This window comes from Acomys russatus, chromosome 2 (assembly GCF_903995435.1).
Source record: "Acomys russatus chromosome 2, mAcoRus1.1, whole genome shotgun sequence".
NCBI classification, from domain to species: domain Eukaryota; kingdom Metazoa; phylum Chordata; class Mammalia; order Rodentia; family Muridae; genus Acomys; species Acomys russatus.
In genome coordinates this window covers 18,548-90,636 of record NC_067138.1, presented here as the reverse complement: position 1 = coordinate 90,636, position 72,089 = coordinate 18,548, and the positions used below count along the sequence as shown (strand labels likewise).

Below are 72,089 nucleotides of genomic sequence, written 5' to 3'. Positions count from 1 at the left end.
TGGGGCTAGAGAGATTCTTTCATGGTTAAGAACACAAAGTCCTTTTGCAGAAGATGGGCATTGTGTGGCTTACAACTACCTCTAACTCAAACTCCAGATCTGATGCCTTCTTCTGGCCTGAGGGTCCTGCATTTACATGTACACACCCACAGCTACATATAAACACAATTTAAAAAAATAGCCGGCAGAAGAAATGGCTTAATGGTTAGGAACACCGAGTGCTCTTCCAGAGGACCTGGGTTTGACTCCTAGCACACACATGGCAACTAACAACTGTCCATAACTCCTGTTTCAGAGGATTTAATATCCTCGTCTCACCTCTGTGGGCACCATGCATCATGTATGTAGTACACAGACACACAGGTGAAACATTCATGTATATTTTTAAAAGTTTACTTTTATATATATATCTATATCTCCTTTTTGTTTTTTGAAGACAGAGTTCCCTGTGTAGCCTTGGCTGTCCTGGACTCCCTTTGTAGACCAGGCTTGCCTCAAATTCACAGCGATCACCCTGCCTCTGCCTCCCAAGTGCTGGGCTTAAAAGCGTTCACCACCATCACCTGGCAAAAATAAAATTTTCATAATCAAAAAAAGACGCCCAAGATAAAATCACAACTAACTTTCGCATTTGATTTAGATTTCATTTTAATAATGGAAGTTATTTTTGCTTTTATGAGTAGCAGAGTAGCCAACAGGAGTTTCACATCTTCAAACACACTATGAAAATGCACAAGGCTCAGATGTGATGTCACAAATTGATGGGTTTGAAAATCTGTCAGCATTTCAAAGGAGTTTATTTGGAATAAAGTCAATTTAGTCCTTGGAACACATACTTTCTAAATTTGAACAAACTAATATGTCTGCCTGTCAGCACTAAATTTACTTACACAGAATACTAATGACTAATAAGATACAGATAGCATAAAATCTGTGTTGCTATTAAAAATGTGTTTGCTGATTTTTTAAAAAGTTATTGCTTAACGAATTATTAGATGTCTGTATATGTAAGATAAAGTTTAGAAAAATCCTTTCCTGCCAAATTCTCAAGTAAAGTCAACTTTTCCTTTTTTAAATAGAACGTTTTCAGCTAGCAGGCTGTCACCCACCTGTAAAGCCAGCATGAACTCCGTGGTTGGAACTCTCATTAGAGTTTATCACGAGGTGCTAGTCCTGTTAGTCACCTGGTTCTGAGCTGGCAAACAAAGCCATGCAATAGCCAAAGGCATTTTTGATCTCTGACTTCAAGTAAATGATTTAGTAGACACACATACTTGACTTAAGAACAGCAAGATCAAGTGCCTCTAGCAGATTCAAAAGCTGAAATCAAAAGGGGTGTACATATGGAGGGGAGAGCTGCTTACAAAAAAATGTTAAGGATTTTAATTCAACCAATTTCAAAACATGTTTTTAAAAATTAAAGAAATTTCATGTGGCATCTGTGACATCACTTGACTCTAAGCCAGACAATTTATGAAAATGAAAACCTGAGCCAGCAAAGTAGTTTCTTTGAACTTTGGCAAAAAAATAACTCTCCAGGGCTGGAGAGAGGGCTGCTCCTCAAAAGGCCCTGAGTTCAATTCCCAGAAACGACAAGATGGTTCACAACCATCTATAATGAGATCTGGTGCCCTCTTCTAACGTGCAGGCATACATGCAGGCAAAAACTAAATACATAGTAAATAAATCCTTTAAAAAAGGAAAGAGAGTAACTGTCCAAAGGCTTAAATGTAAAGCAGGTGTGCTGCTGAGGGCCTCTGTAATCCCTGCACTCAGGGGACAGAAGCAGGAGGATATCAGCACACTAAGCAAAACCCAGTCTACACAGAGAATTCCAGGCCACACAGGCCCATAAAGCAAGACCATAAAACACAAAAACCATACTTGTATACATACATAAATCTGAAATGAAAGAGGTCAAAACATACTAAGTCCTGTATAGACTCAGAAAACCCTGTGCATGTGATAAATACCATGAAGGTGCCTGGGAAGATACTATAAAAGAAAACTATGGCGAGGTGGCTCAGAGGTTATGAGCAGTCGCTACTCTTCTGGAGTACCCTGGTTTGAATCCTAACATGAACATGGCATCTCACAATCATCTGTACACCAGTTTCTGGGGAGACATCACTCTCTTTGGATCTCCAGGAGTACTGCATACATATGGTAAACAAACATGTATATATACAGGCAAAACAACCATACATGTGAAAGTTTTAAATAAAAGTATGTTGCTCTTGCAGACAATCAGAACTGAGTTGTCAGCATGCACACTAGGCAGCTCCCAGCTCCCTGTATGGCCAGCTCTAATGAGATTGATGCTGCTTTTTGGCCCCAGTGGGTACTGGACTAAAGGCACACAACTAGACACCTAGCATGCACACAAACTTTTTTTCTTAAAGAAACTGGAAAGTTCACATGTGTAGTGTGTTCCCAAAATTCCATTGCTAGCACTGGTCATCTGATGCAAGGGGATCCTGAGTTTAAGACCAGCCCTGGGTATAGAGATCTGTCTCAAAAAAGAAGAAGAAGAAGAAGAAGAAGAAGAAGAAGAAGAAGAAGAAGAAGAAGAAGAAGAAGAAGAAAGAAGAAGAAGAAAGAAGAAGAAGAAGAAGAAGAAGAAGAAGAAGAAGAAGAAGAAGAAGAAGAAAAGTTTTCCACACACTTTCTACCTCTGTAATATCCTTGTAATATCCTCAGAACTGAACCAGGCATAGTGGTACATACCTGTAATCCCAGCACTCCAGAGGCAGAGGCAGAGACAGAGGGAGAGGCAGGTGGATTGCTGTGAGTCCAGGCAAACCAAGGCTACACTGAAAAACCCTGTTTTGAAAAACAGGGAAAAAAGAAAAAGAGAAGAAAGAAAGAAGATATCCAGACTGCTTAAGTAGGAATTGGATTCAGATGGGAACAGGGTGACTGACTCCCAGTCTCCCTTGTACCCATAGGCAGTATTCATAACAGGAACCGGTAGGGGCTGCCCCTCTAACATTAACTCTGCCAATTCTCAGCAAGCAGCAGGAGTGAATGTTACCTGCACAGGTTGAGAGCGCAGCAAGTGCAAGCAAATCATAGCTCTCTGTACTGTTTGTTGCAGTTTTGCTTTTTTGAAACATGGTTTCACTATACAGACTTGGCTTGCCTGGAAATCATCCTGCCTCAGCTTTGCAGTGTGCACAAGCCTTTGGGGCTGGCTAGATAGCTCAGAGGTTCAGAGCATGGTCCGTTCTTCCAAACGTCCTGACTTCAGTTCCCAGCAACCATATGGTGGCTCACAACCATTTATAATGAGATCTGATGCCCTCTTCTGATGAGCAGGCACACATGCGGGCAGAATACTGTGTAAATAATAAAAAAATCTTTTTAAAAAAATACTGGGTGTGGTGACACCAGTAATCCCAGTCCACTGGAGGCAGAGGCAGGCAAATATGCAGATTTGAAGCCAGACCCTGTTTAAAAAACAAACAAACAAACAACAAAAACATCTTAAAAGCCATCCCGAAGCCAGGCATGGTGGTGCATGCCTTTAATCCCATCACTGGGGGAAGCAGAGGCAGGCAGATCTCTGAGTTTGAGGCCAGCCTGGTCTATAAATCGACAGTGAGACAGCCAACCCTACAGAGAAACCTGTCTCAAAGAACCAAAAGAGAAAATAAATTAAAAAAAAAACTATCCACCACTACCAACTTCCTGAGTGCTGAGATTATTGGCACATGAGTTAGTGCACCTGATATGCTTTACTACTTTCCACTTTTCTTTTACTGAACTGTGGAAACATTAGGCTTACATGCATACATGCATCTGTGCATGCACAAACAGTTGGCACATGTTGTCAGCACTGTGGAGCTGCAAATAAATCTGAACTTTATCTAAGGTCCAGTCATTTGGAGATCATATTGAATGTACATAACCCAAACATAATCATTTTGCATTAATATCTGGACATGGTGGCCCGCGCCTTTTAATCCCAGCACTCTGGGAGGCAGAAGCAGAGGAATCTCTGTTGAGTCCAAGGCCAGCCTGGTCTACACAGTGAGTTCCAGGACAGTAAAGGGCTGCATAGAGAATCTGTTCTAGTTAGGATTACTATAGCTGTGATTAAATACCACCACCACCTGCGCCTTTAATCCCAGCACTGGGGAGCCAGAGGCAAGTGGATCACTGTGCCTTTGAAGCCAGCCTGGTGAGTCCAGGACAGCCAAGGCTACACAGAGGAAACTCCGTCTCCAAAAACAAAAAACCACCATGACCAAAGCAAAGTTAGGGGTTAAGAGTTTATTTAGTTTATATTTCCACACCATTGTTCATCACTGAATGAAGTCAGAGCAGGAACCTGCAGGCAGGAGCTGACATGGGGCATGGAGAAGCACTGCCTACAAGCTAGCTCAGCAGCTCGATTTTCTTAAACTCAGGACCAACAACCCGGATGGTCCCATCCACAATGGGCTGGGGCCCCATGTCAACCACTAATTAAGAAAATGCTAACTAGGTGGCGGTGGTGTTCGCCTTTAATCCCAGCACTCAGAGAGGTAGAGACAAGTGGATTTGAGCTTGGAGCCAGCCTGGTCTACAAAGGGTACACAGAGAAACCCTGAAGGGGGGGAGGCGCATAAAAAAAGAAACAAGGAAAGAAAATGCCCAACAGGCTTAGCCGAAGTCCAATCTTATGGAGACATTTTCTCAATTGAGATTCCCTCCCCTTCAGCGACTCTAGCTTGTACAAACCCACATAAAATTAGCAAGCACATATCCTGCCTAAACAACCACAATTGGTCGTCTCCTATACTCCCTATATTTTCAGGACGCATTGGTTTGGGAACTAAGTCTTACCAACTGTGCAGAATACATTCTGTAGATCCCTAAGTGCTAAGAGGCTTGAAACAGGCATGGCGGACCTTATTTAGGAACAGGCAGAAGTTTACCAGATAGGCATCTTCCAAATTTCACCAGGCTCCCTCCCACCATACAAAATACAGTGGCTAAAAACACTTGGGGCCAAGGAATTCCTGCGCAACTCTTACAGAATAAATGCAAGACAAATGCCTGACCCTCTCTATGCCTGTTTTCCCACCCATGGGACTGAGCGTTAACAGCGTCCCATAGCTGGAAATACTGACATCTGTAAACTGCCTGAAGTAATGGGACTCTAAATGAGAGACGCATGGGAGAATAGCAAAATAAAAGGAAACAGAGGGTCCTAGAAATCTACAAGTAGAACAATATGATAGGCAGATTTGGGCCCAGGGGTCCCGCTCAAACTAAGGCACCAGCCAAGGACAATACAGGAGGTAAACTTTAAACCCCTCCCCAGATCTAGCCAATGGTCAGAATATTCTCCACAGTTGAGTGGAGAGTGTGATATGACTTTCTCACGTACTATGGTGCCTCACATTTGACCATGTCCCCTGGAGGGGGAGACCTGGTGGCACTCAGAGGAAGGACAGCAGGTAGCCAAGAAGAGACTTGATACCCTATGAGAATATATAGGGGGAGGTAATCCCCCTCAGGAACAGTCATAGGGGAGGGGAATAATGGGAAAATGGGGGGGGGGGAGAATGGGAGGATACAAGGGATGGGATAAACATTGAGATGTAACAAGAATAAATTAATAATAAAAAAAAAAGAAAACTATGAATTCACCAAATTGACACCTCCAACATCATCGTTAGTGAAAAGCCACCCTCCCTTCCCCCTTAAACATCCAGAAATACAAAGAAAAATGAATAGAGAACTCAAATGGAAACAAGCCCCCAGGGGCGGCAGGAGCCTCCACCCCACAGCTTCCTAGCTGCAGCGCCATCAACAAACTCCGAGGCGTCATCCGGGGCTCCACGCCCCATAGCTCACCTCCACCAGCCGGCAGCTGCTGGGGACAAAGTGGATGGAGAGTTCCTTCTCCTGGCCCACCATGCCCGCAATCTTAGTGCCGCCGCAGTTGCGCCATTCTGGGTCGCTTTTAAAGCAAGGCTGAGCCGACATTGGGTCTTGAATTGCTAGCTCTTACCTGCTCCATTTCCTCCGGCACTTCAGGCATGATTCCAGAACTATTTTGCGGAAAACGCGGCGAGAAGAACCTCAGTGTCTGACTTCTCTGGCCAGGTCTTTGTTCCCTCAGTCAGCACTGAGCGCATGGACGCCAAAAAAACCTGAGGCGCAGCTCCGCATGACCTTTTAAATTAGCATTTACATTCCAATCCTGGAATCTCGTGCAGCTTTCCACAGTGCAGTAAGCTGGCAGCTGATTCCTCCTACTAGTTTTAAAACTGCCCAATGAGAAGTTGCATGTTTAATTGCAAGTCAAGCGAGGATCCATGGCTACAATCCATGTCAGAACTAACTATAAAAACAAACCAAACAAGCCCTGCAATTCCTTGGTAAAACTAACTTGTTGATATTGTCTCTTGTAGCGATAATAGAGCGGACCAATGGTTGTCGATTCCTCTGGTGAAATATTCCATTCGTTTCACACCTTACAGTAACATAACCTTCAGTAAAATTCCCCTGTGCTTTTTTTTAAAATTTAACAATTTCAAAGGGCAATTAAAAAAATCTAGTTGTAGCTGGGCGTGGTGGCTCATGCCTTTAATTCCCACACTGGGGAGGCAGAGACAGGCTAATCCTCATGAATGCAAGGCCAGCCTGGTCTACAAAGTGAGTCCAGCCAGGGCTATTACACAGAGAAACTTTGTCTTGAAAACAAACAAACAAAAATAAATCACCTTCCCCCCAAAACAAACAAATCTAGTAATAACAACAGAGATACGGTTATTTCCATTAACTTTGTTCTGCTTAAATTTAGCCAAGCATTAAATCCTGCTGATCAATACTACCCACACCTGCCTGTAATAATAGATTATTTTCTAGCAGTTAAGCACATATAGCTATTTTTAACCGTTTCAAGAGCGATTCAGGTGTAGTTCAGCTTTGAGACGCTGTTTGGGTTTGTGGCTTAGCACAATTTTAACTATAAAAATCAACAGAAGCCGGTATTGAAATTGAGCTTTAAAATATCACTCACCCAGCTGGGTGTGGTGGTCCATGCCTTTAATGCCAGCACACAGGAAGGCAGAGGCAGGCAGGCCACTCTCAGTACAAGGCCAGCCAGGTCTACCAAAAATACGTGACCAGGACAGCCAAGGCTACACAGAGACACCTATCTGGAAAAACAAAACAAAACATCATTGCTCAGCAGGGGAACAGTGGCTCATGCCTTTGAAGCCACCTGTTGGGAGGCAGAGGCAGGCAGACCTCTGTGAGTTCAAGGCCAGCCTGGCCTACAGAGCCAATTCCAGGACAATCAGGGCTACACAAAGACAGTCTGTCCGCTGGGTGTAGAGAATCACTCAGTTTTATAGTCTGCCCAGTGGGCATACCACACATGGAAACCCTGTAGTGGGCATTCAGAGGACCCAGAGGATCATGGATTTAAGAGTTGGGTGTTGTATTTACATTTAAATATATGCCTTAAAGATTAGTCTTGTCAAAAGGCAAAAGCTACAGAATCAAGGAAAATCTTCTTAGATACAACAGTGAAATTAAACCACCTGATTTTTTTAATTGGTAAATTGGAATTCCTCGAAGTGAAGCCCTCCTGCTTAGTCTGAGACTACTAATAAAATAAAACTCAGGTAAACTACAGATTGGAAATGTAATTTCAATACATATACCTGCAAAGACATATTCAGCCTATTTAAAGAATGGTAACTCAGTAATATGAAAAAGCAATTCTTTTTTTTTTTAATTTACAAAAATTTTACTGAACATATCAAGAGTGACTGTCTTAGTCAGCACTCTACTGCTGTGAAGAAACAGCATGACCACATTTAATTGGGCCTGGCTCATGGTTTCAGAGGTTGAGTCCTTTATCATCATGGCAGGAAACAGCATGGTGGACATGGTACTGGAGAAGTAGCTTGAGAATTCTACAGCTAGATAGCAGGCAGCAGGAAGAGAGAGTGACACTGGGCCTGGCGTAAGCTTCGGAAACCTCAAAGCTTACCCTCAGTCGCACACTTCCTCCAATAAGGCAATACCCACTCCAACAACTGCTCCACTAATGCCACCCACTCCCTACAAAAGCAAGTCTACAAAAGCAAGTCCAGGTTAGCCAGGGCTATACAGAGAAACCCTATCTCAAAAACAAAAACAAAAGCAAACAAAACAAACCACCACCACCACCAACAAAACAAACCAAACAAAAAACCATTTATTATTTTTTCTAAGTGTGCATGTTCCTGCGGGGAAGGGATATGTATATGCTAGTGTGTGTGTGTGTGTGTGTGTGTGTGTGTGTGTGTGTGTGTGTGTGTGTAAATTGGAGGTTAATTGTAGGAGCTGCTTCTCTCCTTCTGTTATTAAGTCTACGTGAGGTGACTTGAGTCCTCAGGTTTGGTGGCAAGCACTTTCACCCACTGAGCCATTTCACGGGCACTGTCACTTAATTCAAAATGGCAGGAAACTTCAAATAAACAAAATAATTGTCAACAGATGAATGGATAAACAAATTCTGGTTTACCCATACCAGGGAATATTACTTAAGAATACAAAGAAATAAACTACAGGAATGAATCTAAATCATTTCTCTGAGTGAATAACGCTAGGCACAGAGAATATGATTCAAAAACAGGTGAAAATTTAATCTTTATGAAAGGCATAATCTTGTTTTGGAAGAAGAGTGGTGGGGGGTGGGGGAAGTGGGCAGGGACTTCAGGGATGGTTCAGTGGTTAAGAGCACTGTCTACTTTCCCAGAGGTCCTGAGTTCAATTCCCAGCAACCACATGGTGGCTCACAGCCATCTATCCTGGTATCTAATGCCCTGTTCTGGCATCTAAGTGTGCATGCAGATAGGGCACTTACAGAGAAAAAGAAAGAAAGAAAGAACAGTAGAGATTGACAGGTGAAGCCTATTTCGGGAAATGAAGCCATTTGTATTGGTACAATGTTTATTTTACTTTATTTACTTTCTGTAGTTTATATCTAAGCTATTATTTTATAATACAAACCAGTCTGGCCATGAACTTACATCTTCCAGCCTCAGACTCCCAAGAGCTGGAATTACAAGTGTGCACAACATACATGGCTATACTTAGATTTTAAAATAATAGTGTATTGGATCCTTTAAGTCACAAGTGTAGACTCAGTCAACATTTTCTGGGATATTAGCCATTGCATTGATAATCAAGTAATGAAATAAATGAACAATCAATGCCTAAACTCATTTGGTCCTAAAATCAATGTCAAAATATGTTGTCCTTTATAGGGTGTGTATTTATTTTGCAAGTCTGAAACTTATCTTTAAGTTATTGTGATACTCTAAAGCCGAAAACCAAAATCTTAATTTCTTTTTACAATTTTTGTGCCTCACAAAGTTGTACAAGTGAAATGACTGAAATCTAACCATCTCCTCTTTGAATCTCTATATAGCATTGTTCACTTAAAAGCAAAGCAAGGACTAGTGAGACAGATTCAGTCGGTAAAGGTGCTTGCCATCAATGTCACATGAGCTAGACCCTGGAGAACCAACTCCTACAAATTATCCCCTGGCCTCCACCAAGTGTGCCATGGTGAGTAAGCATGAGAGCACACCACACACACACACACACCACTCGTATATAAAAATAAAGCTGCTTTAGTGATCTTGCTACAAATATGCTGACTAGAGGCGTTCACTGTTTGAATATGAGTCATGTTGAATGTGGCTGTTGCTGCTGGCAATTTTAGGTGTGTCCAAGAACAAAACTGATAAACCCAGAAGCTTAACCTGGGACTTCGGATTCTAGGATCTCATTCTGAATGTGTGTTATCCTGTGCTTTAACCACAAGCAGCGCTGGTCCTTGGCACATTCTATAAATGACTTCAGCAATGGGCATTGACAGCAGTGAGGAACAGCAACTGAAGAGCTTGGGGCTGGAACATGAAAGATGCAGCATCGTCAGCATCCAGCATGCTGAGAGGGATGAATGCTGTCAGGTCTGATCTAGCCTCAGTGTGTAGTGGATGTAAACATGTTTTTGTTTTGATCCCAAGTATGGGATGGGGAACAGACTTGTGAGAGAACAGGTGATGTTTATCCACTTAGAAGAACCACTTTGTGTGGGCGGGGGCTTGGTTTTTGCCAGCTGAAACACATGCTAGTACAGCCTCTGAGAGGAGATAGATATATGGACCCTAAACAGGAGGCTAGGTCTTTTTTTTTTTTGGGTCTTGGTATTGTCTGGCTGTTCATTGCTCCATTTCCAGATGCTCCAAGATGCCGGCGCCGCACCGTCCAGCGGAAATAAGACACTGACAACCAGACTTCTTCTCTAGATCTTTACTCAGGATTTTGCTAAGCAGGAATGGCCCCGAAGGAGGGAAGGACAGAGCCTAAGTAACAACCAAGTACCAATCAGCTTTTGCCAGGTGCTAACTCCTCATAGGTCAAAGTCAGAGCAAGGCCGCTCGTCACAAGATTGTCCGTTACCCCTGCACAGCCCTTCACCATATGAGGACTTGTTTATCCTGGAGAGCACTCACCAGCGGGAAGGCGGAAGGCGGAAACCGGTGCCATGTCAGGGCACGGCACTTTGCAGCTCTCCACATCTCCCCCTGTTTTAATTTATAAGAAATGAACAAAGGGAAAGGAAGTCAGTCCGATCAAGGCTGGATCATATATTATGGCCCATCTGATCGAGGACCAATATGGGGTTAACACTCAATGCCATCCCGCGTGCAATGGGTTGAGTCCCTGCAGAGTGCAATGGCCATTGAGCGTTTTGGGCGAAGCGTGCCTTCCGACGTGCAATGGCAACAAGGCTCAGTTGGGTGCAAAGGCCAAGCAAGGGAAGGGTAGAGGGAAGCTCATTATCTTAGGTTTCTTGATCAGGACTTAAAGGCTGCCAGCCAAGCCTGAGGGGACTGTCCGGCCTCTATGGCATAAAAGGCTTGTGCAATAAGGGCACGGTCTCTATTATGGGATATGACCAAGCGTCGGAGGAACACAAGGCAGAGAAAGCTGACAATCAAAAGGGCCATAGTGAGGGCTCCGATGCCAGCCCATTCTTTAAGGTGGTGCACGGCCTGTTGAATCCAGGAAGCGAGGCCCTCTGCCGTGGAAATGTCCACTCGAGTGGAGTTCACAGTAACAATAGCAGTACGCAGCTCTGTCATCAATGAATCAAAGGTCCAGGACCAATTTCCTGTAAGATAGCTAGACAACTGTTGAGATAACTTTGCCGCTTTGGTGAAATTATGATATTGCACAGAAGTTATGCATAGCCCAGAAAACTTCCATTCACAGCCCAGTTGAGCTAATTGCCACAGGGTATCATTCTGTTCTTGGATCAGGTCCACTCTCTGATTAAGGATCATGATACCCCCTCTTAGATTACTGTTAATGCTGGACTGAGTATCCAAAGCCGTGGCTACAGCAGCTGACAGATTGTTCAGCGTTTGGGCAGTCTGGATTGAGGTGGTCAAAGAGACAGCTGCGGCTGTGGCTCTGACTGCTGCCAGGGAAATGGCCGCAATTATGGCAGTGGTAATACCAAAATCACGCCTGGGGCGATACAAGGAGAGGGAGGAGGGAGCCTCTACAGGGACCGGAATCCATCGCGGCAATCGAGTGACCACGGCTAAAGGGAAGCGATCCCCATCCCAACATTGACTATAATAGCAGGATTGATTGGAACAAGACAAGAAGGAGGAATTGTAAGAGAAGCCATTATACACAAGCCAAACAAAAGGTGGCCACAGGCATACAGGTGTGGGAGCAAAACTAATATTTCGGCTGTGTGCAACAATTTTAGTGACATTTTCAAAAGTCTCTCTTTCCAATTTAAAGATGCATTACCTGCCATGCCCCCTCCAAGCATTACAAATGGAGAAAGATCAGAGCAACTTCCATTGATGCCACAAAGTAACCAGACATCAAACGGTCGAGCTTGGTTAGGACTCTGCCAGGTAAAATTGTATCCTGCCCACGTAGTGTTGTAAATGGCTGAAATGCGAGGGGAAAAGGTAAAAAAGGACTTTACGGCCCAACCAGCTCTATGGTTTTGGCACCCTGTCCAAGGGAAGAAGGTATCTTTTGTATCAATGCCTCTGCAAAAAGGGGGCCCACCGAGGCTGAGGTGGAATGGTGGCATTATCATCTTCCATACTAGGCCACCGTCCCCCTATCCAAGTGGCATTACTACTATTGAAGTTAAAGGGTTTTCTATCAAAACCAACCGGCTGTCTGATCGTTAATTTTGATACAGCCAGGAGAAAGGGAAATATTAGAAACCTTGAAAAAGCAAAGGGTACCAATTAGAGGAATAAGCAACTTCTCATCAGCAATAGCTGTCTCCAAATCTCGGGGGATGTAAGGGAGTTCCAGACTCTTCTTGGTACTAAAAAATCTGAGAAAAACTTGTGCGTCATGACGCACTGGCATCGGTTTCAGGAACACCGACAGGATCCCCCATCTTGGTTCTGTCATCGCAGGATTCATCATCAGGAGGAGGAGCAGGAGGATCACTGGAGTTACACTTCCGTACCAGCCGTTCCGGGACCCAGATTGGTTCATTCTGGTTCTGTGGGAAAACACAAACAGATCCTCTTGCCCAGGCCAGCATAGGGTCAGGGCCAACCCATTCTCCTGTAAGGATATTCTTCCATTTTACTTGACCTTTAGAGGTTGGACTCCAATTTGTATGGCGCTCTGCCGCAGAGCGACCATCATTGTCTAGTGTCAAAAAATTTAGGGTAAATAGGGCAAGAGAGATATGATCCTTGGGGGTGCGGCCAGACCCAAGTCCCCCTTTTTGTTTTAAAAGACATTCCTTAAGGGTGCGGTGAGCTCTTTCTACTATGCCTTGTCCCTGAGGATTATAGGGCAAGCCATGTTTTAAGGCCACTTGCATTTGGGCACAAAATGCATTGAAGGATGCAGCGGTGTAACCTGGGCCATTATCTGTTTTTAGCAGGTGGGGCTTTCCCCAGGTTGCCCATGCATCTAGGCAATGGGTGATAACATTACGAGCTTTCTCACCGGAAAGGGGAGAGGCAAAGATTATACCAGAACAGGTATCCACAGAAACATGTACATATTTTAGTTTTCCAAATTCTGGAATATGAGTTACATCCATTTGCCATATTTTTAGTGGTAGCAAACCTTTAGGATTCACTCCCACACTCATTGGGTGAAGGTGAATGCTGCAATCTGGACAGTGAGTAACAATATGTCGTGCGGCCTCTCTAGAGACGCCGAATTTAAGTTGTAAGGTTCTAGAATTAACATGGTACAAGGAATGAAAGCTTTGGGCCATTTCTATTGGGGGTCGAAATAGCGATGACAGGATCAATTCTCTACGAGTAGCTATATCAACCTCATTATTGGCACGGCTCATCGGACCTGGTAGTCCTGAATGAGCCCGTATATGTTGAACGAAGAAGGGGCAAGTGCGACTCCAAATCAATGCTTGAGCCTAGTCAGAAGGGGAAATATAGGGCTAGCGGCTTTGAATTTTCCTGCCGCTTCTAAATTAGTGACAAGGTTAACTACATACAGAGAGTCTGATACTAGGTTAAAAGGCATCTTACATTTATCAAAACTTCTGAGACTATTTTTAACTCAATGATTTGAGGAGAAGCTGGAGGGAATTGAATGACGACCGGGGGAGCCTCATCTATTTTATAGGAACCGCATCCTGTCTTTGAACCATCGGTGTAATGATTGCGGCACCAACCAATGGGGCACGTTTGGTTAATTTGGGGAACACTACAGGATGCGTTTGAAAGAATGGTATCAGAGGGTGTTGAGGATAGTGATTGTCAAGGTCTCCCCAGAAGGTGCATCTTAAAATTGCCCATTCATCTACAACTGCACACAAGGTTTGCACCTGATCTCTAGTATAGGGAATAATTAATAAGGATGGTTGTACACCAAAATGTTGAATGCAATGCTGTATTCCATCCATAGCCAAATTTGCAACAGCAGTAGGAAAATACTCGACGGTATTCAGGATGGAAATTTTAGGGTGAACCCATTGTAGAGGCCCCTGTTGCCATAGGACAGCAGTGGGTTGCTGCTTGGTAGAAAAAATTATAAGGGAAATGTCCTGATCAGGTGAGTATCGTCAGAGACAGGCCTTAGCCAGCTCACTCTCAACTTTGCCCAGTGCTTCTCGACCTTCTGGAGTCAAGTGCCTGGGGGAATCTAAAGCAGAGTCCCCACAGAGAATGTTATACAAGGGCTGTAGTTGGGAGTTGGGTATCTTTAGGTAGGGTCGCAACCAATTAATGTTCCCCAAAAGTTTTTGAAAATCATTTAGAGTTTGTAAATTATCTTTTCTAATCTCAATTTTTTGAGGGATGACCTCCAAAGGTCCAATCCTTGCACCAAGGTAAGAGACCAGATGATCCTGTTGGACCTTTTCCGGTGCAGCGTATAGCCTCCGGGCTCCCAAGCACTCAGTTAGCATAGAGAATGCTTCCTGTAGTACTCGCTCATCCTTATGGGATAGGAGGATATCATCCATGTAATGTAAGCATTTCAATGTCGGAAACCGGTTTCTAACAGGCATAATGGCTTCGCCAACATATAATTGGCACATAGTAGGGCTATTGGCCATGCCTTGTGGGAGCACCACCCATTCGAACCTCTGGTCAGGTTGCTCTTGATTAATGGCTGGCAGAGTAAATGCAAAGTGTTCTGTATCTTGTCGATGCAGAGGGATAGAGAAAAAGCAGTCTTTAATGTCTATAATTATAATAGGCCATTCCTTGGGTATGGTTGACAACAGGGGAAGGCCACGCTGGATCGGCCCCATGACCTGCATTTGTTTGTTAATAGCCCGCAGGTCATGTAACAGTCGCCATTTTCCAGATTTCTTTTTTATTACAAATATAGGTGTATTCCATGGAGAAACAGACGGCTTTATATGACCCAATTTTAACTGTTCTGAGACTAAGTCTTTAGCAGCCTCCAATTTTTCTGAGGACAGAGGCCACTGAGGAACCCACACTGGGTCCTCAGTTTTCCAAGTAATGGGTATACCATCCTCAGCAGCCCCTAGGAAAAACCCAGACCCTGTCGGGAGGACCTGGGATGTGGCTGTCTGGGGCTCCTTCTGCCTTGTAGTGTCTTTCCAAGGCCTGTGGAAGGATGCCATCCCATGTCTGTCATCATCTTTTTGGATTGGGCTGAATAATGACCTTCATTAGTTAGTTTGAGGTCCAGTTCCTTTAAAAGATCCCTACCCCATAGACTAACAGGCAGTTCCAGAACATAAGGTTGGATAGTCCCTTTATGTCCCTCATTGTCTTGCCAGGGCAACTCTCTAGCGCTCATGTCTGGTGAACGTGCATATCCCAGGCCTTGAAGGGTCTGGGATGAAGCCTGCAAGGGCCAATCTCCAGGCCAATCTTTACGAGCTATGATACTACGATCGGCGCCTGTATCTAACAGACCGAGTATGCCTTTTCCATTGATCTTTAACTCTAACAGTGGCCTTTTGTCTATGTCTAATGACAAATACATGGCTTGCCCTCCAGAGGAGCCAAAACCTTGGTCTCCTCTATTAGCTTTCTTGGAAACAAACTGACCATGTAGGCTTGGTAACAAAACTAGTTGAGCGATGCGATCGCCCGGAGAGATGGAAACTATGCCTCTTGGGGAGGAAACAAGGATTTTAACTTCCCCAGTATAATCACTGTCAATGACCCCAGGGTGAACTATCAAACCTCTGAGTGTGGACGAACAGCGGCCTATTAAAAGGCCCATGGAATTCTCTGGTAGTGGGCCTCTAAAGTCAGTGCCCACTGGCTGCACCCCCATTTGTGGAGTTAATACGAGTCGGGTGGTGCAGCAGAGGTCCAATCCTGCAGACCCCGCCGTGGCTCTCCTGGGTTGTTTGGAGGCCTGAAATAGGGCATAGGGGTTTGCTGGCTGTTCTCCATGACCCCATACATTTGAGGGCCCTGGGGTCGAGGGCCCCTCTGCCCATTTTTTGGCAAGGCATCATCAGATCCTGGAGTTAGGGGTTGACCGTTAATGTCCTTGACCGATCTGCACTCATTAGCCCAATGGTTCCCCTTTTCGCACCTAGGACATAGCCCCGGTCCTGTACGGGGCTCCCTTTTCTGACCTTTCTCTGGACATTGGCGTTTCAAATAGCCAGGCTTTCCGCACCGAAAGCATGCTCCTGGCGTACTACCTTTTCCTCTAGTCATCTGCATCACTGCTGCGGCAAGGCCGGCATTAGTAAGGGGACCTCCCAGCTCTCTACAGGCCTTTAACCAGGCCTGTAATCCTTTAGCTTTCCAAGGGGTAATTGCAGTACGACATTCTTTAGTGCACTGCTCAAAGATAAGCTGATCTACCAGAGGCATGGCAGTGTCTGGATCGCCAAAAATTCTGCCTGCAACCTCCATCATTCTTGCGACAAAATCAGAAAATGGTTCTGAGGTGCCTTGTATGATTTTTGTTAAGTTCCCCCGGACCTCGCCACGGTTGGGCAGGGACTTCCAGGCCTTAATGGCCAAAGTGTTAATTTGTGCATAAACCTCTGGAGGATAACCTGTTTGAGCATTAGCAAATCTCCCTTGACCCATAAGCATATCCATATCCCAAGCTGCATTCCCAGCCCTTTGATTTTGTGCAGCTTGCTGTTGAGCTAGATCCTGATAAAAAGATTTAAAATCCAAGTATTGGCCCATGGACATGCAGGCTTTTACCGTGCTGAACCAATCAACAGGGGTCATGGCCTTATTGGCAAGGCGCTCCAGGTGAGCGTGTGTGAAGGAGGCCTGGAGGCCATAAGTTTGGACGGATTCAGCCAGACTCTTGAGCTCCTTAAAATCTAGTGGTTCATGGTAACGCTGATTATTGGCGTCCACAAAAATGGGAAAAGTAGCACTAGCCTGTTTCCATACTTCTGGGCACAAAGAATGTGATGACTGTAGCGATGACGTGTCCGCATAAGGCGGAGGCGCGGACAGAGAGACGCGCCAAGATGGCGAGTCCTCGCTCTTGGGTGCGGCTACTTCCGCTTTCTTGTTCCTTCCCCCTCCTTTGTGCTGCCTCTTGGCTAATGCCTCCATCTTGGCCATGAGGTTCTCAAGCTCCTTCTCCATTTCCTCCATTTTTTCCTCCTCTTCTGAACTACTCTTTGAGGAGGACTCTCCATCTGTCATGAAGCCATGGAGGTCGTGGTAGAGGCGCCCTCCCTCCGGTGTTTTCTTGTCCTTCTCACTGGAAGCCCCTTCGGACCTACTCTCTTGTAGCTGTTCTAATGCTTCGGAGGATTTCTCAACTGCCTGACAGCACTTCTCGTCCTCCAGACAGCTACGGACAAGCCTCCATATGGGGCGGACTCCTCCTTTTAAGCTCCCCTGCTCCCAGGCGAAATCTAATTCTCTGCCCAATTTATCCCAACAGTTCACATTCAGGTGCCCAGAGACCGCAAACCAGGGGGCAATTATATCTACTTCTCTCAGAAAGGTTACAATGACTTCCTCTTTCATTTTTAAGCCTTTGGCTTTCAATAGCTCTTTTAAGGCTGCTTTGATTGGACATGATGACGAATTCCCCATGACTACAGGGTCGTCAGCCATCCCCCGCTTTACTGCGGACTGTAATCTGTCTTGACCTGAGAACCTAACCTTTTGGGTCCGACAATCCCGGACACTTACCGATCGATTGCCCTGTAGATCCAGAGTTCTGAAATCTGGCGCAACGGGAACTTTAATGTCCCCGTACGGGCCACCACTTGTCGGCGCCGCACCGTCCAGCGGAAATAAGACACCGACAACCAGACTTCTTCTCTAGATCTTTACTCAGGATTTTGCTAAGCAGGAATGGCCCCGAAGGAGGGAAGGACAGAGCTTAAGTAACAACCAAGTACCAATCAGCTTTTGCCAGGTGCTAACTCCTCATAGGTCAAAGTCAGAGCAAGGCCGCTCGTCACAAGATTGTCCGTTACCCCTGCACAGCCCTTCACCATATGAGGACTTGTTTATCCTGGAGAGCACTCGCCAGCGGGAAGGCGGAAGGCGGAAACCGGTGCCATGTCAGGGCACGGCACTTCGCAGCTCTCCACACCAAGAGAGAACTGCTCCAGAGAAAGTCTATGGCCTCTGGGTTTTGGCTGCTGTTCCAGGTTCCAGCAGCAACTTTGGTGGAACTGCTGGTCTACTGAAGTTCTGCTAATTATGCCAGGGGAATTGCTCTCAGGAACTGAATTCACCAAGGTTTACTTCTCCTGTTTCTATGAACCTCTTTTCTCTCCCATTTAGGGTAGGTGGGTTGGAAGGTATGTACACACATTAAAAAACCCCAAATAAAGTAGGTTTGGAAAAGGTTAAGCTTATAGCAGTGTTCCATTCTTTTGTTCTAAAAACATAATTTCTCACAAGCATTATATGGTTCTAAAATCATAAGTGTATGAGGAGTGCGGGATGCACAGAACAATTAAGGCTGGCTCTCTGCTCTTTGTATGAACAGAAGAAAAACATCTGTAAATCTTCATTCATGCCATATGAAGAATGGCATCTAATAATAAGTCACAAGGAATTCCTTAACCTTTAAGTCTTGGTAACTCTCTGGGACTCTTCTGGCCATCAGAGCCCACATGTCTACTCAATTCTTCATAGTATAGGTATTTTGTCTGCAACTTTGTCCACCTTGTGTGCAGTGTCTGTGAAAGCCAGGAGGGTCCATGTGATCACAGTTGTTAGCTGCCATGCAGGTGATGGGCACTGAACTCAGGCCTTTTGAAAAGAGCAGCTGGTGCTCTTAACCAACGAGGCATCTCTCCAGCCTTTCTCAGATCTTTACACTTTCTCTTCAGGTGTGGTGGCCCATGCCTTTGCCTTTAATCCCAGCACTTGGGAGGCAAAGGCAGGTGAATCGCTGTGAGTTCAAAGCCAGCCTGGTCTATAAAAACAAGTCCAGGATAGCCAGGACTCTTATACAGAAAAACCCTGTCTCAAAAAAACATAAACAAACAAACCCTTTCCTCATCACTTCTAATCTGTCCTGTGTTGGCTATTCTGATTCTTGTGCTGCTGTCCTGACATTACTGTCATGGTCACTATTGCCTTTGCTATCATCTTTTCTATTACCAGCTTAGTCCACTCTAAGGCTTAAAAGTAGGCAAGGAAGTGCCATTCAAGAGAAGCCTTTCACTGGACCTTAAGCATCAACACAGAGGCAGCAACCACAAATTTCTCATCTGCATGAAGAACTGTGCCTGGGTTGGTAAAAATGTATTTTCTAGCTATTCGTGTAAGCAAGCTATTCAGCTTTACTCTGTGAGACAGCATAGAGACCCCTGAAACACTAGGAAATAGCAAGGGCTTTTGAAGATCAAAGCCCACCCCCAGTGTCAAACCTCTTAATATTTCCCTAAGAATTCCACCCCAGGGTCCTCAAAGGATTCCATTTCCCCCTCCATACCACAGACTTCAACACATTATATGGGATACTGGACACTTTAAGATCCAAATCATAATAGTATCCCAGAGTCCTTTGCAGAGTTCCATGACTAATCTTCTTGGAGGTCAGACAGACCTCAAATTGAGAGTGCTAGCCACTGGACCTGCAATGGTAATAAAAGGTCCCAGGATGCCAGGGCCCAGGGATAAAAATCAACTGCCAAAGGCAAGATTGGTTTTCACAGAGGCCAGAAAAGCCAAAGAGCAATCAGAATAGTATGACTGCATAGACCCATATGCTTAGGTAGTTGGTTATAATTTGCTCATGAGTCAAGGACTGGAACTACTAAATTTTCACTTAACCTAAATAAGTCTAAGAGTTCTGTCTAGTGTGGGTGTGTTCAGGGAGCAGGAAAAATCAAGTGTGACCCTCTATCACTTTCCATCTGTTCCTTTGCGGTAGGTCCCTTCCTGACCCTGGAGTTTGCTGTCTGTCCTGTCACATCCTTCCTTAGACCTGGGGAGTCAGGCATGTACCAGATCCTGGTTTGTTAACCAGTCCTCTTACTCACTGAGCCTCGTCTTCAGCCGGCAGATGATACTTTGTAGATATGGTCATTCTGAAGCATGGTCCACAAAAGATCTGAGTACTGTGCTTCCCTGTGTATAGTTACTATGACTAAAAGCTATAGATCTCTACGGAACACCAGAAGAATGACTAGTATAGATTTTTCAATGTAAAAATAAGTATGTAGTCTTGGCTGGCCTAGGACTTGGTACGTAGACCAGGCTAGCCTTGACCTTATCCATCTGCCTCTGCCTCCAGACTACTAGGATTAATGGTGTGTTCCACTACCTCTGGCATAAATAAATCTTTAAAAGAAGAAATAAAAGGTACCATTTATGAATCTGGGGATAAATTAGGGTGGAGGTAGATACAATTAAATACATCTTAGAAGCAATACTATAATTTCATTATATAAAAATTGAATCATTGGTTGGGTGTTTGAGTTTCTATATGACTTTATTTTATATTACACTTATATTACACACACATTAGGAGGATATGCTGATGACAAGTTCTTTCTCTCTCTTGTTTTTCGAGACAGGGTTTCCCTGTATAGCCTTGACTGTCCTGAACTCCTTTTGAAGACCTGGCTGGCCTCTAACTCACAAAGATCTGCCTGCCTCTGCCTCGAGTGCTGGGATTTATTTTTTTGGCATTTTTTTTTTTGTTTTTTTGTTTTTGTTTTTGTTTTTGGTTTTTCGAGACTGGGTTTCTCTGTGTAGTCTTGGCTGTCCTGGACTTGCTTTGTAGACCAGGCTGGCCTTGAACTCACCAGCGATCCATCTGCCTCTGCCTCCCATGTTGTGGCGCCCGCACCACCGCTGTACCAAGTCAAGGGCGAGGGACTGCGGATTTAACTCATGCGCGCGTGCGCGCGCGCACGCACACACACATACACACACACAAACACACACACAACACAGCGGGTCCTTCGTGCTGAGAGCAGCAGCTGCAGCAGCAGCAGCCCCGGCAGCGGTTTATTATTCTCCTTCTCCAGAGTTCCAAAGAGCCTTCTTATAGGTAGCAAAACAGGAATCCTCCTCCCAGGTGAAATCCCTCAAGAGGTAATTGCACACAGGAGGAAAAGTCTCGAGGAAGGGAGGGGCGCGTTCTCAGAGCAGTAAACATGACTAGCTAACCAAGATAAACACAGACATGGAAGCTGCTAGAAACAGGACATGAAACAGCAATACAGGCAGGCAGCCCAGTCAGGCCTGGTTCCTACACAAGTGCTGGCATTAAAGGTGTGCACCACCACGCCTGGCTGAGTGCTGATATTAAAGGCGTGTACCACCATGCCGTGCTGACACATTCTCTGAAAATCTTTTATGTAAATGTTTTTCAGATTTCCTTGAGCCTGGGCATGGTGGTGCTTGCCTTTAATCCTAGCAATTGGGAAATGGGGCAGGCAGATATCTTAATTTAAGGCCAGCCTTGTCTACAGTGGGAGTTCTAGGACAGCCAGGGCTACACAGAGTAACCCTGTTTCAGACCCACCCCCCACCCCCACCCCCCAATTCATATTTCCAATGTATCTAAAAACTAACAGGCTAATCTTAAAAAAAAAAAGGCTTATATGGCAAGCTACATGTTTTAGTTATTACTGGGATAAAGCCAAGGAATTTGGAAATAATTAAAATAATCCAGTGATTTTGATTGAAAAACCAAACCAAACCAAGATTACTGTGGAGATAAGGTGCTCTTATTTCTCTTTGAAGTGAAAGGAGATGGATGACAGAAACCAGAGTGAACATGATCAGAAAATCAGCGCACAGACAAGAGCCAGCCAAAGCGCTTTAGCCTTCTCACTCTTCACCAGAATAGAGAACTCGAGAATCAAGGTAAAAATATTGAGAAAACACAGAATAAGGGGAAAATTTTAATAGTGATTAAAAAAAAAGAAGTCAATTTGATTGTAGTGCAATGTAAGGTACAAAGCAAATAAGGTGGTTCAGAATAAGAAGATAAAGGTCAAGATTACGGAGATATACAATAGAAAATCAAATGTCAAAAGACATTTTGATAACAAATGTTGAATGTCCTTTTGCATACCTAAGAATAGGCAGTTGAAATTAAATACATTATATAATATATATTATAAACATAATATCAGGAATAGTGAAGGAAGCAATCTTCCAGAGGTATTTCAGATGTATACTTCCATGATCCTTGATGTAGCATCTGAACTCAGCAGCAGTTTGTGTTGCCTGAAAAGACAAAGAGCTGTAAGTATTGTATATTAACAATGAGCCAGCCCATGGATGTAGCTCAGGTACAACACTTGCCTAACATGTTCAAGGGCCTAGATTCAAATCCTTGAAAACCAAGCCAAATCAAATTCCTAAGTCATTAGAAACTAAAATCAGACCTAACTTCTTAAAGACAGAAGCAATGTACCATAATTATAATATATAACACACACAGCACATACATATATATATGTATTTATACACATATAACATATACACATAATACACACATATTCACCATTTCAAGCAATTAGGATTCAATTGTAAAATATACAAAGATTCTGTCAAGAAAAGAAAAAAGTTTCTTCTTGGCAACCAGCTGTCCTTCCTCTGAGTGCCACCAGGACTCCCCCTCCAGGGGACATGGTCAAATGTGAGGCACCAGAGTACGTTAGAAAGTCATTGGGGAGGGAAATAATGGGAAAATGGGGGGGGGGGAGGGAAGAATGGGAGGATACAAGGGATGGGATAAACATTGAGATGTAACAAGAATAAATTAATAAAAAAATAAAAAAATTTTAAAAAGGAAAAAAAAGTTTCTCTAAAATTGAAATGTAAAAAATTATTATAGATCTAAGACATCACAAAGGGTGTAGGAGAAGGGCTGCTGGTAGGAGCAATAAAAGACTTTAAGGAAGATTAATCTGAATGGAGCTTGAAGAACAGGAGATTTGGATTTACAGAAGCAGAGTAGGGGAGGAGGAAATGGCATTGCATACATCAACTCACTAAGAGTTTCTTCTTTATTAGAAGATATCAACAGTTTCATAGTTAAAAAAAAATAAAAAAAGTTAAGTCACCAACTGCTGTGAAAGCAAAAAAAAAAAAAAAAAAAGGTGGGGGGAGGGAGAATGACAGATGGATAAATATACTTTAAAAATATTACCTTCTTTTAATGGGGTCTTGACAGGAAACTTCTCTTTAGATTCATGATGAAAAGCCTTGGAAGGGTCAAAGTGTTTGATGCCCAGAGCTTTAATCAATTCTCCCTTGAGTCTGAGCTCATTTTGTTTCCTTTTAATAAGCTGAGATCAGAGTTTTGTCACCTCCTAAGTAAGAAGAGTCTAATCATTAAGGTGTACAGTGGTAAAATGTGTTACTATTGTTGGAGACATATTCTACAAAGTGCATCAAAGCTAATGGCAAAAACAACTATTACACATGCACTAAGACTGATTTGGAACTGCTGGGGCAAAGTAAACAAAGTATTTAAACCTTTCTTGTGATCCTATAGTTATGAGTATAATATTCTGATCAAAATTGAGATAAAAATAAGTTGCCCACAAATCATCTTTTGATTTGACTGCATTAAAGTCTGTAGGCAGGCTTCCTAGACAGTATAAAAAGGCAAGCAATTCTGTTCTTCCTCTGGAAATGGTCCTAAAAGCACCAAAGCAAAAGAAGAAAAAGCTATTCATGAAGACTCACAAATTGTCTGGAGTTGGAAAGCAAAGAGCTTCCTCTTTGCCCATGAGAAACAGCACAGTCAAGAGCACAGGCTTTCCTTTTCCACAACTAATTCCCAAGGACTCCTATACAGAAGAGCCCATTTTGCCAGTAGCTCATACTTGCTGAGGTGATGTCCGTGGGCAAATTTATTAAGAGTACAAGATCTCTTTTGCTCAGCCGCACTTTTGCAGTGCTGGAAACACTGGGCGCCTGCTCATCCTTGACCTAGTTCTTAACGATAACTCTAAAGAGATACAAAGGTTAGAGAAACAGAGGCTATTTCTCAGCCTCTTTCCCTGCAAGCCGTTAAGAACCACAGCACCAAGGGCGGAGGTGGCACTAAGAGAGAGCATTTCCTGTCCTCAATTTCTGTGCCAGAATACTAGCTTAGAGTCTGCCCAAGGGTAAGACAGATGAGAATGGCCTCCTGGGGTCATAACAACTCTCCAGGGAGGTCAAGTACATCACTGAACCTTCAGAGTCCTCAGCCTACAGAACTGAACTCAGAGAAGAAGCTCCAGAGATGCATTACCCAGCTCAGAGCTACCCTTCCCTATCACTTTTCCTTTACTTCCCTTTCTACTACTGCCTGTACTATGGCTTGTGGGCAATTTTTTCCCAGGGCTGTCTCACATCCTTGCAAGTGTGGCAGGCTAAATTCAGGTGCTCTGAACTGTGATTATTTCCTGTTCTCAGGCCTCCACAGCAGCTTAGTCTTAAATAATAGGTTTCTTCCCAAGATGACTCCTAGCCACTGTCCTCTCAATTGTATAGTGCCAAAATGGATTTCCTTTCTGCTGACCTGTCCGCCAGTGGAACTGCCTTCTCATCACATCTCAAAACTTGGTTTGTGATTTGTGAGGGTCATGGGCTTCTCCTGAGGGTAGGATGGCCAGCCTTATTCACCAACCTATGCAAGTCCATATCAAAGTTCTTTAAAAACTCAAGTGAAGCCGGGCGGTGGTGGCGCATGCCTTTAATCCCAGCACTTGGGAGGCAGAGGCAGGTGGATCCCTGTGAGTTCGTGGCCAGCCTGGTCTGCAATGTGAGTCCAAGACAGGCAAGGCTACACAGAGAAACCTTGTCTCCGGAAAAAACAAAACAAAACAAAACTCTCAAGTAAAAACTACTACATGAGGTTGGAGAGATGGCTCAGAGGTTCATTGCACTGACTGCTCTTCCATAGGTCCTGAGTTCAATTCCCAGCAACTACATGGTTGCTTACAACCATCTACAATGTGATCTCATGACCTCTTCTGGCCTGCAGGTGTAAATGCAGGCAGATCATTGTAAACAAAATAAAAAGTAAATAAATCTTAAAAAAAATTATATGATCTAGCTTATAGCTTCTGGATATATACCAGAAAGAATCAAAATCAACATACAATAGATACTCATATGGGCAGGTAATGTAACCCATTGTTTAGTATGCTAAAACAAAATATACATTAACTTTCTAGAAGGAAAAAAAATAAAATTCTCTATAAACTGCTTAATTTTGGGGTTTTTTATTACATCTGAATACAAGTGTTACTTTACAAACCGATTTGAGTTGGCTATTTTCATCTTTCAATTTCACAGCATGCTTGATTTTTTGCTTTAGATTCTGGTGACCCAGTAGCTCCGCATATGAGTCTCTTACTTTATTTAGCTGTTCCTGAGTTGCACCATATTCATTCAATAATACCTGCTTCTCTGCTTCAAATACATCCAGTTGTTGCTGGAAAAGAGAAATGTGCATATATTTCTACTGCTTCACACTGGCATTATAAGCATTTGTGACCATACCTGGCCAATACTTTTAAGTCTTACTAATTTCATATAAAGTATAAAAATAATACATACAGTATTCTCACTCTTCTTTAAGGCTCTATCAATTCTCTAAGAGAAATATTTTAAGCCTTGCATACCTTAAGTATCATAGCCATAAGAAAAGCAATAAAGAGCCACCATCTTTTGTTGTTGTTGTTGTTGTTGTTATTGGTTTGTAGGCTTGTTTGTTTTCAGTAAGGTCTCCTTATGTTGTCCTGGCTGTTCTCAAACTCAAGAGATCTGTCTGCCTCTGCCTCCTGAGTGCTGAGATTAAAGGTCTGTGCCATTGCTCCTGGCACCTTTTTCTTAAAAAAAAGATCAGGCTTTTCTCATGTTTATGGTCTATGGCCATGATTTCAGTATTCAGAAGGCAAAAGCAGGAAGATCAGGAACTCAAGGCCATCCTTAGCCTCACAGAGTTTCAAGCCGACCTGGGGTCACAAGGAACCAGTCAGGCAGGCATAGAAGCTGATATTCATAATGCTAGAATGTGGGAAGCAGGAGAAGGAGGACTTCAGATTCCAGGCCAGACTGCTTGGCACATTGAGTACCAATCCAGCTTGGTTAATAATACCCCGTCCTAAAACCAAAGGACAAACTATAACACAAAATTCAGTATAGTAAGTTGAGAAATACTGTGATAGATTATATCAAAGTAATAGGTAATTGATTGACGTTCCTATCAGGAGAGCCTTTAAGACTACTAATTTTAAGAAAGTAGAAAGCGTTTTATTTTTTATATTTGATTTTCAAGACAGGTGTTCTCTGTTTAGCCTTGGCTCTCCTAGACTGCCTTTGTAGACCAGGCTGGCATCAAACTCATAGCGCTCTGCCTGCCTCTGCTGGGATTATAGGCATGCACTACAATGCCTGGCCATAGAAAGCATTTTAAAAATACAACTACATTAAAATTTTATGTCCACTAAATTTGTCAGTTGGTTGGAGAAATTACAAGTAGTAATATAAATTGCACATTTTTGTCACTTTACTTTTGGTTTTGTGTAGTACTGGGCACTGAAGCTTGGCCCTTGTACACATAAAGCACACTCTACCACTGAGCTCATTACCAGATAGAAAACGGCTGTAAGCATGAATGTATAGTGAAGAGCTACTGAAGAAGCACCAAGTCATAGTCAAGACTAACAGGGAAGAAATACATCCTAAAATAGATCGAACTGAGTTTAATTTAAATTTATTTTATGTGATGTGTATGGATGTTTTGCCTGCAGGTATGTCTGTGTACAACCGTGCCCACAGGACCTGAAAAGGGTGTTGGATAGCCTGGAACTGGAGTTACACCCAGTTGGGGAGTACCATGCTGGTGCTGGGAATTGAACCTGGACTCTCTGGAAGAGCAGGTAACAGCTTAGCCACAGGGCCATCTCTCCAGTCCACAAGTAAGTTTAATTATAAGCAACAAACCTGGAAAGGTTTAGTTTTGTTATACAGTTCTTCATACATGAGGCGCCATTTATCATTTTCCATGGTTATCTCTGTCACTCTATTCTTTTTCTCTGCTTTTCTGCATGGGAAAATTAAATTAAAAAAATTGAATTATCCTTTTTCAATTTGTTAGAAAAACCAATGCCTTACATGGCAACCAAGGTCAAGGCTGACTTACTTTGCTTTTTCATCTTCCAATTGCTTCCAAAAGTCTTCATCTTGCTGTCTGAGCTGATTTTGCAAATCTATTATTTTCTCAAGAAACAAAAATGCAATTTCTTTAATTTCTGCTTCTTTCAATGTTGATCTGTTCTGTAAATCTAGAAGCATCCTTGGATTTGAAAGAAAAATCCACTAAACATCTGACAGTCATTTTAGGTTTTACCCCTTTCTTTTTGAAAATGAACAAATCAACCAACCACCATGAAGCAACAGAATTATTAAAACCTGTAATTCTAATGGGTTCTGGGAATTGATTGGTCTTTAATAGCAACAGAGGGGAGAGGATCTCCATTTGAGGCCAGCCTGTTCTACACAGAAGGTTCCAGCCAAGATTACAGAGTAAGACTCTGTTTCAAAATAAATAATTTACACACTGTAATTCTTTTCTAACTAGTGCGGCGTTTGTGGTGCTCACCTTGCATAGTCCTGAATTGTGCTCTCGGCTGTCAGTATCTGTTGTTGAACATCTTCTACACTTTTTTCAGCCACGGCTACTTTTTCTTGTAGAGTCAAGTTCTCCAGCTTCCAATCTTCTATTTCTTTAAGTGCTGATGCTTTATAGCTTATTGAAGAAAAAAGCAGGTAACAAACACTTTCTTCTTACTACTATATACATGACAAAGCTTGATTTTATATGCTTCTTAACAGCTGAGAATTCAGCACCTTGGGTAATGAGTTTACGTGACAGTGTCTGTTTATGAGTGTCTTGCCTGCAGGCGTGTCTGTGAATCACATGTGTGCAGTGCCTGAAATCCAGAAGGTAACATCTGATATCTTGGAACTGGAGGTAGATGGCTCAGCCACCATGTGGGTGCTGGAAACTGAACCTGGGTCTTTTGGAATAACACATAAGATTCTTTTTTTGGGGGGTGGGGGGTTTCTGAGACAGGTTTTTTTCTATGTATCTTTGGCTGTCCTAGACTCACTTTGTAGACCAGTCTGGCCTCAAACTTACAGAGATTGATCTGCCTCTGCCTCCCAAGTACTGGGATTAAAGGCATGTGCCACCATGCTTGGCTGCACTCAAGGTTCTTAAACTCCAAGAAAGCCACCTCTCCAGAGCCTTGACATTTTATTTTTAAAAAAGGAAAATAGGACTGGGTGTGGCACACACCTTTAATCCTAGCATTTGGCAGGCAAAGGCAGGCAGATCTCTGTGAATTCAAGGCCAGCTTGGTCTACATAGGGAATTCCAAAACAGCTAGGGCTACAAAGAGAGACCCTGTCTCAAAACAAAACAAAAAAGGCACAATAGGAAGTCGATCGGACAGGAGTTGAGGGAACTGCTTATAATATGAAAACTAGCTATTCTTCCCAGACAATGAGAGGAATAGAACTTTGGACTAAGAAGGTGCTGGGAATGAGTGGTCCTAGATAGGTAGAGAAGGAAGTAAAGTACATGGAATTGTGTTCTCATTTGTTTTTTGGTTTTTTGAGACAGGGTTTTCTGTGTAGCCTTGGCTGGGGACTCACTTTGTAGACCAGGCTGGCCTTGAACTTACAGAGATACACCTGCCTCTGCCTCCTGAGTGCTGGGATTACAGGTGTGCACCACCGTGCCTGGCTCTTTGTTTTCTTTTTAAATTATTCACAATGGAATACTACTCAGCTACTAAAAACAAGGACATTATGAAATTTGTAGGCAAATGGATGGAGCTGGAAAAGATCATCTTGAGTGAGGTATCCCAGATTCAGAAGGACAAGCATGGTATATACTGTCTTATAAGCAGATATTAGTAATATAATTCAAGACAACCATACTACAATCCACAGACCTAAAGAAGCTAAGTGCCAAGGAGGACCCTATGGAAGATGCTTAATTCTCATTCAGAATGGCAAATAGAATAGACACTGGAAGTGATTGGAGAGAGGGACCAGGATGGATGCCTACCACAGATGTCCTCTGGAAGACCCCACCCAATAGGGGATTAAAGCAGATGCTGAGACTCACATACAATCTTTGGGCAGAGTGCAGGGAGTCTTATGGAAGAGTATGTGTGTGTGCTACCCAGATCTAGCCAATGGACAGAACATTCTCCACCACAGTTGAGTGGAGAGTGGGGCATGACTTTCAAACGAACTCTGGTGCCTCATATTTGACCATGTCCCCTGGAGGGGGAGACCTGGTGGCACACAGAGGATACTCTGTGTGCCAAGAGGCTTTTGTTCCAGGCTGTATGGTGCCCAACTGCTTATGTGATTTAGGCTCCTCAAGAGGATCTAGTTTAAGGGATGAATGAGATTTAAATAATTTCATAATAAAAGACACATAAGGTCTATAAACTCACATGACAGCATTGAACATTAACAAGAAGTTAAAATAATAAATTATTGCCAAGTTGTATGGTGCAGGTTTGTTAATCCTAGCAACCTGGAAGTGGAGGCAGAAGTTTCTGGACTCTGAAGACTTTTGGGGCTACTTGGGACCCAGGACCCTGTTTCAAACAGGAACAACAAAGACAAATGAGAAATTAGCATATCGTAACATTAGGAAGGCTGGAATAGACCAGCAATATCAAACACCCTGGGCACAGAACAACCCCAAGGACCACACTTTGCTGCACGGCTATACTGCAGCACAGCTGTGTGCATGTGGTATGCATGTGGGAGTTTGTGTGTAAGTGGTGTGAGACTTGTTTATGTATGCAGGTACACATGACCATGTGTGTGCTTACAGAGACCAGAAGTCAACATCAGACGGCCTCTTCTGCTGCACTTGACCTTCTTTTCAGAGACAGGGTCTCTCCATGTAGAGCTCATTGTCTGGCTAAACAAGCTGGCAGCCAGCATCTGCCTACGTCAGCTCATCTTGAAGGTACAGACACATGCCCCCGGGCACATTTTACTTGGGCACTAAGGATCAAAACTCAGGTCCTCTGGTTTGTACAGGAGGCACTTTGTTCTCTGGGACAATCTCAGCCCTTATCTCTGAGCTTAAAAAACTGTTTCATACGCAATATTCTGGTCTGAGAACCCCCACTTTCATATGCTTGCTAAAGATATATAAAGACGCATGTTCACAAAGACATGCAGCATGCCCATAGCTGTCTTATTCAGTTGTCAAAAAACAACAACAACAAATATCACAAAAAATGATCAAGAACAGTAAGAAATTGAGAAATAGTCATTAGTAAAATTAAACTAACGAATTAAAATAAAAATTATAATACACATGACAGTATACATGAATTATGGTGACTTAGTCTTGTACTCTGAATAGTGATCAACTTTCCCTAAACACAAATTTATAAGAGGCAGAAAACAGTGTAGGGATGGGGAACATTATAAGATTACAGAGGCACCCTTCTGAGGGGAGGAAATGCCTTCAATTTGCTTAATGCTTCACAACTGTGTATGGCTCTGAGGTCATCAATATGAAAACTTATGATCTCTCCATTGTATTGTTTTATGTGAGGTTATAGCACAGTAATTTTTTACAGAGCTCTAATTGGACATTAATCCTATCTTCCAATACCAGTGTTTCAGTTTGAGTTAGACAACTACCTCAATATAATGATGCGAAGAATGATTTTTAAGGTCTTTCCTGCTCACCAAACCTGACAATGCATGAGAGTAGTAAAAAGTACCATTCATAATATTTGAGAACGATTAGATTTAACTGCCATCTAAGAGGTTAAGGAAGGCAATGAAGAAAGTATTGAGGAAATAGTAAACATAGCTTTCAGAGAAAGGTAAATAAGTAATTGGTTAATAACTACTTCAGTTTTAACTTAAAAAAAGGAAATAATACAAATCAGAGCAGAAATGAATAAAATGAAGTCAAGATTGACTTTGACCTCTTATATTCCTGCCTCCACCTCAGAAAGCAGCATTACTATATTTGGCTCTTTTAGTTGATCCCTTGTAATATTTTGTTTGTTTTAGAGTTTCCAAGGACCCATCTACAGAGGCCTACTTCCTCTAGTTCTGCCCAACCTCCTCAAGGTTCCACAGCTTCCCAATAGCATGACCAACCAGGAACAGGTTGAAAACATGAGCTTGTATGGGTCATGTGCCACTCAAACCACAACAGAGGTCATCATTTCCTATAATGAAAATTATATAATAATGATATAAAAATTTAAAGAGTATATGAGTAACTTCATATTTATAGATATAAAAATCAATATCGTTACAATGTTCATGCTTCTCAAGTAACCTACAAATTCAATGCAAGCTCTAACAAGACATCAAAGACATTTTTCACAAAGAAAGAAAGAAATCTACAATTTGTATGAAGATACAAAATGAAATACCATATAACCAAAAGACACCTTGAGGAAAAAAAGCAATTCAGGAGGTATCATACTACATGATTTTACATACTACAAAGCTCCTGTAATGAAGATACTGTGTTAAAACAAAAACAAGACTACTGGGTATATATTAACAGCATAGAGCCAAGAAGACAATAGCACATTTACAGCACACACACTGGAGACCAGAGAACCCTCATGGATGGTGCTGGGAGCACTGTGTATCCGCGTGACGAATAACGAGAGTAGGCCCCTATCACCATCAGCTTCCAGAGTCAACTCAAATTGGACAACATACTTAGCACCCAAATCAGCTATCCTACCAGCACACACCCAAGGCTAATGTTTCAGGACACTGGAAACGGAATGGGCAACTGGTATGCATGTGTGTGTGAAAACCCCCAAAGCAAAAAAAGTAAAAGCAAAACCAGATAAATGTAACTATATCAAACTAAAACAACAGTCTGTATGAGACCACCTACAGAATTGGAGAAAATATCTGCAAAGTGTATCTTTAATAAAGTTTCAATACTGCGGTGGCTTGAATAGTAATGGCCCCATAGACTGATGTGTTTGAATACTTGGCCCACATGGTCTTGATGGAGGAAGTGTGTCACTATAGAGGTGGGCTTTGAGGTCTTATAAGCTCAAGTGAGGCCTAGTGTGGCAGTCTTCTGCTGCTGCTTGTAGATCCAGACGTAGAACTCTCAGCTCCTTTACACACACGCACATGCACACGCACACACACACACACACACACACACACACACACACCACAACCAACAAGAGACTCTTGAAAAGGACCTAGGTTGGATTTCTAGGATCCACATGATGGATCCCAATCATATGTAACTATAATTCTTGGGGAGCCAATGTCCTCTTTTGACCCTCATTGGCACCAGGCATACACATGGTACAAATATAGGTAAAATACTTATACACACAAATAATTCTTTTTCTTTGCTTGTTTTTTCAAGACAGGGCTTATCTGCGTAGCCTTGGTTGTCCTGGACTCACTTTGTAGATCAGGTTGGCCTTGAACTCACTGAGATCCATCCGCCTTTGCCTTGGCCCTAACTTCAGTCTTTTTAAAAAAGATTTATTTGTACCGGGCGTGGTAGCACACACTTTAATCTCAGCATTTGGGAGGCAGAGGCAGGCAGATCTCTGTGAGTTTGGGGCCAGCCTGGTCTACAAAGTGAGTCTAGGACAGCCAGAGCTGTTACAGAGAGAAACCCAGTTTGGAAAAATCAAAAACAACAACAACAACAAAAAGACTGAAGTTAACAAGTACTGGTAAGGATGTGCAGGAAAAGGAACCCTTGAGCACTGGTGGTAGGCAAGTAATTGGACATATTTATGGAAAAAGAATGTAAGTTTTTCATAAAAGAAAATGAAGCTGAAAATAAACCACCATTAAGATCAACAATCCCATTTGTGGGTATAGATCCAAAGGAAATGAACTCCTACACAGAAGGAATGGCTACTCTCCCATGCTAGCCTCAGCACTGCTCACAAGAGCCATGCAATAGAAGCCATGGACATCTATTCAAGAGATGAATGGATATGGAAAACACATCAAAGATATACAATGAGATAGTATTTAAGCATGTAAAAAGTGAAATTTTTGACATGGAAATTTATGACAACATAGAGTTCATTGTGTCTAGTGAAATAAGGGAAACACAGAAAGACAAATATCATACCATCTCACAAAATCGTGGAAGTAGTAAGTGATTATCATTGAACACTGGCTGCTGAAGCTGGGACAAACAGGGGGAAGCCAGGATGGAAGGGTTGGTCGAGGGCAACACTAGGCAGTGAGTTCTAATGTAGAAATTGGTGTGCTACAGAAAGATGAGTACAGATGGAGCTTTGTATAACTCTAAAGCTCAGGCTGTCTTCCTATAAGGAAATGAAGAGATTCGCCTGTTTCCTCATTAGGCAATGTGTATGCACAATGAAACATCATAGAACCCTGTTAATATGCACAGTTTAATAGAACAGTTAAGTAAAGAAAAAAGATTAAGAAATTGTCACATCTACCAATTGTTTCCACTTACAGTTTTCCCTCCAGCTGCTCTATTTTCCCCTGAGACTCTACGAGGTCCCTCTGCATGGCCTGCAGCTTCAGCTCCATGCCTTCGTGCTTTGCCATCACACTCTGAACAGCAGACAGAGCTAAGTTAGGAAATGAGAAATTCTTAGGACTCAGAGTCAACAGACAGTGCCCACGCCAAACGGAGCACTCACCCTCCTCCTTGTTTCTCTCTTATTTCTAAGCTTCATCAATTCCAGGCTTAGCCTTCTCATATTCTTTTGGTGACCATCTTCAGAAAACTACAATAAATATATAAAAATTCAGATGTTTTCTGCCAAATCAAGCATCTTATTACTTAAGGCTGGTGTGGCATAAGATGCTTATAATCTCAGCATCTGAGACAGAGGCAAGATGAACAAGGCCACGATCAGGGCCAGACCTTGTCTCCAACAAAACAAAAACCAAGAAAAGAACTACTTAAATATCACCTCATGTGTGGGTCATAGGAACTATTAACTGTGTCCAATGTACTCTGGCAGAGAGAGCAGCTTCAGCCACAAGTACCAACTCTATGCCAGCCGTTTTCTCCTTTCTTCCTGGATTTTCTCATTTATTTTGAAGCAGTCTAAGTGGTCACTTCCTGCTATGTGTTAGAAAGGCCACTGCAAGGTCTAAGTAAACCCCAGAAAGACTTGTGTAAGCATGTTTGATAAACTAGTCTCAGCTACCTGGGACACCTGAGGTATGCAGGATGTGGGGCCTAGTCTGGGCCTTTTAGGTCAGAATCTCCCTTGGGCTCTAGTACACTTTTGACTCCCTAAAGAGGATGTACTCTGTCTGCCCATAAAAGCCTATGACAGGCCCTGAATAAATGATGGCTTCAACTCAACAGTGACTTGTCGTCTCTTCCCTCTATTTCTGCGACTGGTTAATGGAATCATATGTTCTTTATGGTCTATTAGCACATTATTTACTTATACACACAATTTATGCATTAAGCTCTTTCAGTTCCTTATTTATTTCCTACTGCATTCCTCAAAAACCCTTAGAAGAATGGTTTTTGTTTGTTTTGTTTTATTTTTTAAGATTTATTTACTTATGCAAATACGGTGTTTTGCCTGTATATATACCTATGAGGGTATTGGATCCCCTATAACTGGAGCTTCAGACAGTGGTGAGCTGCCATGTTGGTGCTGGCAAGTTGAACACATGTTTTCTGGAAGAGCAGCCAGTGCTCCTAACCACTGACCCATCTCTCTAGCCACCCTCTCCCCTCCTCGCCCCTATCTTCTTTTTTGGAGACATGATTTTGCCATGTAGCATAGGCTGGCCTCACACCTGTAAATCCTCCTGCCCCAGCTTGAGTATAGTATTACATGTATGTGACACTACTTCCCCTCTCAGTTTCAGTTTAAGATTTCTTTAAAAGTTATTTCAAAATGTAAATTCTATAATATTCTTTGATGGTTTGCAAAGGGGTGAGAAAATATTGGACATCAAAACAGAAAGCTGTATGCCAAGCCTTTTAGTAATAATTTTTTTATTCTTTATTTTTATTTTTTGCTCTTTGGAGACAGGGTTTCTCTGTGTAGCCTTGGCTGTCCTGGACTCGCTTTGTAGACCAGGCTGGCCTTGAACTCACAGCAATCTGCCTGCCTTTGCCTCCCTAGTGCTGGGATTAAAGGTACGCCATCATGCCCACCTAATAATTTTTTAAAAGGCAAAAATAATCCTACAGAAGTAGGCTAAAAGTTAAGATAGTCATTTCAATAGTCACAGCAAGACTAATGGTTTGCCACTGCCGACTTCATTCTACTTGGAACCATGCTGACTAGTGAAAGCAAGAGCTCCTCCACCTATGCTGAAGATGAATAAACAGCCTCAACTGCACTTGTAGGTTTCATAAGGTTAACCTACCAAAGAACTTGAGTGTGAAAATAGTTTTTGGTTGGTTTGTTTGTTGTTTTGAGACAGGGTTTCTCTTGTAGTCCTGGCTGTCTTAGACTCACTTTGTAGACCAGAACTCAAGAGATCTGCCTGCTTCTGCCTCCTGAGTGCTGAGATTAAAGGTGTGCACCACCACGCCCAGCTGTGAAGGTGCTTATTAACCATTCAATTTTGATGTTGTCTTGAAGGTCAACTGGTACCTTAGATTTTAGTAGCTCATTGGCTCTGGTTAGCTCCATAAGCCATTTTTCTAGGGAAGCATGACTTGAAGAGAGAGATGTTTTCTCTCTGACTGATGCATTTAGCTTTGCTTCTATTTTTTCCAACTCAGATTCCAGATCCCGGATCCGTTTGTCCTGAGCACCTCGCTCTTGCAAAAGAACACGAATCTGAAAGAAAATAAGAGGACAGACAAATGATTGACCTTACTGGTACAAAAAGCTCAAACCTAGGAAACCTACATTTTGATAATGTGCTCAGACATTCTTATTTTACTTGCTACTTGAATAATCATATTTGCCTTATGACACTTCTTAAAGATATATAATTTAAATAAAGAGTGGTTATGTTTTGAGAGACAAAAGCAGGTAGATCTCTAATTTTCATGCCAAGCTGGTCTGCCAGGCTTGGAGCTACATACTGAGACCCTGTCTCAAACATGCACATAGACAAAGACACACAGACACAGAATCACCACCAACAAAACACAATGAATTTTAACTTCCACAAACTTACAAGTGTAAGCTCTATTTAGTCACTTAAAACTGTAAGAATTCTTGTTTTCACTAGTCCTAACTACACAAATTTAAATTCTAGCTTGAGGTGCTCAGTGTTTCTTATTTCAAGAAACAGTCCTCAGTAGAATTTAATAGGCAGCAGTGAGCCATCAGTTTTGTTGTTTATACTAGTTAAACAATACAGCAAAAGAAGCTAATATTTGTCAACAATAGACATAGACACAATGACACAACATATTGAACATGTTTGGGGATGGCATGGTAAAGGGCTTGCTACTAAACAGGAGGACCAGAGAGCCCCAGGACCCACATAAATGCCAGAAAGGTGCTGTAGCCTGCTTTTAATCCCAGCACTTCAGGTAGACCAGAAGCTCTCTGAAGCAAGCTAGCTGGGCAGACTAGTTGCAATGCTGAGTTCTGGTTCTCTGAAACTCTAGTTCAATACTTGAAAGTGGAGAGCAATTTAGGACACACTGGCTTCCTATTTATGTGTGTGTGAACATGCATATATAGAAATATGTAGGTAGCTGGGCATGGTAGTGCATGCCTTTAATCCTAGCACTCAGGAGGCAGAAGCAGAGGCAGGTGGGTCTCTGTGAGTTCGAGGCCAGCCTGGCCTGCAAAGTTAAGTGTAGGACAGCTAAGGCTACACAGAGAAACCCTGTCTCAAAAAACCAAAACCAGCCAACCAAAAAAAAAAAAAGAAAAAAAGAAAAAGGTATGTATATATACCACACATATTTGCCTCCCCGCCACCCCACCACCCCAAAAATTCTGGGTAAAGCTTGACAACCTAAAATCTGATGCAAATCATTAGTCCTAATCTTGGCAGTGCCACTCATCAGCAATGTCACTAAGCAAATCACTACATGAGTCAGTATCAACCACAGCACCCTCAATAGCAACAGCCAATCTTAAAATGAGTGAGAGACCAGTGACTAAGCCAAGGAACCACCCCCAAAAGTTCTGATATGAATGACATGTTTACCTCACTCTAAAACTGCTTATTCGCTATAGAATCTTAGCCTGCAAAGCTATTTAATTCTCTTACATTATGCAGGGTTTATTTTCCAGTAAGTTGAAAGGATGTCTTACCTCTTTTTCTAATCTCTTTAAATCTTTACCATTCTTCTGATGCTCCATCTGTTTAAAAGTCAAAGAATAATTATAAACTTACATGCCACAAACATCACAGCCCAATCAGGTATATAAATATTTATTTTTGGTCCTGTTCCAAATTTAAAAGGAATTCATGTGTATGAGTATTTGCCTGCATGTATGTATGTGGACAATGTGCATTTCTGTGACCTGCAGAAGCCAGAAAGGGGCAATGAATCCTCTGGAACTGGAGTTCTAAGCTGCTATGAGCTGCAAAGTAGGTCCTGTGAAAGAGCAACTATTGATCCATTTCTCTAGCCCCTAATTTTTAGTCTTTTGAGACATCTAACTTGGTAATACACACTGGCCTTGAAGTCACAATCCAACTTTCAAGTGCTAGGTTTGAAATCCCACACTGATAAACTCATTTTCATGTCTATTTTAAACACTGTAGAGTGTCACGAAATATTAAATAAGTCCCCTCCCCACTCTTTTCAGGTGCTGGGAACTGAAGCCAGATCTTCTCAAGAGCAGTGAGTGGTCTTGTCCAGCTAACTCTTTAGTCCCAGCTTACATATAAATGCAATTACACACAGCCCTTTTAGTCAAATACAGGATCTTGCAGGTATGTAGTCAGTGACATAATGAATGTAGCAACTGTCTTACAAATGTTTCTCACGTCTGACACCAATGTGTTTGTTTTTTTAGCTGAAGCAAGCAAGGTAGAAGAATCCTTGTCAACGTTAAGATTTTGCTGAGATTCTGCAAAACAATAAATCAACACGACCATTGCATTGATGTTTACATGTTTAACCAAATACAATAAAATTTCCAAACATCTCACTGCAGACAGTAATTGAAGCATAGTCAGATTCCCTTTGGTTTGCACATTTCAAATAATGATTTTCACATTTACTTGTTATAGACCCAAATCCTTTCTTACATTTTTTTATTTTCAAAAGAATTAATTTGCCTGTGTCTGTTTGGGGCTTTGTGTGCTTAGAGTGCTGGTACCCCAACTCAGGTCCTCTGTAGGCACAGTATGTGCTATTAAGTGCTGGATTAAGCTCTCCACTCCCCTTCTTGATAGTCCTCATATCCTGACAGAAAGGTAAGCAATTATCAAAAGAGGAACTACCTCTGAGTATCTTGCTTAATTACCCTCGTTACCTACAGTGTAACTGAAAACATCATTCTGTACTTGATTCCTTTATAAATATATCAAATAAAGATATTAAAATATACTTCTGCCTGGTGTGGTCTACAAAGGGAGCCCAGGACAGCCAGGGCTACACAGAGATACCCTGTCTCGAAAGGCACAAACTTCTGACCATGAAACTCTTGAAGTACAAATGCATTTTAGAATTTCAATAGTGCTGCCTATAATGTTAGGTTATAAGGCTGTTTTAAAAAAATATTTATTTATTATTATATATATACAGTGTTGTCTGCATGTACACCTGTAGGCCAGAAGGGGGAATCATCTCACATTATAGATGGTTGGGAGCGACCATGTGGTTGCTTGGAATTGAACTCAGTACCTCTGGATGAACAGTCAGTGCTCTTAACTTCTGAGACATCTCTCCAGCCTGGTTATAAGGCTGTTTAACCACTGTTTGTTTGACATTACCTCTTTGGTTTTTAAATCTTTGTGATTTCTGAAAAGACACTGGTCCTTTAGATACTTCTGAAGTTTTAACATCTTAAGCACCTGGAGAAGGAGTGCAACTTACAGAAAACACAAAATAGCAATGTATCACTTCACGCTATTTACTATATTACCATATTAGCACATTAGCAATACCTATACTAGGTATCTAGGATCTTAAGTTAAACTAGTGGTTCTCAACCTTCCTAACACAACCCTTTAATATGGTTCCTCATGTTGTGGTGACCCCAACCATACATATTTTCATTGCAACTTCATAACTGTAATTGTGCTACTGTCATGATTTGTGATGTCAATATCTGGTATGTGAAAGGGTTGTTTGGCCTAAATGGAGTTGAGGCTCACAAGTTGAGAACCACTTGGTTACCCACACAGGAAGAAGAAATCCTAATTAAGGAAGTGTTTCCCTCAGATGGGCCTGTAGGTAGTCCTCCCCTGGGCAGGTAGGTGGTCCTGGGTAGTGTGACAAAGCATGCCATGGAAAGCAAGCCAGTAAACAGAACTCCATCTGTGCTTCATTCAGTTCCTGCTGTGCTTTGCCTTGAGAATAGACTGTAACCTGCAAGCAAAACCAACCCTTCCACTCCGCCCCATGCACGTGACAAATACTGGCAGTCTGACTCTGTGGTCAGTCATTGTTGATGAATTAATATAAACTGCTCCAGAAAACGTTTTCCCCCAAGATATACCGATAACCTAAGATGCCTTTACTTAACATTCTTTCTTCCATGGCCTCGAGCTCCTTTCACAGAGCTCCACTATGTGACTGCGGCTCACCTGGCACTCACTGTATACTCTAGAATCCCTGATCCTCTCCCTCCAGCTTCCAGGGTGCTTGAGTTACTTGCAGCATGATGCCTAGCTTCCCCATACATCTCTTTTCTAGCACTTTGCCCTCTTTCAAAGTATGGTCCAGATGAGTAGATTAGGATACTAGGACTCAATATGTTTCAAAAGAGTTTTCCTTTTTTTTTCTGCTTGTGAAATCAAAAGCAGTATAACTCAAGCTTTTCCATAGAAGCATCTCTTAGAAGCCCAGAGCAAAGGAGAATAACCCTAGTTTGAAAATTCAGAACGGCAAATAGTAGTATGGGTAAGAGCTTGTCAGTGCAGTAAAAACCAGGGTATGTCAGAGACACACTCTCACATCTCATGTTAGTCACATGGAAAGAATCAGATAGGAGGAAGACAATTTTGGCCCTCATAATTTTGTCATTTTATAAAGTCAGCACAAGAAACAATCTGCTTTATATAAATAAAGTTCATGGCCTTCTTATGCATATAAACCTAGCCTTGAACACTGAAAATCAACCAGGTTATAACACAGCTGGAGCTAAGGAATGGAGACCATTGTGTCTGAAGGGAGTTTTAAATGTGCCTATTCCATCTCTTTGGTGTCCACATAAGATAGTCCCACTTGTTTGAATATCTTAGACACAAATTTGTTTCTCACTTAAAACTATCAAATCACCTAATAAAGTAATGAGCAGTACCGGGCATGGTGGTGCACACCTTTAATGCCAGCATTCGGGAGGCAGAGGCAAGTGGATCAATGTGAGTTCAAGGCCAGCCTGGTCTACAAAGTGAGTCTTAGGACAGCCAAGGCGACACAGAGAAACCCTGTCTCAAAGAACAAAAAAACAAAGAAACAAAAACAAAAACACAACAAAACAACCAAGCAGCAGCTGAGCCATGTGTGGTGTTGCAGGTCTCTAAGGCAGCAGCTGGAGTTCAAAGCTAGCCTGTGCTACACGAATCCCTGTCTCAAAACAAAAAAAGTCTGTCCTACTCTGCAGAACCTAAACTGTTTGAAAACCTTGGAGATGGTGCAGCCCTTGAACTGGATTAATCTAATCACTCTCTTGACCTTGTGCTGACAGAAACCACAGACTTAATACTGATTATTAAACAGTAGATGTTACAGAGGAGAACGGCCTTTGAAGTTCAGCTCTATCACTAACTTGCTGGCTGTATAACACAGAAACTCCCACAATCTTCCCATTTGTAAAGCGTACAGCTTTGGTACGTTGCTCACCTGGCTGCTCAAAGGAACAAATTCCAGATCTTATGACTGTGCCGTTGCATGGTTAGCATCTACCACATCATACCTAAGGCTCCTAAGTTATTGTGCGTAGATGCCACAGCGGTTAGGAACACAGGGTGTATCCATGGGAGTCAGGGTTCACAGGCCAGTTCTGAGCAGATTTCAGTCTCACTTCTGTTTATTTGTTAGAAGGGGTGGGTCACTGACAGACTTTCTATCAGCACAGGCCACTAGGTGCCTGGAAACATCTATTTCTTTTTTTAAATATATTATTAATTTATTCATATTACATCTAAATTGTTAGCCCATCCCTTATATCCTCCCATTTCTCCCTCCCTCCCATTTTCCCCTTATCCCCTCTCCTATGACTGTGACTGAGGGGGACCTCCTCCCCCTGTATATGCTCATAGGGTATCAAGTCTCTTCTTGGTAGCCTGTTATCCTTCCTCTGAGTGCCACCAGGCCTCCCCATCCAGGGGACGTGGTCAAATATGGGGCACCAGAGTTCATATTTCTTTATTTCATTCTTTTGCTGGTTTTTTCAAGGCAGGGTTTCTCTGTTTGTAGCCCTGGCTGTCCTGGATCTCCTTTGTAGACCAGGCTGGCACTCAGAGATCTGCCTGCCTCTGCCTTTAAGTGCTGGGATTAAAGGCTTGTGCCACCACACACAGCAGAAACATTTATTTATTTCTTACAGGACAAAACATTAAAAATTATTTTATCCTAACTTTTTGGGCACTACAACCATCTCCACTCAAATTACTGTGCCATTTACACATCAAGTGTCATCAATGCTGAATACTATTTTAAGGATTATTTCAGTGGAGAGTTGAAAAAAAAACCTGAGGCAGCTGTTATTACTTAACTGACTTCTCAGTCTTCATGTTTTTACAGGGACTGGCTGGCCATAAAAGATGGATACACAAGGACAAATTCCTGAGAGAAACAGGTACCGGACATGATCGAGTGAGTAATGAGCCAAGACCCCTCATCCAATCTTATGGTGTTTGCTTAATCCCCCCTTGAGGCCCGCACACAATGATCCAGGTTTGAGTTTAACCAGACATTTCATTAGCTCAGATAAACATCCACCCTCGGGTTCCACAGAACCAAGGACCGTTCCAGTGAGATTAAGTCTGACCTTACCCCAGATCTGCCTACGCAATTTGCTGATGTTCAAATGTTTGAAACAAGCAATCGTGTGTGGCCACGCCAAAACTTCCCGCTCCACCGCTGACCTTTGACCATATAAACCCCAAACCCCTGGGCTTCTGGGCCGACTCCTCTGTCTCCTGCATGAGATATGTGTTGACCCGGAGCTCCGCCAATAAACTACCTTGTGCATTTACAGCAAGACAGTAGTTTGTGTGTCTTTGAGTGCGCGCCATCCCGAGGCTTGAGTGAGGGTCTCCCTTGGGGGGTCTTTCAATACCTGCCAGCTCCTAATCCTCTTCAACCAGCTGTAGTTTTCTCTACAGTGTTGATGACTTACTGGTAAAATTTCATGCATGAAGGCTCTCTGTGTGGGGTCAGGACTCCACTTCACTTGGGAGCCTCATCTCTACCATCCTATACAACGCTTGCCGAGAGTTTACTGCGTGGATTTTAAGAAAACCAGATTCCACCTAGCCATACACTGCCTTCCGGACGACTGAGGGACGAGGAGGGCACTCCCTTCCCACACTGGTCCCGCACCTGTACGCACCCGAAGGGTCACTGAATCTTTTCAAGGGTGCCTTCCGAAAAGACATTCTGACATCTGAGTCCAGACGTGAAAGCGACCAAATGCCTTGGCAACTGTCTGCTCGCCTGAATTCAAATTTACCTCAACTCCCCAAGCCAGCCAATCAGAAAACCTAGCTGACCAATGGCACTTGAACGCTAGATTTCTGCAGTGCTCAACCCAGAGGGCTGTGAGTTTAAGCTTGTAGCCAATAAGGGACTGATTCTTTTCGCCGCAGCTCCATCCAATCACGTCAGGTGTTATCATTTTTATGGGGCAGCACATTTCGCGCAAGCGCACTTCACAGTAGGAGAGTCATTTTGGCGTCATACTGGTACAAAGGTCACGGGCTCCTCACTCCTTTGTTCCAGCGTCATCAACACCTCTGGGCTTTGGTTCTTTCACACTAAGTCTCGCGAGCGTCTTGAATGGGCTCTGAAAGGGAAAAATTTGCCCACCGGGACACACACCAGTTTGGACTCTTGCGCATGTGCGGTGACCCCAAGACGCCGAGGGCAAACTCTTGAGTCGCACTCCACCTGTGCTGTTCGCTCTTGGAGCGGTGTCCCTCGGTGGCATCTCGAGGAGGAGAATGTCTGCCCCGTTTGGGGGGCGTAGTGGGGTGGTTCCGTGTGGGACGCCGTTTGGACAGTGGCACCAGACACTGGAAAAGGTGTTCATTGAAGTCTAGGTGCCCCCAGGCACTCGCACACAAGACATCCAGTGCGGCCTGCAGAGCCGGCACGTGGCTCTGTCCATGGGTGGCCGGGAAATCCTCAAGGTAGCAAGCCAGGGCATGTCCCGAATTCCTTCTTCTGGCCTCCCTGCATCCTGAGTCCTAAAATTGCACAGTTTCAGAGGGATAACTGCTGAGAGGCAAGGTTAGTTCCTGGCAGGCAGAAAGAAAGCGGTAAATTGATGGGAGCGAGGGGTCTCAAGGTAGCACCTACCCCCACAGCAGATCTTGCGGGAGCAGAAATGTAGATCTTGTTCCCCCCCCTTTATTTCTAAAATACACTTGGGGTTCTTCTCATTCCTCTGGGGTTCCTATGCTAACAGAAGGCTAACTAGGTCAAAGAGTCCTGAATACTAGGCAAAAGGTTTCTAAACTGTATTCATGATGTGTAGGCAAATGGAGGAAATTACAAACAAGGATAGGGTGATGGGATGAAGATTCAAAGATGACAGATTAGCTTTCTAAATTACAAGTTTCTTGCATATTCATGATGGTCATCAAGATAATGAAAAGTATCCCTTTTATTTGATTTCACAAAATCTGGCCATACCTGGGTTTTTTGTTTGTGTTTTGTTTTAGATAAGAATTAATTTATTAACATTCACATAATAATCAGTATATTCCACCCCTAGAACAGAGGCGTAGCCTGTTTGCTAGCCATGTAGTATAGTGGGGAAGGGAGACAGGGTGCCCTGTTTGCAATTTTGGCCAGGAGGAGATGAATAATTAGTCACATCTAATTTGACATCAAATCTGAAATATGTAGTTCTCCATAAGAAATTGGCATTGTCTAGAGCCAGCTCCTCAAAAGAGATTGAACTGGCTTTAATAACATTGATTTTAAAAGGTAGCATTTTTAAGGCAGGCATTGTGCCTCACACCTTTCTTTGATCGCAGCATTTGGGAACCAGAGGCAGGTCGATCTCCTCCAACTTGAGGCCAGCCAACCAGATCTACTTAGCTGGCTCCAGGACTACAAAGACCAGTATGATTCTCAATCTTCCTCATGCTGCCACACTATAATAGTTTATGTTGTGATGACCCCCGACCATAAAACTTATTTTCTTCGCTACTTCATAAATGATTTTGCTGTTACACAACTGTAATGTAAATATCTGATATGCAGGGTATCTGATATGTGACCCATAGGTTGAGAACTGCTGACATGGATTCTGCTTCAAGAAAAACAAATAGTCACCAGGTGGTGGTTGTTCACTGCCTTTACTAACAGAACTTAGGAGGCAGAGACAGGTGGATCTCTGTGAGTTTGAGGCCAGCCTGGTCTATAGAGCAAGTTCTATGACTTGCTCTATAGGAGATCCCCTCCAAGTGCTGGGATTACAGGCATACACCTCCTTGCCTGGCGCCTTGTTCACTTTAGTTGGTAAAGAATCTTATACATAAATTTCACATTTTCTTTATCAGTAAGGAGTAGAGTAGTATCTGTTTTGTTTAGAGGGTCTTGTGGTTCTTTGAATTTTTTTGGTTTTTTTTTTTCCGTTTTTTTTTCCCCAGACAGAGTTTATCTTATAGTCCTGGCAGTCATGGACTCACTTTGTAGACCAGGCTGCCTTGAACTCATAGAGATCCTCCTGCCTCTGCCTCCCAAGTGCTGGGATTATAGGCCTGTGCCACCATGCCCTGCCCAAGCCAAATCTTTTTTTCCCTCTTTTTTTATTATTTAGTTAATTTATTCAGATTACAACTCATTTTTTATCCCATCACCAAGCCAAATCTTAATGATAAGAATTTATAAAACTTAATGTTGTAATTTTAGGACCTTGTATTTATTTTCCAGGGAAAATTGTTTGATTCTACAATCGCTGATGAAGGAACATGGACTTTGGGTAAGAATAGTCTGTTATAATTCATAAACTTAAAAATTGGATCGAGGAGCATGGCGTGGCAGTGCATGCCTTTAATCTGAGCACCAGCAGGAGGCAGAGGCTGCTGGATCTCTGTGTGTTTGAGGCCTGCATGGTCTACAAAGTGAGTCCAGGACAGACAGCCAAGGGTACACAGAGAAACCCTGTTTTGAAAAAGGAAACCAAAACAAAACAAAAGTTGGATCATGGTATTGTTTTTTCCTTTGTATTATTTTCTTCTCTTTGTAGCTGTGAGCGATGGAGAAAAGTGTTGGGAACAACTGTATATCCCACTTACCTAACAGTCTTTGGAAAATACAAGGTTTAACAAGGAACTAATTTCTCTGTCATTTGTTTCTTTTATTTTAGAAGATAGAAAAATGGTGTGCATTGTCCTGACAAAGACCAAGAGAGATGCCACAAACTGTTGGACTTTCTTTCTGGAGTCTGAGTATGCAGCCGATCCCTGGGTGCAAGACCAAATGCAGAGAAAACTTACTTTAGAGCGATTCCAGAAAGAAGTAATTCAGATGTGTGTGAGTGTGTGCAGTCACATGATCCAAGTGCCTGTATTTGTGAGGTGGGATACGCAGTTGGATAAACCTTTTGGGTTAATGGCTAGAAAATAGTCTATTGTATGGGCCTTAAATTTCATAAATGAATGCGTTGCTGTGAGATTTAAGATTACTGAATGGCACATCACACCTTTAATCTCAGCACTTGAGAGACAGAGGTGTGCAGATCTCTGAGTCTGAGGTTAGCCTGGTCTACAACGGACAGCCAGGGCTACACAGAGAAACCATGTCTAGTAAAACCAAAAGAGGCAAGGTCCCTTCATTTGATTCCCAGCCCCATGCCTCCGCCATTTTGTCTGATTGATTTTGAATGTCTCTTATTTGCATGTAGAATTTTTATTTAGCTATTTCCCTTTGATATTGTCTTATTCTTGTTTTCCTCTATTTCAAACAAACCTATACCTTCACCTCTGAAAGTGCATAAACATTCCAAGATGGATATTTGGTAGAGGAAGGAACTAACCACTGGACTTTGAGAACCTTAGTGGATAATTTCCACCTGTTTCATGCTCACTTCCATGTCTGTAACCTGGACGGTTCCTTGTAAAATTTCAGCATGCATTTCTAGTTACTTACTGAACAGATCCATTTATCTGTCTGTAAGACTTTAAATGTTCAATATGAACAGCTAATGCCACAGCCAATATTTCTTTTTCTAATTTTCATATTAGTTAATGGAAACTAGTTGTTCCTGATTAAGAATTATGGGTGGGGTGGTCAGAGACGGGCCAGTGGATGTGGCACCTGCCATGCAAAGCTGGTCAGTGAGGTGGCTGCCTTTGATCCCAGCACTCCTGAAGCAGAGGAAAAGGGTCCCTTGGGTAAGCTGGCTGTCTAGACCACCTAGAATTTGGAAGCTTCTGGGTTACTGAGAAACTCTTCCTCAGAAAATGAAGTAAGGAGAGCCCTTGGAGAAGATACCTGATGGCAACGTTAGTCCTACATGCTGGCTTTACACCCACCGGGCACCTCTTAGGAAGTCTTGTTAGCATTGGCTTCCACTTCACACTGCCCAGCCTATAGTGTTCTCGTCTGGATTACTTCAGTGAGTTCCTTTTATATTTTTTGATTGTGAGCCTAGCCTTTAACAGCTGAGTCATAGCTCCAGCCCTTCAGTGAGTTTCTAACTAGCCTCCTGACTCTTGCCCAAGCAGTCATCTCAAAGTAGCAATTAAAGAAGTCATTTATAGTATAAGTCAGAGTAGTCCATTTTTCTTCTCAGAATTCCCCAAGTTCTTTTTTTTTGTGTGATATACAATGAAATTAAAAAAAAAATATATGCCTTAACTTTTCCCCATTTATTTATTTAATCACTTTATAGCTTGATCTTAGTGCTGTCTTTTTTCTCCCCTTAGTCCTGTCCTTCCCCCCTCTTTTTTATCAGGGAAGGAGAGGTCTCTCCCATGTATACCAACCCACCCTGACATACCAAGTCTCACCAGGGCTAAGTGCATCCTCTCCCACTGAGGCCTGGCAAGGCACCCAACCTAGGGGAAAAGATAAAAAAGGTAGGCAACTTGGTTACTGACAAGCCCTTAGTCCCATTGTTAGGGGACCTACGTGATGACCAAACTGCACATCTGCTACATATGTGTACGGGACTAGGCCCAGTCCATGTATGCTTTGGTTCAGTCTCTGTGAGCCGTCATGGGCCCACTTTAGTTTACTTTACAGATCTTCTTTTGGTGTTCTTCCTCCCACTCTTCCACAAGAATCCCAGAGCTCAGCCTATTGTTTGGCTGTGGGTCTCTGCATCTGTCACTCCACTGCTAGATGAAGTCTCTCAGAAGGCAGTTATAGTAGGCTCCTGTCTGCAAGCATAACAGAGAATAGTTTCAGGAGTTGGCTGTCTCCCATGGGGTGGATCTTAAGTTAATTAAGCCAGTCAATGGTTTGCATTCCCTCTATCTTTGTTCCCTTTTTATCTCTATATATAATGGGTAGTTTCTCTCTCTCTCTTTCTCTCTCTCTCTCTCTCTCTCTCGGTTTTTACGAGACAGGGTTTCTCTATGTAGACTTGACTGTCCTGTCCTGGACTCACACTGTAGACCAGGCTGGTCTTGAACTCACAGTGATCTGCCTGCCTTTGCCTCCCAAGTGCTGGATTAAAGGTGTGCACCACCAATGCCTGGAGATAGTTACTTTCTTACCTACCTCTCCTACCTTGTTTTGTTTCTCTCCTTCTGTTTGTTTGTGACTGTAAAGCTCTGGCTGGGCTGGAACTTGATATATAGATCAGGTTGGGCTTGAACTGACAGAGATCTGCCTCCCAAATACAGGGATTATAGGTGTAAAGGTGTGTGCCAACATGCCTGGCTCTCTACTGATGCTGACTGACTGGAGTGGTAGCTTTCTGCTCATTGCTCAGTAAATCATATTTTGACTATCCCATTAAAGTCTATAATTTTCTGTCCTATTTTTATTTATCTTTTTTATAGCACTTACAAGCCTTAACACACTAAGTCAGAGGTTGGCAAACTGAGGCTCAGGGAAATTCAGCCTGCTGCATGTCTCTGCAGGTAAAGTTTTGTCTTACATAGAGCAGTTTCTTGTATTTGAGTAATTATGACAGAGGTCATGTCTGCAAAGTCTAATGTTTACTTCTTGACTCTGTATTAGTCAAACTTACTAAGCTCTGTGACTGACACTTAATGGTTTGTGATTTGTATTTTCCTACTACAGTGTAAGGTTCTCTATAGCAGTGGTCTTTTAATTTGTTACTTTTGAAATTCACGTGTGTTTAAATGGTATTTTCCAAATAGTAGGAGCTCAAAATATGCCCATTAAACAATGGAAATTTGCCCTGAAAAGCACAAAACTTGAATTAGTACTTTATAATATATAATATGTATCCATATGCTAAAATACTATATATCTCTTAGAACTCTGCATGGCGTATAGTAAAGTCCGAAAAAAATTGCTGTATTAGCTGTGCTTGGTGATACTCACCTTTAATTACAGCCACTTGGGAGGATGAGGTAAGAGAACTGCAAGTTCAAGGGCAGCCCGGTGACATAGCCACATCATGTCTCAGAAGAAGAAAAAATTTATTTTAAATTTAAAAAAAGTATGATTCAGCATAGAGCGCTTGCTTAGTTTGTAGGAGGCCCAATGTATGTCCATAGTATGCCAATCAGAAAAAAAAGGTTTTAAAATCCATTTATACATAGTAAAATTGAAATATACATTTCACTATACAGACTAGCATTGTCACGTATGTGTCACTATTCTAAATATTTACAGATCTGAAAGCTGCAAGATGTCTTAATTTTATTTTTTCTTTAGGTGATACTGTGAAGTTTGATATCTTTTCTTATTTTTTGACTTATTTGTTTCTTTTTTGTTCAGTGGTGAATTCAACTTGGTCTCCTTGTAAGTTTTATTATTTTATGTCATTCAGAATCCTGGTTTTGACTTTAGTGGAGCAGAAATCTCAGGGAACTACACAAAGGGTGCTCTGCTTGAGGATCCCAGCAGCTGCTGGCAACTTAATGCAGCAGATCTGAGGGTTGAAATTATGGATGTCACAGTTAACAGACTGTGAGATGTGCTTCAGTGTGATTGTAAAGATTACATTCAGACATGGTTGCCATAGGAGATGTGCAGATGTCCTGTGGAAGATGGGCATGCTTGTTGCTCTGCATTAAGTTTATATGCTACCTTTTACTAATTTCATATTTAATTATATTTTTACTACAAAAACATTGGAGTACAAATCATGTGAAATGAAGGGTGCCTTCATGGAAAAATTAAATTTTTTTTGATGTGATGCAGAAATAGTGTTCAGTAAACTTCTGAGTAAGAATTTTGGGCTGGGCGGTGGTGGCACATGCCTTTAATCCCAGCACTTCGGAGGCAGAGGCTGGTGGATCGCTGTGAGTCCAAGGCCAGCCTGGTCTACAAAGTGAGTCGAGGATAGCTAAGGCTACACAGAGAAACCGAGTCTTGAAAAACCAAAAAAAAAAAAAAAAAAAAAAAAAAAAAGAAAAAAGAAATTTGTATCTCTTTGCCTGAGTATGCTAGTCCATACAGGGAAAGTACACTACTTACATTACTGGAAGCATTTTAAGAAAGGAAACAAAGTACAAAGAAGTACTTTGGATAGTGTTAATTAGTGAAATATTCTAACTATGTGGTGCTGCCTAAGTGATTAGGTCAAGAAACTGAAAAATGGTAAAACCCTAAGAACAAAAATCTTAATAACCTGTTGGTGTCAGAAAACAAATTTAGGCCCCTGGTTGTAAGCCAGTCGCTATATTTAATTTTAATGATTCAGACAGGATTGTCTAGAAAAATTTTTCTTCATCCTTTTTGTATCTTTTAATGCTTTAAAACATATCTGAAATGTATAGAAAGCTTACAAGTGAAATATTAACAGATTAAAAATCTTACAGTTTTTTAAATAAATTGAAATGGTGTTGTCACCTTAATATTTTACTTTTTTTTCCTTCAGAAAAGTATGTTCTCAGCAGGGATGTGGTGGCACATGCCTTTAATCCCAGCTCTTCAGAGGCAGAGGCATGTGGATCTCTGAGTTTGAGGTTAGCCTGGTGTACAGAGCTAGTTCTAAGACATCTAGGAATGATGTCACAGAGAATTCCTGTGTCAAAAAAAGCTGTTCTCAACAATGCGAGCATTAAAGTGAGAGAGAGAGAGAGAGAGAGAGAGAGAGAGAGAGAGAGAGAGAGAGAGAGAGAGAGAGAGAGAGAGAGAGGGTCTTACCATGTAGTCTGGCCTCAGCTCTCAGTCCCTATGGTAACAGGTGTGCATCTGTGCCTGGCTTAGGTTTTGCACTTTTGAAAACTATGGGACTTTTGTCTCTTGCTTGTTCAGAGTGAGGTATATTGTCTGCAGAGTTCCTGTGTCGTGCGAATGTCATCCTGGTGATTCCTATGTTAGTAGAGTAGTATCTGCTGGATTTCTTCACATTACTGTAATACCTAGTTTTGGGTGTTTTGTGGGAAAGTAGGTTTTAAGCAGCTCTTATTTTAACCAAACTTTAAACTAATTTACTGTTTTATTCAGTGGGTTAAAATTATTATTCTCAGCTGGATGTAGGTCACACATGCCTTTAGTCCCAGCACTTGGGAGGCAGAGTCAAGGGGATCTCTGAGTTCGAGGTCAGTCTGGTCTACAGAGAGAGTTCCATGACAGCCAGGGCCACACAGAGAAACCCTGCCTTGAAAAAGAAAAACAAAATTATTATTCCCGTTACTTTTATACTTAAAATTGTATAATTTGGCTAGTTTAAAACCGGTCTAGATGGCTTCTCTGCCCTTTTCTGTCATTGTTTGAGCAAGTTCTTACTCTCCAGACTTATCCCTGTCCCAGTCTAAGAATCAAGCATTTTGCTAAAGCCTCCAGTTCTCTTTAGTGGATAAATGCTTTTAAAAGCTAGCCGTCCATGCTGGTGTGTGAACACTCTCGGTGTGTTTTACCTTGCACACATTAAACATGTACGTGCATACTGGAAATTATGACTTCCCATTAGACACACAGTTCTAATCCCATGAGGTTTATTTAGAACTTACTTCAGTCGCCTGGTTTCCACCACTCTCAATGTACTTGATTGTGACTCTCCTCTTTCCTGGGGTCCTTGACCATGGGTCCTCAGGAACAAGGCCTGGAAGTACAATGGAATGACCTTTGGGAACCACTGCATCGGGATAGCTCAACTTTTTATTCTGGGTGAACAAAGGCTGTATAGTCCTTGGGGAGTGGGTGGATGGGTTTACAGGATATGTGTACATAATTGGTTAAGGCTAGAGATTCCAGTACTGCTTTGGCATTTGGCAGCATGGTTCTATCATATGAACAGGAACACAGTACTTAATAATCCCATAGGCAAAGGGAGGGGAGAGCTAGCAGGGAACTGTGCCAAAGTTCATATACTAGATATGGTTATAGGCCTCTCTGCCTGAATACACTCTTCAGATGATGTTAGACTGAAAGTGTGAGGCCCTGCTGAGGAGAGGGAGTCCTCTATCCAGAGTCAAGGTCAGAAAGGCTATCTGGACCAGGACTGCAGCCTTAAACAGCAGAGTCCTCCATCACTTGACAGCCTGCCGTAGGCCACCTCCGTAGGAGTGCCTTCCATGTGTGAGGCTGTGTTAGGGCGACTTCACTGCCCAAGCCCAGCACTGAATGCCAGGAGCTGGTCTGTTCCAATGCTTTTGGGTTTTTTGTTTTGTTTTGTTTTGCTTACTTTCCTTAATGCTTTTAGGAATGAATATTTGGGAGGAAGAGTACTTTTCTTTAGTTGGTTCTCTGACATTTTTATTTTCAATAATATTTAGAACAAACTTACAGATAAAATTAATGTTTTTCTAATGAATAATTTGATGAGTTTTAGTTCATGTATAGATTTGTGTAAGCACTTTACCCTAAAGCAGTGTCGTCACCTGAGAAATAGTGAAATTTTTTCTTTGTTGTCACACTATTAGCAGTCAACTCAGGAAACCAATGTCTCTGTTTATAGCTATTCTGTATGGTTTTGTCTCTTTTTGAATATATAATGTAAATGAAATCATAAAGTGTTTGTTGTGACAATTTGCATACCATAGGCTCACCCATTCTGTATATAATTGACCATGCACAGAGTACACAGCCATCGGCTTAGTGAATTTTCAACACCAAAATAGAAGCCTTGTTTTCCTCAGCTTTCATGACCTTCTGCCTCAGCCATCTTTGGATATTCCACTGCATAGATCTTAGAAAAGGCATTTCACATACATGGCACCATAGGATTTGTGGTTTTGGGGAAGTTTACTCATGATTGTTTTATGAATATTATTCTGTTGTATGGTCTTCTTATACTGTTAGTCTATTTGTAAGCTGCATATTTAGGTATTTTCTTGCTTTGTCTCTGCTGAGTAATGCTGCTATAAATGTGTTCCACCAGGCTTTTATGTGCTTAAAGTGTTTTCTTACTGTCCTGGCCAGTGTTATTTCCATTTAAGATAGAAGTAGTTTAGAGGAGCTAACTTAATTTGAAAAGACGATGTCATAAAATCTGCCTGTAGGCAAGCCTTTAGGGCTTCTTCTTAATTGGTGATAGGGTAATCCCAGCCCAGTGTGGGTGGTACCACTCCCGGAGTCATGGTCCTGGGTCTTTATGAATGTAGGCTGAGCAAGCCAGTAAGCAACAGTGTCTGTGGCCTCTGCATCAGGGTTTGAGTTCCTGACTTAATCTCCCTCTGGACTGTGATTCAAGTAATGTACATCAAACAAACCATTCCTCTCCAGGTTACTTTTGGCCACGGTGTTTCATCACAGTAATATTATCCCTAACTAAGATACTTATGCGCAAAGTCTTCAATTTAAGCATTTGAAGAACTGCCAGGCTGTTTTCCAAAGCATCTCTATATTTACCTGTAGTGTTCAGTGTGCCAGTTTCTCCACATTGCTGCCTACGCTTGCTCTTAGCTGGCTTTCTGAGTCCAGTCATTCTAGTGATAGTAACTATTATCTTTGTGGCTATGTATGCTTGTATACGTATATATTTTTGGTGTACATTATGTTTGTGTGTGGGAGGGGTTGGTGGCATACATGTTCTACAAGTGCAAAGAGGTCAGTTTTCTGTTTTTACCATGTAGTTCTCAGGTCTTGGTGACAAGTTCTTTTACCCACTGAGTCATCTCACTGGCCTCTTTGTGGTTTTGATTTACATTTCTGTGAAGGCAAGTTATAGTTAGCATTTTTGTATTTATTGGACATTTGTGTATCTTCCTGAAAGATAAAAAAAAGTTTATTCAAATCTTTTGCCCATTTTTAAACTGGGTTTTCCTGTTGTTAAGTAGTAATCTGGGTTCAAGCTATCAGCTCTATGATTTTTAAGTAATTTCCTGACCAGCCAGGGACAACAGCACAGACATGGGAGCAGACTGCTCCAAGGAATGTCCATCTTAGTAAGTATTTAAGTATATGTTCTACTTGTTGGGGCCCAGCCCACGGGAAAAATTGAATCAGGGTTCACCTGAAAGAGGGAGTGGGGATTGAAAGTAGGATACAGAGACATGAGAAATAACAAATCAAGTCAGGAAATTTCTATCAAGATTCCTCTTTAATGTGGAAGAGTTAAGACTTTATATAGTAAGGTCAATAGGATCTATTCTGATCCCTCTCTTCATAGCTCCCAAGGCAAGAAGAACACAATAGCCTGAATAGCTCTCTGAAGAGTGGATGAAAAAACTGTGGTACATATACACTATGGAATACTACTCAGCTATTAAAATCAAAGAATTCCCGAAATTTGTGGATAAATGGATTGAGCTAGAAATGATCATAATGAGTGAGTTAACCCAGAAGCGGAAAGAATCAAATGGTATATACTCACTTACATCTGCATACTAGCCCAAGGGGCATGTCCCACGAAAGCCTTCACTTACCAGGAAACTGGGACAGAGGGGAGGACATCCTATTGGGACTCTAAATGAGAGACGCATGGGAGAATAGCAAAATAAAAGGATCCAGAGGGTCCTAGAAACCTACAAGTAGAACATTATGATAGGCAGATTTGGGCCCAGGGGTCCCGCTCAAACTAAGGCACCAGCCAAGGACAATACAGGAGGTAAACTTTAAACCCGTTCCCAGATCTAGCCAATGGTCAGAACATTCTCCATAGTTGAGTGGAGAGTGTGATATGACTTTCTCATGTACTCTGATGCCTCACATTTGACCATGTACCCTGGAGGGGGAGACCTGGTGGCACTCAGAGGAAGGACAGCAGGTTGCCAAGAAGAGACTTGGTACCCTATGATCATATACAGGGGGAGGTAATCCCCCTCAGGAACAGTCATAGGGGAGGGGAATAATGGGAAAATGGGGGGGGGGGAGAGGGAGGAATGGAAGGATACAAGGGATGGGATAAACATTGAGATGTAACAAGAATAAATTAATAAAAAAAAAAGAACTTCCTTAACCCTCCAGGTGTTTCTCAGTAGGGATTTCCCTACTTCTTTCAAAGGTAAATAGTCCAAGGATGGCCTATAACACAGAGATCACCTCTGGCAGAGATTAGCAGCTGGAAGGTCACAGCATGCAGCCTAAACAGGATTTCTGACATGGCAGAATTTGGCATGGCTTTCCACAGCTACTGATCAATCAGAGCCACAGAACAGACTTGGAAGCTGAACTGGGACCCCAAGCCAGAATATTTCAGTTTTTAAGCTCTCAAACCACAAACATCTTTGCGAAGCAATCCCACCAATAAGGCTTTAGGGAACAGGACCTTCCTTAGGAACATGTCTTTGTGGTACACTTACCCTGTTCCCATTGGTTGAATTATTCAACTGTGGTGGGACAACTTGCCTAGCATACATGTCCATGTCTCAGCCTACCAATCAGGATGCCAGCTGCCCATGTACATGTTTCTTTCTGCCAAGCAGAATGTCAGCTCCTGGGTCTTGGGAATTTATACTTTGTCTCCTAATCAAAATGTACATTTTATTCAGAATGGCTTCAGTTTGGTTTCTTTTTACAGTGGTAAATTGTAATACTTTTTAATTTTTGAAATGACTTATCCCAGTCACTTACCCAAACTTGGTCACATGAATCACTCAGATTGTATATTTTAACTTTTTTTTCTTATTTGGTCTGCATGAATGTGTACCACAGTATGTAGTGCATACATGGGCCATAACAGGGCATTAGATCCCCTGGAACTAGAATTGTAGACAGTTGTGAGCTGCCATGTGGGTGCTAGGGATGGAAGCCAAATCTTCTGCAAGATCAGCAGGTGCGCTTCTTAAGCACTGAGCCGTGTCTCCAGCTCCATACATTTTGGCAGTTCTTGTCTTTAAAGAACTGACTTAATAAATCTAACTCTGTAGGTAGACTTGTTCATTATCTTCTTTATGCCCCTTTATAAAATCATTTATTTTATATGTGCATGAAAACATGTTTCACAGTACTTGTAGATGTCAGAGAACAAATTAAGACAATCCTCTCTTTCTACCCATGTGAGCTCCGAGGGTCAAACTCATCCCCTGCTTATCAGCAAGTGTCTTTCTTTTCTGAGCCATCCCACGTGCCCTGGATACCCACATTTTGCTGTCTTGTAGAGTCTTAGATTTGCTTTGTAGACCACCCCAGTTTCTAAAGTAGAATCTTTGTTGGCTCTTAGAGCATCGTCGTCAATGAATGCAGTGACTGTACTTGGCTTTTCAAGGTACTGAGTTAGTGTAATCAACACATAGTGCTACTTCATTTCCAGCCTATTATCATCGTTAATTTTCTGGTAATTCTGTGGGTTTCTAGTAGCACTGTCTAGTTTTCCAACTATAGTTGAAGATTTCTCCTTTCATTGCTGTGCACTTGCTTCATATAACTTAAGTAGTGATAGACTATCTCACCCATAACCTTTGGTTATGGCTCCCCTCCTTCAGCAGTTTCCATCCCTCCTATGTCTATTTATTGAATTAATATAAAAATCATCTGCGTTTGGATTAGGAAAACTATAAGCTTCCTAGTTAACATTGTGTAAAACATGACACATTTTGTTTGGTTGTTTTGTGATGGCACATTTGATAAAAACGACTTGGTCATTATAAAAGAGGGAAAGTCCGAATATTATTATCATAAAGTTCATGTACTTAGAAAGGGGAGTTTATGGTCTCTAATGTGAGTCATGTACAAGAGGCTATTGTCATTCTTCACAATGCCTGCTTTATAACTTTTTAAGTGCTCTAAGGAACTGGGTCCATTAGCATTTCATCTTGGAAATGAGGCCCCCTGGGTCTCCGGGGGACTGACACAGTGGTGACTAGGGAAAGGGGTGTGTCTTACTTAGGATTTCTAAGAGAAAACCCCAGGACCAAAAGCAGATGAAGGAGGAAAAGATTTATTGTGCTTATACTTCCACATCATAGTCCATCGTAGAAGGGAGTCAGGACAGGAGCTCAAGGCAGGGCAGATGCAGAAGCCAAAGAGGAGTGCTGCTTCCTGGCCTGTTCCTCGAGATGTATCCACAGGCCAGCCTAGTGGAGGCATTTTCTCAATTGGGGTTCCCTCTTCTAAAATGACTCTGGCTTGTGTCAAGCATGCCATAAGACATGCTAGCACAGGGTGTTCTCTGAGCGGTTGCATCCATTGAGAAGCTTCCTATGTTCCACTAAATAACCTCTCACCCATGTTCAAGTGAATAACTCTAATTAAGCTCAGAGCACATAAGTAAATTTTTATTATGATTAACAGCCATAGTAGTGGTGTGTCTAAATGGAAAACCTGATTTACACTAATGCATTATTATGCAGTGTTTTAGTGTACATTTAACAAACATACTTACCTTGTGTTTTCTTAAAAAATTAGGAAGTAATTAGGTGATTGTGACACTATATTTTCTGAGCTAGGATCTCATCATGTAGCCCTGGCTGTCCTGCAGTTTGCTATGAAGACCACGTTTGGTTCCCAGTGTTGGAATGAAAGGCCTGTGCCACCATACCCAGCTTCAGAACTGCACTATTAAGATTCTGTTTCTAAACTGGGCATGGTGGCTCACGCCTTTAATCCCAGCACTCGGGAGGCAGAGGCAGGTGGATCGCTGTGAGTTCGAGGCCAGCCTGGTCTACAAAGTGAGTCCAGGATGGCCAAGGCTACACAGAGAAACCCTGTCTTGAAAAACCAAAAAAAAAAAAAAAAAAAAAAAAATAATAATAATAATAATTCTGTTCCTACTTCTGTGCATCTTATTTTAGTAAAACTAATATACAATACAAAGAAAGCTTATTTTATAATACTGCTAAAATACCTAAATCACAAGAGATAAAACTCAGGGAAGGATTGCATTTCAATAATTTTATTGAAAGGTTTATTCCTTCAAAACATAATGGTAGTTGGTTAGTTTACCTCTGTCCACTCAAAACCAACACTATTTTCAAATTGAAGCAAATCAGCCTTTAGAAAGAACTGAAACATCCTTGAAGCATGGTTTACAAAGGCTAAGGATAAACCACACCAATTCTTTGGTTTATTTTTCAGCTTCTCAATGGAAAACTATATGTCAAATGGGTAGGTACACTATGGGTGGACTCAGGATGCACAGGGCACTGAAGAGCTGCGTACAATTTAACAGTGTAGATCTACTTTCAAGGCCAGCATGAACAATCTAAACACAATCACAGTGGTGTTACAATATGGAAGTGCCTCTTTATTTCCTTTAAGACACAGTAGAGGAAGTTTTGCAAATATATTCCTTTCCTTTTAAAACAGAATTTTACATTAGAAGCAGTGGCAGTTTATAAAAAGTCTGGTAAAAATTTCTAGAGTGTTTTATCAAGCCTAAACTAAGTTTAGTGCAATAAAGAAATTTTGAGAGTAATAATTCATCCAGTTATTACTACAGTAAAAACAAATTTCCTCAAATGGGACTAGACTGAGGCAGCAATTCTTTAGAATTTTTCTTTTATTATGGATACAGACCGCCTATTCTCTGAAGAAATATTAAAGGTAACAATATATTTTCAGAATTTGTGAAATCTGCCTTATATAAAACAGCCACAATTTTAAATGTAATTCTCATATAGCACTAAAAAAAATCCCACCTCTAATTTAGCTGTTGGTTATGGGTGCCAATAAACCATTTACTGCTTAAATACTTATACTTTTCAAAGTGTGTTTGTGAAATGTTGGTTTTGATGTAAACCTCATAATTTAAAATTTGAGATTTAAATTAAGTAGTTTACCATTTTCAATATCACCTAAATATAGATTGACCCAATCTTGGAAGTCAGATCAATGTGAAAAGGAAGATTCAGAGTTTAATTTCACATATATGTCTTTAGCCTTGATTTGAATGCTTCATATGTGAATTCAAATCTAAGCATAGCTTTACCAAGCCTAGAACCAGGTCCTGACCCTGAGACCATTCTGCTAACGTGGTAAGATGAGCTTTTTCTTTTTTTTTTTTTTTTTAGCTTAAATCCTGTACCATAGGTCACAGTAACAAAAAGACTTCAGGAACAGTTTTTGTTGTTGCTGCTGCAATCCTACTGCCTAAGCAAACAATACAAACTCAACAGAAACCTGCCAAATTCTGTGCGCTGCTGAAGGTGAACTGGTCCTATTTAAGATGCATAAGTATGTATTTATTGCAGGGGGGTATGAGGCAAGGGCATATGTCAGAGAAGAACTTCCCAAAAAGCTTGTGGGAGTTTGTTCTTTCCTTCAGTCATGTAAGTCAGGTTGTCAGTGTTGGGGCAAGCATGCTTCTGAACCTTCTTCCCAGCAACATTTATGTTTTTTGCATTTTTTCTTTTATGTTTATTTTATTTGTTTTTTAAATGTGTAATATGTGGGTTTTTTTTTTGTTGTTGTTTTTGCTTTTTTTTTTGAGACAGGATCTATTATGTAGCTTTCAGGATGTCCTGGAACTCACTGTGTAGACCAGGCTACCTTTGAACTCACAAAGATCCACCTGCCTCTGTCTCCCTAGTACTGGGATTAAAGACATGTGCCACCACTCCCAGAAACATTTATTTCTAATCATAAAAAAGATAAGTTTTTGCTATGATTAAGAAATTTAGATGGCAAAAAAAAAAAAAAAAAAAAAAAAAAAAAGAAATTTAGATGGCAAAAATGTGTATGTATCAGGGACCAAGTTTACATTTTTATGCATATGATTACTTTGGTTTGTCTAACTACTATAGAGGTAAAATACTGACTCTAGAATTAAGACAGCTCAGGAGTTTCCAGAAACCTAATGTGAACACTGCCCTATATTACTTTGTAAATCCATCACCCAAGTTCATACTTCAGGTTTTTAATTAATGAGCAGACTCAAATTTGTTCATAAATGGGTTACATTTTTTTGTCATTATGCTTGGGCTTCTGTAATTTTAAGTAAGCTACAGTGAGGTGATATGTAATTAAAAACTGCTATTTCAGTAATTGCTGTTAAAATTCAGGTTTGGAGGACTCTTTCCTAAGCTAATCATTTGACAAATGTTTTATTATACATATATATATATATGTATATGTATATACATATATATATATATAGAGAGAGGGGGGTGATTTGATGACTCCTTTCTCTTAAGACTGTTGTGCAGTGTATGTAGTGAATGCCTTCCAGTATTCTAAAACCAGGTCAACAAAGTCATTTTCCCTTTACTGTTTTAATCCCATGTTTATACTGTAGAGAGTATTTCAATTCTTCAGTTGGAGCAGAAAATTATCACACTGGAACAATTCCTGTTGTCAGAGAATAACAGTCAGATGTACCAACTAAGAAAGGGTTTCAGGAATTGTTGGCAGGTGTGTCGCGACCCTTCCGACCAGCGGAAAATAAGGACACGACCCGAACGTTCTTCTCCAGGCAGTTTATTCAGGAACCTTTTCAGCAAGCTTCTTCTTTTCCTTCCTTTTTTTCCCCCAACACCCCAGCATCCCTTTTATATCCTCTGCCTCACCCAATCAGCAGCTCTTACGTCGGTACCTCCAATTGGTTCCCAACAAGGCGGGGTGCATACATTAGAGCAAAGCACGGCCCACAACCCAAATAAGGACTTGTTTACCAGCCAGGAGCAGAATTGCAAGTCATCCTGCCTGGCAGGTTGCCAGGAGCTTCAGCTTCCCACACAGGTGAGCTATTCTGGAATAACTGTGCTTCAGTTGCCATGCAGTGCATCCAGACACAATCCATTTTAACTTCTGAACATTGGGTTTGGAACACTTGTTTGATGAATATTCATTTAGACACTTGGATACAAGCTCTTGCCAGAAGGTCAAATCTCAGCCATTTATCTGTACATAAATTAGAGAACATGTATTAAAAGCCCCCAGTATTCATAGTAATAAATGTACTCTCATTATCATGTTTCTTCATCATCCAAAGAGAACTAGGGGAGGACCACCTCAGCTTTAAAGCAGTACATGGCATCTTATTTTACTTTCGGTGTATACTGAATCCATGTCTTTTGTAGCTGGCTAATAAGATCAGTGCTATGACTTTGGCATACCTTGGAATGTTTTTGAATACATTCTATTCCTTCTGTTAACTCCACATACTTCAGTGCCTGGACCTCCAAAGCAATGATAGACAATGCCAACACAGAAGGCTGAAAAGATAAATATGAAGTAAATGCCAGTGGGAAAAATGCATGGCTGTGATTCCACTTTATCTTATAATATATTTACCTTTGCCCTAGAAAATATGATCCTGCAGTGGCATGCCTTAAGTTGGGCTTCTACTCTTTCAAAATTAAGATTGGTCCTCCTTTAAAAAAAAACAAAATTGATTTTATATAGACAGTAATATGTGTAGTTGGTAGTTTTAGAAATATATTGAAATCAGTTTTTACAATGAAATTCATACACACTTGTGGAAAATTATCTGAAGAAAAGGCATTTCTCTTCTATCAGTAACAAGAACTTCTTAAGGAAGAGTCTTGAATGATTCTGTCCAAACCATTCAGTGGACAGTAGTTTACCACAAGTAGCACTGTGTTGTTTCAATAAAAATTTCTGCATTTTTTGAGTGTATTCCTATAACTTTTGTTAAATGCTTATTTCCTAGGTTCTGTAAAGTAGAAATGTCCTTTAATCTTAAGAAGGAGTCTTTAATAAAAATTTGACAGCTGTCTTTTCACTTCTGTTAGGCAGCAAACGCCACAGGACCACAGGTGGCATTAAATTATTTCACCAGAATTCTATGAAAATAACGACTTTATGCAACAGTCAGACAGTATCCCTTTGATTTCCAAACCTTTCTTTATTCTGAATGAAGTTCACATACCTTCCCAGGGGCAAGTTCTCTTGAGTGACTGAGTAGTAGAGCTGCAGAAACTGAAAGGCAGTAGCAGCTTTGACTTTCCAACACACTTTCTCCAACACAATCTTTTCCATTCTCATCAAGTCTGAAACTGTGAACCTATAGTGACTTATTCGGATCAAATTGGTGGCCAATGGGATGTTCCTTTCCTCTTCAATCGATTTCACAGCCAAATAAAAACAGCTTAGTCCAACACTCCCAAGATGCTTCGCCTGTACCTACAAACACAACAGCAGTGTGTGCTGTTACCATGCTTCAATGAATGGAACACAAGGGAACCTAGGAGCCATCATTATGAAAGTATATCTGAAACAAATACCTCCACTCCAACAGATCTAACATCTACTCAGACAGGAGTCTTCTGCGCCATTTTGGAACCAGTGAGTTTGAATAGATAGGGACGATAGCTTCAGTTTTAACAGCTAAGCTTTAAAAGCTATATATTTTGTCAGTTATTGGGAAATAATAAATGATCCTCCTCCTTCAGACAGACAATGCTTCCTTTTTTAAAAATTTTATTTAAATTGGTGTTCTGCCTTCATGTATGTCTCTGTGTGTCAAATCCCTTGTATCTGGAATTAGAGTTGTGAGCTGTCATGTGGTTGCTGGGATTTAAACCTGGGTCCTTTGTAAGAACAGCCAGTGCTCTTAACTGCTGAGCCTCCTCTCTGGCCCCTTCCCCCCTTTTAAAGATTTATTTATTAGTATACAGTGTTCTGCCTGCACACAAGAAGAGGGCGCCAAATCTCATAGATGGTTGTGAGCCATAATGTGGTTGCTGGGAATTGAACTCAGGACCTCTGCAAGAGCAGCAAGCACTCTTAACCTCTAAGCCATCTCTCAGACAATCCTTCCTTTTCTGTTGCGTGCAAACTGATGCTGGAAATGCCAAATGGCTAAAGGAATTAGAATGTTTATATGTTGATACCAGCTAAGAAATATATCTAATTCTTAAGCATAACCTAACATTCTGACTTTAACATCTTTAAATCTACGAACTGTGTAGATGAACCATCCAGTCTATCAAGAAAGGTTCTGATTGAGGCTTTAGTGTGAGGGCCACTAACCCTGATCTGAGTTCAATTCCCCAAAAATTGATGATTCTCTCTGGTGATTCTCAGAGAGAATCGGTTCCTGCAGTGGTTCTTACCTCCACACATGATGTAGCATCACTGCCAGCACACACACAAACATACAAATATATGTAAAAACAGTTTTTAAAGAAATATTTCTAATTTAATTTAATTTTTAAAAAATCTTTTGAAATGGTCTAATTGCATAGGTAGCCCTGGCTGTTCTGAAACTCACATTGTTGCCCCAGCTGCCCTCAGACTCACAGAAATCTGCCTGCCTTTACCTCCCAAGTGCTGGGATTAAGGTGTGCGCCATTATGTCAGGCCTTTAATTTTATTTTCATTATTACTTTGTGTATGTAAGGGAGAGAGGATATGAGGGCATATGTGTCAGCTTTGGGAAGTTGGTTCTCTCTCTTCACTGCATGTTCCAGGGTTAGAACTTAGATTTGACTATCTAAGGTTGGTGTGGCAAGTACTCTTACGTGCTGAATTATTTTGCTGGCCCAAGAAAGGTTTTTAAAATACAGTCAGCTTTCCTACTGGAGAACTGCAATTAATTGCTTGAGGGATTATTTTCTTTCTTTTTTTTAAATATATATATTTTTTTCTTTTTTGAGACAGACACACACACATCTGAGTCTGGTTTTTGTTTTTGTTTTTGTTGGTGTGTATATATGATTTCAAAACTAACCATTTTGCATTAGACAATAAAAAGGCTGTTAGCTAGTTACACCAACTCTAGCTTGTGGGAAGCTAAAGCTCCTGGCAACCTGCCTGGCAAGATGACTTGCAATTCTGCTCCTGGCTGGTAAACAAGTCCTTATTTTGGTTGTGGGCTGTGCTTTGTTCTGATGTAACCAATTGGAGCTACCGATGTAAGAGCTGCTGATTGGGTGAGGCAGAGGATATAAGAGGGGCGCTGGGGTCCAGGAAAAGAAGAAGCTTGCTGAAAAGGTTCCTGAATAAACTGCCTGGAGAAGAACATTCGGGTCGCCTCTTTATTTTCTGCTGGTCGGAAGGGTCGCGACAAGTAGTGGCCCGTACGGGCACATCCTTCGTCATTTACGAGTGGTCAGGGCAGTCGACTGGTAAGTTCCCTGGCAAGGGAGGGACGAATAAGGTTCTCAGGTATGGAGGCAATAAAGTTCCAGTTAGGACTATAAAGACTCGGTACAAGCAATAAAGTTCCCAGTAGAGGACGAAGTGAAACAAAGTAAAATGGGAAATTTACCATTCAGCCTTGTGTTTATCGCACTTAAAGACTTGTTGAGAGCAAAATCTGTAACATCATCAGATTCGGGGGGGGGGGCACTCAGACAAGGAAGTAGAAAAGCTGATCTGGAAAATGGAGAAGCTAGAATCCAGAGTGGAGCTTTCGGCTCCTGGGCCGCCTCTATCTGAGTTGCCTCAGCCTCCTCCCTACGTTCGAGAGAACGGCTCTGGGACAGGATGTACCTTTTGCCCAGAGGTGTGGAGAGAGGCACGGACCCATCAGTGCTTTCCTGCCTTTCAGGATGTGCAGGGCAATAGATAGCATGAGCCCCTGGACTTTAAAATTGTTCAAAAATTGGCAGAATCTGTGCGTACCTATGGAGTGCAGCCTTTGTTACCACCCAACTGGAAAGTTTACATAGGTATTGCATGACCCCATCGGATTGGATGAGCCTAGTAAAGGCATGCCTATCCCCTGGACAATATCTGGATTGGAAGGCCTTTTATATAGAGTATGCGAGTGAACAAACAGCTGCCAATGCAGCAGCAGGACAGGCTGCCTGGGATCAGGATATGCTCCTAGGGCAGGGCTGCTTTGCCAATCGGCAAACAACATATCCTCAACAGGTTTATGAGCAAATTAACTTGGCAGCCACAAGAGCGTGGAAAGCTTTGCCTAATAGAGGTGAAGTTACAGGAAATCTCACCAAGATAGTGCAGGGCCCCATAAAACTGTTTGCTGACTTTGTGGCCAGGATGGTAGAAGCAGCAGGGTGAATATTTGGGGATGCTGACACTGCCATGCCCCTGATAAAACAGCTCCTCTTTAAACAGTGTACTAAGGAATGTCGCCAAGCCATCAACCCACATAAGAGCAGAGGGTTAGAAGTCTGGATGAAAGTTTGTAGGGAAGTCGGCAGCCCCCTTACCAATGCAGTCATGCAGATGACAGCAATGCAGAAACCCAGATCTGGAGGTGCTTGCTTTAAATGTGGACAGATGGGGCACATGAAAAAACAATGCCCTATGTAGAAAGGACCTGAAGAGTCGCCTAGAACCCCTGGCCTTTGCCCAAGATGTAAAAAGGGGAACCATTGGGCTAATGAGTGCTGCTCCATAAAGGAAATCAATGGGCAACCATTGACTGCTGGATATGGTGGAGCTCGGCCAAAAAATGGGTCATGGGGTCCCCGACCTCAGGGCCCTCAAATATATGGGGCCATGGAGAGCCACTGGCCCACACTCCAGCCTCCAATGTCTTGGAACCAGCCCGCAGAGGCACAAAAGGAAGTGCAGGGCTTGACCTCTGTTCTACCACCAGACTTGTACTAACTCCCCAGATGGAGCCTCAGGTGGTTGAGTTTGATTTTAAGGGTCCCCTTCCTCCAGGAACAGTGGGATTGTTGATTGGCAGAAGCTCTACTACCATGCAAGGCATCCTTGTTTATCCAAGAGTTATAGATTCTGATTATTCTGGAGTAGTTAAAATTATGGTTTCTTCCCCTAGAGGAGTTGCAGCTATGTCTCCTGGAGATAGGCTGTCTCAGCTGCTAGTCTTACCTAGTTGCCATGATCTGTTCCCCGCAAAAGGCCAGGAAAGAGGAGATAAAGGATTTGGATCATCTGGAGTAGACTCTATGTTTTATGCCATGAATCTAGACAAAAGGCCAGTGATAAAGCTGAAAATAGAGGGGAAAAGAATAACAGGCCTTTTGGACACCGGCGCTGATAAAATAATAATTTCAAAAAAGGATTGGCCAAAATGCTGGCCAGTACAGAGCTCTGCCCAAATGTTGCAAGGCTTGGGTTATGCAAAAACCCCGGATATTAGCGTGAGACAACTACAATGGCAAGATGAGGAGGGACATGGGGGATGGATGCAGCCCTATGTGTTAGAACTTCCTGTTACTCTGTGGGGTAGAGATCTCTTGCAAGACATGGGGTTTAGCTTAATCAATGAAACTGGCTACAGTAAACAAGCTCAGGATATGATGAAAAGTATGGGGTACCATCCAGGATATGGGTTGAGAAAGCACCTACAAGAAAGGAAATCCCCTATACAACCTGAAAAGAAGGAAGGAAGATATGGACTGCGTTTTTCCTAGGGGCCATGGAGGAGGCTCTACCCATTACCTGGAAATCTGAGGAGCCAGTATGGGTTCCTCAATGGCCGCTTTTCTCAAAAAAGCTTGAAGCTGCTAAAGCTTTGGTAAAAGAACAGCTAGCCCTAAGACATATTCAGTCCTCTTTTTCACCTTGGAATACACCCATTTTTGTGGTAAAGAAAAAATCAGGAAAGTGGAGATTATTACATGATCTGAGAGCCATAAATAAACAAATGGAAATTATGGGCCCAGTTCAACGAGGCTTCCCAATACCTTCCACAATTCCTAGGAATTGGCTTATTATTGTAATTGATATTAAAGATTGTTTTTTCTCTATTCCTCTGCATAAGAATGATTTAAAGCGATTTTCTTTTACCTTGCCTTCAATTAATCATGTAGAGCCTGATAAAAGATTTGAATGTGTTGTTTTGCCTCAAGGCATGGCAAATAGCCCTACCATGTGTCAACTTTATGTTGCCAAAGCCCTTAAAATATTAGACAAAATTTTCAAAACATATATTTTATCATTATATGGATGATATTTTACTAGCAGGAAAGAATGAACAAGAATTGGATTTGGCTTATTGCCAGGTCGTAAAAGATTTAAAATGATTTGGATTGTATATTGCCCCAGAAAAAGTTCAGAAAGATAAGGTTGTGGATTATTTAGGAGTAAAAATATATTCAGATAAGATTATACCTCAAAAACTTCAATTGCGAGTAGATAGTTTAAATACCCTGAATGATTTTGAAAGATTATTGGGAGATAGTCAATGGGTGAGGCCATTCTTAAAGTTATCTAATTAACAGCTGCGACCATTGTATGATATCTTACAGGGAGATCCAGAATTAACCTCTAATAGGAAGTTAACACCTGAAGCCTGAGAGGCCCTCTCCTTAGTGGAGGATGAATTGGCAAAAGGCTCTCTAGGGAGAAGGCAGGAAGGACACCCATTCTCATTATGTTTATTACCTACCAGCAGTCAGCCTACTGGAATTATATGGCAGGGAATACCCCTTTTGTGGATACATCCCAGAACTTCCCCGTCTAAAACTCTGAGTCACTATCCTTCTGCTATAGCAACACTGGGATTGCAAGGATTACAACAATGCATTCAACATTTTGGGTACTCACCCAGAGAAATAATTGTGCCCTACACTACTCAACAAATAGAGGTGCTATTAGCTATGATTGATGATTGGGCCATATTGAGATGTAGTTTTGATGGTGAATTTGATAATCATTTACCTAAAGATCCAATTCTATATTTTGTTAAAGAACATTCCATTATTTTCCCAAAAGTAACAAGGAGCCAGCCTTAGAGGGTGCCTGTACTATATTTACTGATGGATCAAAGACCGGATGTGGTGCTCATGTTTTGGATGGAAAAGAGCCAATAGTCATTCAATTCGCTCCAGCATCCCCCCAAATTATTGAGTTGCGTATTGTGTTAGTATTTCAAAGCCATAAAGAGGCATTTAATTTGTTGTCAGATTCCCAGTATGTTGTTAATATTTTAAAAGAATTAGAAGTGGCAGGAAAAATTAATATTAAAATCCCTATTCAACCTATTTTAGTTCAATTACAACAAGAGATTTGGTCCCGTAAAAAATCCCTTTTTTGTGCAGCATATTAGAGCTCATTTGAATTTTCCTGGTCCTTTGAGTGAAAATAATGATTTTGGAGATAAAGCTACACATGCTATATTTTTGTTTTGTGGAATGTCTAATGTAGAAAAGGCTCAACAGTTTCATTCTTGATTTCATGTGAATGCAGGCACCCTTGCACACCGTTTTCAAGTGTCCCATGCTGATGCGCGGGGTATTGTCAAGGCTTGCGGTGCATGTGTTCCCTTTTTGCCCAATCCATCATGGGGTGTGAACCCTAGAGGGTTATGTCCCCTACATATATGGCAAATGGATGTAACTCATGTTAATGAATTTGGAAAATTAAAATATGTGCATGTGTCAGTGGATACCACTTCAGGTATCATTTTTGCTTCAGCCCTTGCTGGGGAAAAAGCCAAACATGTTATATCACATTGCTTTGAAGCCTGGAGTGCTTGGGGTATCCCAAAACAATTAAAAACTGACAATGGTCCTGCATATACTTCTGCTTCTTTTACTCAATTTTGTCAACAAATAGGTATACAGTTAAACCATGGATTGCCCTATAATCCTCAGGGACAGGGCATTGTAGAACGAGCTCATAGAACTTTAAAAGAGTGTTTATTAAAACAAAAAGGGGGAATAGCCTCTGGCAGAACACCAAAGGAGCACCTGGCTATTGCCCTCTTGACCTTGAATTTTTTTCATCTGGATAAAGATGGCCGATCTGCGGCTGATCAACATGGCTCCCTGGAGCCTGCCTCTAAGGGCATGGTCCTCTGGAAGGTTGTTCTCACAGGAAAGTGGAATGGACCTGATCCTGTAGTGGTGTGGGCGAGAGGCTCTGTTTGTGTGTTTCCACAGACGCAGTCACAGCCCATCTGGGTTCCTGAGAGACTTACCAGATTGGCTGCTTTCAAGCAAGATGTTTCTTCTGAAGTGCCTACTAATGATAATCTTTTTTCACAAAGAGAGGACTGATGAACTTCGATCTGGTATTTTGTCGGTGTTCCCTAGTCCTTTGCTTTTACGGCACTCTGCCACTGTTTTTCCTCGGCGTTCCTTGAGCAAGAGCCCAGCTCATGGGTCCTCTGAAGCCACTGCAAGAAGAGATGTGCTAGGTGGCTACATGGGCAGGAGAAGAAATAGAAACAAATTCCTGGAGGATGTTTTTGGCCGTCTCAATGTTGTTGTGGGCAATGACCAAAGCTTTCTGAATGTCCTGATAGGAGTAGCCTTGACTCATGAGGCACTCAATCTCACTTGAGAGCTGCAGCGAGGGGGCAATGACAACAGGGCTAGCAGTGGCACCTCCACCTTGTTGATAGCTACTTGCTTTTCATTCAGAGTTGATTCTCCGAGGGAATGGTTTGGGGGGCCTCTCAGGAACTTGGGAACCCTCATTGAAGTTTGTGGGATTGCCATTCAGAGGCAACCAGCCAGGGGGGGGAGCTGGCATTGGAGATGTCAGACAGGGTTCAGCGGACCAGTACAGCTGGCACAGGTGGGTTAGGCATAGCTGTTTCTGCCACCTATGCCCATTGGTGCTGCTCACTGAGTGGTCCAACTTGAACCTCTTTTCTTCAGGTCTTTGCTTCAGTTTGAGAATGAGTTCATTCACCAAGAAATTGGGATGGAAATGATCAATGTTGTCTATAGCATGGTTGCACTTGGGACATCTATTGTTGTTCCCCAAACTCTGATGAGTACACTTGTAGCAAAAGCTGTGGCCGCATTTTGTCATGTACGCCTCCTCAATCATATCAAAACAGATAGGACTGAGAAGTCCCACTGAAACCTGGAGGTTGGATGTATTCTGTGGAGTCAATAATGCTAACGTGTGATGGAGAAGGAGCTTCAAATTGAGGCACTGTGCTTTCACTCTTTTAATATCCTCTTCCAAAACACTTAGTTCCTTCTGGATCTGTTTCAATTGCTAATGGTGATACGTCCAATGATTTCACCTTGAGATCAGCATCCGAGATAGCCCAGCTTGGATGTCATCGGAAGTATTCGGGTCTCTGTGTAACATCTATCTCCTTTAATAACATATCCCATTCTGCTAACTTGTCCAGACAATTGTCTAAGTATCTTACAGGTAATTGGACTGGAAAATTTGAAATCCTACCAAAAGAATTGAGGACCTTCAGTTGTTCACATCAACTCCACACGAGTTGACCTCACCATGGCTACCGACCTTTCACATTGGATTGCTCAAGCCATGGGCCATCTCCGGGAATGAGCGAACATGGGGGCATTGGGCCTGTGCCTCATTCTTATCAGCTGCCTTGCGTTCTGGTTTATGTGCCGATTGCACATTCAACAACAAAGAGCAAATGCCATGGTTGTCCAAGTTTTACAGCCCTAGATGATGGCCAATCTCCACAGATTTGGCTTGGTTATATGAACGATCTATGAGCAGTCCCCCAGATCGTCACGCTCAGGATGCGAGGCTTAGCACTGCAGGGATGGAGCTGCATGAAGACCAGCGTCATCCTGAGGAGCATGTTTGATTGCATACGGGTTAGTGTCCCAGACTCCGTCTCCAGGAAAAAGGCACTGGGTTGGGTGTGGCCAAGCCAGACTCCCTGAGTGGAGTTTGGCTGGGCCATTACAATCTCCCATTTTGACAACTGGAGATCAGACCTCTACTCCCGCCTGTTGTGTTTTAAAACAAAGAAGGGGGAACTGTGGGAAGCTGAAGTTTCTGGCAACCTGCCAGGCAATATGGCTTGCAATTCTGCTCCTGGCTGGTAAACAAGTCCTTATTTGGGTTGTGGGCTGTGCTTTGCTCTGATGTAACCAATTGGAGCTACCGATGTAAGAGCTGCTGATTGGGTGAGGCAGAGTATATAAGAGGAGCGCTGGGGTCCAGGAAAAGAAGAAGCTTGCTGAAAAGGTTCCTGAATAAACTGCCTGGAGAAGAACATTTGGGTTGCGTCCTTATTTTCTGCTGGTCGGAAGGGTCGCGACACTAGCTTTTCCTGTAAATGTAGTTTTTATTTCCTCAGCTGAGGGCATGAGATGAGAGCTACACCCAAGCTTTACGAACACATGGCTTGGGCTGAGCCCAGAGCATTTGTGTCTAACTACCCCTAAGCCTAGGCCTGGAAGCTTCTGGCCTCCCTACAATCTAATCTTCTGCAAGGTCAGACCTTGAAGGCTTCAGCTTCCAGCCTCTATCTGCTAACATAAGCCTAGAATGTTTGCAGTAAACTTCTATAGGGGAAGCCTTTCCCTTCAGACCTGGGGCTCAATCCTGGGGGAGGCTAACTTTCCTTCTCTCAGCGCTAGACTCAGATTGTCAGAGTCTATTCCTGGAAGCCCAATTGAGAGCCAGAGTTCAGGGTTGATGCAAAAGCAAAGGAATTTTATTGAGCCGACTTGCCGGGGTCCACTAAGGTCAGGAGAGTTGGGGGACTGAGGGATTATTTTCTGATTCAGTATACAACGAATAAGTGATGTGTTACTGCTTCTGACTATGAGAAGAAAGCACTACCACAGCATTTGAAAATGTATTTTAAATAGCAGCTCTAGAAACCAGCAATTTGATGCCCCCCCCCTTTTTAAATTAATTTTAACGTGTACATGAGTGAATGTTTGCTGCATTTCTGCAGGTGCTGGAGGAGGACAGAAGAGGGTGTCAGATCTCAACTGCCCACTTGGGTGCTTGGAACTAAACAGAGCCTCTGGTAGACCAGCCAGCCCTATTGACCACTGAGCCATTTCTCCAGCTCTCTGCAATTTGACCTCTTAAAGGCACTTGGAAGGAAATGAAGAAATGGGATATCGTAGCTTAAATATACCTTCATTTTAGGCAGGAATTTGTCCAGTAAATTCACAGCTAGGGAAAATGTCTCTGTGTCAAAGCCAAAGAACTGAGTGAGACTGAGTAGACCCTTTACTTCAAAGTCTCTTAGTCTTGCAGTCATTCTGAGGCCATTGTCATGTGCAGACTCAATGAGTTTCAAGCCGCAGACCTTTGGCTGACATCAAGACTCCTGTTCCAACAGCGTGTTCAGCTGGTGTAGCAGTTTCTGAGAGTCAGTTGTCAGGACCTCTAGCATCTATAAAAAGAACAAACCCAGAAAAACAGAGTAAGAGCTCCTTCCTGCCTGGCCATCTTTACTCTGTGCCAAGAAATGCTTTATAGTGCATGCCCCCTGTCTCCATTAAGTCTAAGACACTGCAAAGTGCCCTAAGTTAATTTCCACCTTCTCCCAGTAAGTCACATTCCTAAAGTGTGTGTGTATAGGACATGAACTATGGCTTAAAAAAAAGTTTCCATCTTCGGGAAAGACATTGCCAATATATGCCAGAAATAGATACTTCCACACAAGACACACCCAAACCGAAAACTTAAATGACAGTACATGCTCTGCTATATAGATTAACAACGTGAACCTTTCTTAGTTCCTTACCTGTTAAATAGAAATAATATTATTACCTAAGCTCATGAATTGCGTGGCTTAAATGGAGTCACACAAC

The 72,089-nt window shown here is 42.1% G+C and overlaps 2 protein-coding genes, 1 long non-coding RNA gene and 1 pseudogene across 3 annotated transcripts in view; 1 reads left to right on the top strand and 3 right to left on the bottom strand.

Moving 5' to 3' along the window:
- The window catches only part of LOC127205763 (methionine adenosyltransferase 2 subunit beta-like), a 10,661-nt gene extending 4,682 nt beyond the window's left edge, over positions 1-5,979 (bottom strand). The window contains exon 1 of the mRNA XM_051165004.1: positions 5,848-5,979. Within this exon, the coding sequence (XP_051020961.1) occupies positions 5,848-5,979 (132 nt within the window). The remainder of the gene's footprint in view (positions 1-5,847) is intronic.
- Positions 5,980-16,450: 10,471 nt separating this feature from the next.
- Positions 16,451-42,686, bottom strand: LOC127205752 (hyaluronan mediated motility receptor-like). Its single transcript, XM_051165000.1, is given in 14 exon segments — positions 16,451-16,543; positions 16,701-17,692; positions 23,104-23,266; positions 25,210-25,386; positions 26,901-27,000; positions 27,100-27,252; positions 27,559-27,705; positions 33,463-33,563; positions 33,653-33,739; positions 35,588-35,776; positions 37,220-37,267; positions 37,902-37,984; positions 38,853-38,950; positions 42,637-42,686. Coding segments are annotated over 14 exon segments (2,481 nt in total).
- A 564-nt stretch (positions 42,687-43,250) lies between these two features.
- On the top strand, positions 43,251-49,378 carry LOC127205741 (nudC domain-containing protein 2-like; annotated as a pseudogene).
- Positions 49,379-60,441: 11,063 nt separating this feature from the next.
- Positions 60,442-61,044, bottom strand: LOC127206236 (uncharacterized). Its single transcript, XR_007832785.1, has 3 exons — positions 60,967-61,044; positions 60,789-60,887; positions 60,442-60,573 (listed from the first exon to the last, which is right to left on the bottom strand). It is a non-coding gene; the product is annotated as an uncharacterized LOC127206236 (long non-coding RNA).
- Positions 61,045-72,089: the final 11,045 nt, after the last annotated feature.